The sequence below is a fragment of the Phoca vitulina genome, unplaced genomic scaffold (assembly GCF_004348235.1).
Source record: "Phoca vitulina isolate PV1807 unplaced genomic scaffold, GSC_HSeal_1.0 scaffold8, whole genome shotgun sequence".
NCBI lineage: Eukaryota > Metazoa > Chordata > Mammalia > Carnivora > Phocidae > Phoca > Phoca vitulina.
This window is the reverse complement of record NW_022589711.1, coordinates 55,936,023-56,007,758: the sequence shown is the minus strand read 5'-3', so window position 1 is coordinate 56,007,758 and position 71,736 is coordinate 55,936,023. Positions and strand designations below refer to the sequence as shown.

At 45.2% G+C, this 71,736-nt stretch overlaps 2 protein-coding genes across 4 annotated transcripts in view; both read right to left on the bottom strand.

The window, feature by feature from the left end:
* The window catches only part of RTP2 (receptor transporter protein 2), a 5,182-nt gene extending 4,848 nt beyond the window's left edge, over positions 1-334 (bottom strand). The window contains exon 1 of the mRNA XM_032406213.1: positions 285-334. The gene's annotated coding sequence lies outside the window, so the exon portion shown is untranslated. The remainder of the gene's footprint in view (positions 1-284) is intronic.
* A 19,534-nt stretch (positions 335-19,868) lies between these two features.
* BCL6 (BCL6 transcription repressor) lies at positions 19,869-41,846 on the bottom strand. 3 transcript variants are annotated; one of them, XM_032406925.1, is made up of 10 exons: positions 41,602-41,846; positions 30,989-31,027; positions 29,998-30,169; positions 28,235-28,456; positions 25,653-26,624; positions 25,105-25,289; positions 23,541-23,708; positions 22,334-22,464; positions 22,078-22,215; positions 19,869-20,136 (listed from the first exon to the last, which is right to left on the bottom strand). In XM_032406925.1, the coding sequence occupies exons 3-10, from the start codon at positions 30,156-30,158 to the stop codon at positions 19,993-19,995; spliced, it is 2,121 nt and encodes a 706-aa protein (XP_032262816.1). In that variant the 5' UTR covers positions 30,159-30,169; positions 30,989-31,027; positions 41,602-41,846; the 3' UTR covers positions 19,869-19,992. The 3 variants fall into 3 exon arrangements, with proteins under 3 accessions (XP_032262816.1, XP_032262818.1, XP_032262817.1); XM_032406927.1 differs by lacking the exon at positions 41,602-41,846 and adding an exon at positions 33,678-36,330; XM_032406926.1 differs by lacking the exon at positions 41,602-41,846 and adding an exon at positions 32,191-33,663.
* Between the last annotated feature and the right edge of the window lie 29,890 nt (positions 41,847-71,736).

The window sequence follows — 71,736 nt, the reverse complement described above, 5'->3', positions numbered from 1 at the left end:
GTTCCAGTCTTGGCACTTGTCTCCAAGTGATTTTTGCATGGGGTGAGGTCGGAGACAACACCGTTGCATCATCTCTTAGAACGGGGAAATGTTCTCCACTAGCTTTGTGCTAAAGACCTCAGAAAGGACAAAACCATGTCTTAGAGTCCTTGACCAAGAGCTCTAGAAGAGACTCTTCCTAGAAATCTGATTTCTTCATTGGCTTCTTTATCTCTTGACATTGAATTAAGACACCTGAAGTTCAAAAATGGGAAATTACTTGGCCTCAGGACTGGGTTACTCACACGTCCCTGGGGTCAGCTACCAGCCGAGGTGAGATGGGGGACCCATGAGTTCCCAGAAATTTAATGACTTGAGGAAATTATGGCCCAGGCTGGAGCCACATGCCAGGAATGAATCTGAGAACAAATGACAAAGAAAGAAAAGCAAAGGGTGAAAATTGCCAGGGTTTATCTGTTTGTTTTTACCCAAATGATACAATCCCCTTAGGCCTAGCATCAGGTGTAATTTAGAGTGGGAGCCCTCTAAGCAGAGACCAATAGAATTCATCTTTCTGTGCAACAGCCCTGTTTTCTCTCAAGAAAAAAATGTGCTTACGATCCAACCAATGAACAAAGTGACTACCTCAATTTTCTGTGAGGGCACTGGATTGTTCCAGAAGCCACAAATTAAGAGCTTGCTAATGTAAAAATGTGTGCAGCTGTGGCCACATCATGTACTGGGCGTTTCATTATACATTGCTGCTGTCTTTTTAATCTAGATAATATTTTTTAATAAAGGAAATTTTATTCCTTTATAAGATAAATTACTATGCACCTGTATTGTACAAACAAAATCAGCAAGAGGGAGAGGGATAAAAAAAAAAACAGAACTAGTCTCCTCTCCAATATTAATAAATATTAATAAATACTTTTGTAAAGTGTTCATTACTCAAATGTTACTTATTTGAATAATACGAGGGATGGCAATGTAGAGTCTAGAATATGAAGGTAATAAAGAGTTGGGGAGGTGATAGGTATCACTTGAAGTGTTTTGGAGACTGTATGTAACCCTTACCCCACAGGTTTCAATGCATGGTCTTGAGGGGGGGATATATCCCCTCTACCCACTCCAGGCCCGGGGAAGAACCCCTATCATTGCCAGCCATTGTTACTGATGGGAATATGCTATTCCAGAGGGATTTGAGGGCCCAGGAAGAAAAAGAAAGAAAGTTAAATAAAAGTGAGTTAGTGCAATTATGTTGGCTAATTGAACATAATAAAGAAAAAAAAAAGTGAGTTAGTGGTTCGGAATATTTCTTAACTAAGAAACAAATCCAGAGGAAATGCAAGCTATGTCCAGTCTTCTCCTCTCTCTCCACAATTCAAAGATCCATGGAAGGTGCTACAGGACAAATCCAAGGTTCCCAGGGCATCTTTTTGAAGGGTGGTTAAGAAGGCCTCTCCATCCCCAGGCTGCAGCACTTGGAGGTAACACAGCCCAAACTCTACTCTTTGAGCGGGGGTTGACTCTGAACCTCGGGAGCATTCACGTGGTCAGAACAGCTCTCAGTGCATATAGTGAGACTACCTCCAGGAAATATTTCATGCCACTCTTTTAGCAATTGGCAGCAACTATAATACCTTCAGGCAGCCTAGATCCTTTTCCTGCTGGGATTCAAGGGTCCAAATTCTATGGGCCATGCCTCGGGCACCCCAAAGTCTGTATTAAAGGTGGCCATATCTACTGTTGCTTTTTTCAGGACCTTATTATGCTAGGCAAAAATTTCATGAAGAATTGTCACACTATGTAAGGGAAGTACATAAATAAAAAGAGTGCTCCCTGCTAGGGGAAAAAAAAAGAGGATGGGGGTTGATTAAGTGAGTTAGTGGTTCAGGAAGGAAGAACACAGAATTCTCCGCTGAAAAGAGACAGTCAAACTCAGAGAGTCTGGAGATACTTTCAACAGATAAAGTCTATGCTGAATTCTGTCCAAGATGTTGAAGGCCTCCATCAGAGTTCCTTAGCTATGCTCAGAGAACCTGCTGGTTTCTGATGAGCTGAGGCTCACAACACACACACACACACACACACACACACACACACATACATAACCATAGCTCCTCTCTGGGACAATTCCAGGCATCATGACAGAGTGATAAAGAAGCGTGGGGAAGCTTATGTCAGCTGTTAAAGCTTCTCTTCTAAAATGACATTCATCACTTTCCCTCATATTCCATTGGCCAAAGCAAGTGACACAGCCAAGCCTGCAAGGGCGCAGGGAAATAGATCTTGCCAAAGGTGAGGTGGTGGGGGTTGCTTTAGGGAGTGGCCCTGAACATTATGAACAACAATAAAATCCATCACAGCACCCACCTGAAAAATGGGCGCCCTGCTGGAACAACAGAGTTGAACATGTTCTATGGTGCAGGGTAGTTATAGATATGACACATATTTCTTAAAAACCAAGAAAGTGATTACCATTATGTCAAGATAGTAGTTATCTCAGTGCAGAGGGGGAAAGGTGACTGTAATAGGGGGTTATTATGTATTGTGGATAGGAGGGTTTCCAGGGGGCTAGCAAAGATTTCTCTGACCTGGGTGTGCATTATGCAAGTTTTCAGTGCGTAATTATTCTTTAAAATTGTATGTGTATGTTTTATGTACTCTTCTGTATATATAACCTATTACACAATTTAAAATAAAATGGATACCACCTCTGCCTCTCCCCTTTCCTCAGATTGTCCCAAAGTACCAGCATCTAGAAATGGCCCTTCTGAACATTTTCATTAAGATGGTCATAGATCATAAAACTGAAAGAAGCCTAGAGAAACCATCATGCCCTTACCCTGAGAAAGGCATTAGATAGATGAGCAAAGGAAGGTCAAAGAAAGAAATTATGAGAGACTGTATCTAGTAATAGTAAGCTCTCGGTAAATGTCCCAGGATCTTGAATGCACTTCTTCTATAGCACCTGCCATAATATCATTACATTCCCTCCACAAGACTGTCTTACTCATTTTGTATGTTTTCTCCTGTATCAAAACCTGAAACTCGGGCGCCTGGGTGGCTCAGTTGGTTAAGCGACTGCCTTCGGCTCAGGTCATGGTCCTGGAGTCCCAGGATTGAGTCCCACATCGGGCTCCCTGCTCAGCAGGGAGTCTGCTTCTCCCTCTGACCCTCCTCCCTCTCATGCTCTCGTCTCTCATTCTCTCTCTCTCAAATAAATAAATAAAATCTTTAAAAAAAAAAAAAAAAAAACCTGAAACTCATAGTAGGTGCTCAGTAAAATCTTGTTTAATGAGTGAATAGAGGCAAGACTTTACTGTGTGTGTCCTTTACAATGGAGGCTGGCTGTGAATTCTAAAAACACAAGAACCATATAATAAGTCTCCACAGACCCCATAGCGTATGGATAGGCACATTATAGAAGTACAGTAGGTGCTGTGAATTTCATTCAGTTCATAACAACAAGGATTCATTTAATATCCATGACGTGCTAGAATGAATATTAGTGCAGAGAGGGACACATTAATACATGATTTGCCCATGAAGGTACCCCTTAAATTGTGGGACCGAAGGGGAATTCCAGCACTCCTAGCTTCTTGGAATTAGGTTTACAGTCATAGGTCTAGTCTAGAATATAATGTTTTCTGGCACTATGATCTCAACATAACGCCGGTTATCAAAAAGAGAGGGAAAACCCTAAATCTACCCAAACCGACACTCAAGGAGTATATCTAATTTTTAAATAGACTTCTTACTTCACTCAAACATATCAGACACATCAGGCATCATTTTAAGAAATATCAGAAACCATAATCTGTATGCTGGGGCTGCAGACCAGTCATGTGCTGGGGGTGATGTTATTCATAAACGACTTAAGGAGATGAGCTTGAAAAGATATATTTCATTAAGTCATAAGTTCATACTGATATTTTCCAATGGGGTTTTAACATTGTTGCAAAAGTATTTTTATCCCAACTATAATTTCATTCTTTTCTTCTTATAAAATGATGCTATAAATTACTTAAACTAATATAATTGTTTTGTCTGTCAACCATAAGTTCATTAGCACTAGATACTGCCATTAGCACTGACTATAAAAGCACTAGATAATTAATAATTAGATTACATCATTAATTTTTTGTATGTCCCACTGACTATGTACACTCAAATCACTTTATTTCAAGTGAGTAGTAATGAATTATGTATGCCTTGGTGATTTAATCACTTGTATGACATTTTGTATGCTTTAGTTTTATTTATCCATTCAACATTCAATAACCATTGCTAGGTTTCCATCCTTTTCTAGGTGGTGGGGATAACACAGTGCAAACAAGACAGAAATCCCTTCCGTCATGGTGCTACATTCTACTGAGAGAGATAAACAATAAAATAATACTATGGTGGATGCTAATAGGACAGTTTTTCTTTAAAAAAAAATCAACAAGAGAGGGAGATGGAGAATGTATGGATGGAGGGGATTAGGGAGGATTATGGTTTAGACAGTGTGGGAAGAAAAGGTCTCAAATGAAAGGCATATCTGAGAAAAGCACAAAAGAGATGATAAAGGGAGTCCTGCTAATAGGAGCAAAGGCATTCCAGGCAGGGCAAACAGCAAGTGCAAAGTCCCTGTGCTTGTTTCCTGAGGCCGTTGGAAAAAATTACCACAGACTTCATGGCTTAAAATAACAGAAATTTATTGTGTTGTAGTTCCAGAGGCCAAAAGTCTAAAATCAGTATCACTGGGCCAAAACCAAGGTGCAGAGCCACACTCCCTCCAGAAACCCTAGAGAAGAATCACTCCTTAGCTTGTGGCCTTATCACTCTGGTCTTTGAGGCCAACATCCTGAAATCTCTCTCTGGTCTGTCTTCACATTGCTTTCTCTGTATGTAGTAAAATTTCCCTCTGCCTTCCTCTTATATATGTGATTGCATTTAGGAACCCCCCCTCCCAACCCAGATCATCCAGGAAAATCTCCCTGTCTCAAGCTTCTTAATTTAATCACATCTGCAAAGACCTTTTTGCTATGTAAGGTAACATCCACAGGTTCCGGGGATAGGATGTGACTGTCTTTGGAGGCCATGTCTCAGCCCTGCACAGCCCCTCAGTGGGAGTACCCCTGTGTGTCCAAGAAACAGTGAGCAGGCCAGCGTGGCACTGTGGCTTGCTCACAAGCCAGGGTAGGAGTAGGGGAGATGGACCACCGCACGCACACCAGGCGAGAGCCGGACCACACACACCCTGCTAGGCCCTTCACGAGAGCTGGTAAGAAGATTCAGGGCAGCAGAGTAACAGGACCTAACTTAGATTTGAGTAGAATCACCCATGTGCCAATCTAGGAGTTGATTGCAGGAGACAAGCAAGCACGCAGGGGAAGAAATCAGGATGCTCTTTCAATATAAGAGAAGATTGAGTCACAGCCAAGGTGACAGAGCGGTGTGGTCAGACTCTGGTGACACGGCCAGATTCTACACGTATTATAACAGGATGTACCAAAAGATTGAACGTGGAGTGTGTGAGAGAGAAGGCCGAGTCAAGGACAACCTGAGCATCTGAGGGGCCATTATGGAGGTAGGAGTAAGGAGGAACAGGTTTGTGGGGCGATCAGGAGCACAGTTTGGAAGATGTTAAAATCTGGGAAACCCAAGCTGATATGTCAAGTTGATAGTCACATGTAGTTTGTTTAATTTATTGTACTATAAAGGCTTCAGAATTTTAACCTGTAATTCTTACATGGCAAAGGCTTCCAGTTACTGCTCTTTAGTTGGTCACAGCATTCAGTTCCTGGAGGGTAAGGAAAGATGCTCAGAAAATGCAATGTCTCCCCATAGTGATGTACGAGAGCCTTTCCCACTCCTTGTCTGTAATGATTCAACACACACTGACACGTTGAAGGTTTATCTACGGGAGTCCTTGCTGCATAAACCCCACCTGGCTCTCACTGTCTAGAATGGACATAGACCTTCTAGCATTGCTGTTGAGAATCTTGCAGATGTAGCATCCAGAGCTCTTAGTTTTAAATGTGGGGCAAATCACCAACAATGTTATAGGCCAAATAAAATGCAAGACATGTGTTGTTGAAACACCCCTTTTTGGATGTATCCCACTCGACCTCAAGTTTATGAAATCCTTTCTCATCCTGCCTTAATATTAGTTTTTACATTTATCTTTCCTCCTTTGCAGCACTCCCAAGGGTTTCCTCTGAGCGCAGAATGTATTTGGATAAATACGTGTACTGCCCATATTTGAAAGGCTTCCAGAAGGAGCGCTGCATGAATAAAGCCTTGAAGAATCAGCTATTGCAGTTAAACAAAGAAGGGGAATAAATGTATTCTAAGCAGCAGGAATGATCAGCAAAGAATTCAAGGATAAAATAATCTAGAATCATTCTGGACGCTCTGTATCATCTAGGATATCTGCATCACAGAGAGGAGTGATAAAGGTTGAGGCCTGAGAAGTATGTGGGACTGGGACTGTGAAGGACTTTTTAAAACTTTTTATTATTTTTATTTTTTTCCAGTTTTATTCCAGGTATAATTGATCTACATCACTGTAGAAGTTTAGGTGTATAGCACGACACTTTGACTTACATATAGTATGAAATGATTACCGCTGTAAGTTTAGTCAGCATCCATCATCTCATACGGATGCAGTAAAAAGAGAGAGAGAGAGAAAAAAAGAAAATTTCTTCTTGTGATGAGAACTCTTAGGATTTACTCTCTTCACAACTTTCCTATACATTATCCAGCAGTGTTAGCTGTGGTCACATGCTGTCCCTTCCATTCCTAGTGCTTGTTTCTCTTCTAACTGCAAGTTTGCACCTTTTGACCACTTTTCTGCTAGTCTCCTTCCCCCTTCCCCTGCCTCTGATAACCACAAATCTGATCTCTTTTTCTATGAGTTTGTTTTTATGTATCTGTCGGGGGCTTTTTTGTTTGATTTTTTTAAGATCCACATATAAGTGAGATCATACAACATTTGTTTTTCTCTGTCTGACTTATCTCACTTAGCATAATGCCCTCAGCATCCATCCAGGTTGTTGCAAATGGAAGGATTTCCTGATTTTTTAAGGATGAATAATATATTTATATGCCACTACTTCTTTATCCATTCATTCATTGATGGACACTTAGGTTTTTTCCATGTCTTAGCTATTGTAAATAATGCTGCTATAAACACAGGGATGCAGGTATCTTTTTCAGTTAGTGTCTATGAAAGATCCTTAAACATTATGTGAAGAGTTAAGATTTTGTCCTAGAGGAAATGTGGACTTAGTGATTGTTTTAAAGCTGAAGTATGTGATCAGATTTGCACATTGGTAATGGGCCATTTCAAGACCTCGCTCTCTCTCCCTTTCCCCCATAAATTGGCTGGAGTTTCCAATGCTGTTCTCATGACACTCTAACTCTGGGTTCTGATCTACTTAGCTTCTTGCAAATCCAGACCCCTCTGCAGGAGGGTGGGAAGAACCTCCACTCCATCATACCAAAACAACACCGTAGAGAGTTCTGTTGCGCACAGCCAATTGAGACCTACTGGATTAAGCGTTGAGCAAATGAAGAAATAAATAGTCTATAGTGCTTATATTGGAAAGCAATTAATACTCAGAATTTGAATATTATATATCTTTAATGACTTTATTTTGTCAATGAAACTTCTATGGACCATTTTCCTGAATGGAGTTCATATGAACAAGAAATGAAAACACTATCGTTTCTAAGTCTGCATTTGCCAAATGGACACAGACACTCTCAGGAGATAGCCATCAAATTGCCTTAAATCTCCCACTTAGTTTTAAAAAGATGATACAGAGGGACAGGAAAAGCTTAATGTGGATTCATGCTGGTAGACGGGGGAAAGGGGGAGTTTAAAAAGAACTTAATAAATAATATACTGGAGAGTACATTCTATGATAAGTAGAAACTGCAGTTGCCAGAGCTGTAACAGTTACTTAATCTGTGTCGCTCCTTGCAAAGGTAATTAAGCAAAATCCAAGAGGGTGAAGAAACTCTAAGATTCAGTCCAGAATGGTTTCAGTGTCCAAGGGGACCTACTGATGGAAACTGGTCAGAGTATGACACCAAGCTCACGGAGAGCTGCAGAGTCCACATGGGAGTCCAGGTCATTCTTCCAAGAGACTATATGATGCAAGAAAAAGCAGAAACTGCGACCCACTTCTGGAGGCCCCAGGAACTGGGCAAGGAAACAGCAGATTATTTCCTCATCTTAAAAATTCATTGGGAAGAAAATCCTAATAAAATTTTATTATTATAAAAGTGAATAGTGATAAGATGCTGACTTTGCATCGTGAGTATTTCTGAGTGCTTTACGTATATTCATGCATTTTGGCACACAAGAACACTATGAGGTCGGTACTATAATTACTATCCCCATTTCACAGGTGAGAAAACTGAGCACAGAAAGGCTAAGTCGTTTACTGGTGGTTACATAGTTACTAAGTGACGGTTCCAGGATTTGAACCCAAACAATGTGGCTCACAGGCTGGATGCATTTATCCACTAAACTTTTCCCTACATCCAGTTTTAAAAGTAATAAACCCCTTGTAAAATTTCAAGCAATACAAAAATACAGTAACAAAGAAACAAAAGTTCCACATTCTCTTTACCCCACCTCTCCCTGCCCTTCATTTTTTGTGGCAAGTTATTATGGATGAACATTTCGAATTTATTTGGCTATAGAATATATTTGATTAAAATGGATCATCGTGTTTTGGGGTCTATACTTTGTAAGGCTATGTGGCACCGGTATCTTTCCAGGGCAGTACATGATGATTTCTGAGACATGGAGTCTTGCTGTGAGCTTGCGTTAGTACTGGGCGCCCGGCTGAGGCCAGCACCACACCTCGGCAGCTGCCCCCCATCAGAGCTCCCCTGAGTGACTACAAGGCAGCGCCCTGTGATGCCACCACAATACTGCTTCTGTAGGAAAACAATCCTTCGTCCAAAGAAGGCGGAAACTGTTAGAAGTTGAAAAAGCAGTGAATTGGTGATGTGAGGTCATGCTTTGGCAGCCCATGATGCTCTCGAAATGTGACTCCAGTAAAAACCAGAAAGCCTTTGCAAATATTTCTGAGTTCTTGACTCGGGATCCAGGAAAATCGAGGCAGTGTCCACTGTGGGGACTATTTTTAAATAGCGTCCATTACTAAACAGTTGTTGACTCTACGAGTGCAGAGTGTCAGCTGAGGCTCTGAGACTATTGGGATGACCAAAACACATCACCTGCCCTGCTGGACTCGGTCCGGGCAGCACAGTATCGCCTTTGTTTACAGGCTTGAAACAATCACACCTTCACCTCCTGGCATCCTGTCCATGAACCCTTGCTCCCTTGCTAGAATAAACTTCTATCTTCTTCTTCTCTGACCCACAAGTTGTTTAGGGGTAGAATTCTTAAAATTCACAGACAAATGAAATTTTTCCAGCTCCCATTTTATTATTTATTATTATTGATTTTTCCCTTAATTTCATTGTCTTGAGAGAATGTGGTCTGTATGGTAGCAATCATTTGACACTTTCTGAGGCTTCTGTTGAATTATACTTTTCTGTGTTTATTTTTTTTAAATTTATATTGAATCTATTTAGAAAGGTAGCATAATATTATAAATAAAGGTTCAGACTCTAGAGCAAGATATGGATTTTAATCTCAGCTCTGCCAGTTACTGTCTGAATAAAATTAGGTGAATATCTCAGTCTCCACATCTGAAAGTAGGGGTATTAATAGAAATCATTGCAGTGGGTTTTTGAGGGGATCAATGAGCTCATAGCTGTACAGAGCTAGAGACAATTCCCAGCTCATAGTGAATGTTCAATACATGTTACTTACTATTATTATGCCATTATATTATATTGCTATTATATTCCATGTATATAACGTTCTTTTTAAATTTTTTTTAAAGATTTCTTTATTTATTTTAGAGAGAGAGAGAAAGAATGCATGAGCCAGGGGAGGGGCAGAGGGAGAGAGAGAGGGGAAGCAGACTCCCCACTTACCGGGGAGCCCTATGCAGAGCAAGATCTCAGGACCCCGAGATCATAACCAGAGCTGAAATCAAAAGTCAGACACTTAAGCAACTGAGCCACCCAGGCGCCCCTCCATGTATATAACAGTCTTTTTTTTTTTTTGTCAAGGTGTATTCTCCAGCGTTTTTATTTATTTATTTATTTATTTATTTATTTATTTATTTATTTATATTAGTTTCCGAGGCAGAATGTAGTGATTCATCAGTTGCATATAACACCTAGTGCTCATTACATTACATTACATGCCCTCCTTAATGTCCATCACCCAGTTACCCCATCCCCCCACCCACCTCCCCCCCAGCAACCTTCAGTCTGCTTCCTGGAGTTCAGTGTCTCTTATGGTTTGCCTCCCTCTCTATTTTCATCTTATTTTATTTTTCCTTTCCTTCCCCTACGTTCATCTGTTTTGTTTCTTAAATTCCACATATGAGTGAAATCATATATTTGTCTTTCTCTGACTGACTTAGAACATTCTTAAATGACAAAATTATACAGATGAAGAACAGTGGTTGCCAGGGGGTAGGGATGAAGGGAGGGAAGAGGATAACTGTTCAGGGATAGCACGAATCCGTGAATCTACACATGAGATAAAATTACATAGAACTACACACACACACACACACACACACACAGGAGTACATGCAAAACTAGTGAAATCTGAATAAGATCTGTAGATTGTACAAACTGTGTTGACTTCCTGGCTTTGATACTGTGCTGTGGTTATGTAAGATGTTACCACTGGGGGAAATTGGAATGGGAGAAGGGTACACAGAACTTCTCTGTACTATTTGTGTAACTTCCTGTGAATCTATAATTATTTAAAAATAAATTAAAAAAAAACCATCATGGGACATTGTGAATGCTCAAGAAATGTTATTTAGTATTATTTTTGTCATAGCAGTTTTTCTAAGTTTTTGTGCATTTAACATACATTAATTTTTAAATAAAACAATGTTATTTTTTAAAAAAAGATTTTGCTTTAGCAAAGTTACAAATTGTTTTTTTTTTTTTTAAGATTTTATTTATTTATTTGACAGAGAGAGAGCACAAGCAGGGGGAGCGTCAGGCAGAGGGAGAGGGAGAAGCAGACTCCCTACTGAGCAGGGGGAGCCTGACTTGGGGCTCGATCCCAGGACCCTGGGATCACAACCTGAGCCGAAGGCAGACACTTAACCGACTGAGCCACCCAGGCGCCCCCAAAGTTACAAACTGTTAAATATATAGGAACTCATGTTAAGTAGGTTGGAGTTTGTGATAACTAGTGTCACATCGTAAGCCCCTTCTGAACTGTGAAAATGTCGGGAGACATGGATAGGGAAGCCCCAAATCCTGGGTCTGTGAATGTTGGTCCAGTGGATGCAGAAAACACTGGAAACAATAGATAAGAAAGGGCGGTCCTCCAGCCATTAGCCCTCTGTGGTCCCCAGGAGTGATTTCTATTCCCAGGACGCCCCCAGCAAGAGCAATCACTGTTTCCCAGTTACTTTGGCTGGGAAAGTCAGGGTCATGGTTTCTAGAAGGGGCCTTGGATATTACCCTGTGCAGTCTTTTCATGTATAGTCAGAAGCTGAGGACCAGGGAGAACCAGCTTGCTGACTCAGCCAAGGGACCTTGACTCAAGGCCAGAGCTGCTTGCCCAGGATCTCACTGCAGGGGCCCAGGCCAGCAGGGTTTGGATGATACCTGTCCACCCTCATGTACCCAGGGTCACTTGAATATGGTTGGAAGAGAAAAGCTGAAGGGGCACCCCCAGCTCTCAGCATCGAAGGGGAGTGACAAGATGTTCAGGGTGCCCCCCATCCATACCTGGTACCAGGCATCCACAGCCTGGATGCAGATGTGGAGCTGGGTGACTTGCCCTGGTGTCTTCCTCTCTAACATTCAGAATTGGGGATTTTGACCCAAAGAGAACTCTAGCTCTGAAATTATTTTTTTTTTTTTTTAAGATTTTATTTATCTATTTGAGAGAGCGAGTGCGCTCGCACTAGCGGGGGAGGAGCAGAGGGAGAGGGAGCATGGAGCTGGACGTGAGGCTCCATCCCAAGACCTGAGATCATGACCCCAGCCAATGGCAGACACTTAACTGAGCCACCCAGGTGCCCCTCCAGCTCTGAAATTCTAAACTCTCTCCTTAGACTGTGCTGTGCAGTTGGAAAAGCCGTGCGCTAGGGTGCATGAAGAAAGGGGCCCTTTTTGTTAATTTGACAGCCGACACACAAAAGTAGCACCTGTGCTAGCTCCGGCCCAGCCTGCAAGTCAGAAGGTAAAAGTTGCATCCTCGGGCTTGCCACTTACTAGCCTGTGTGCTCTTAGGCTGTCCGCTCTGAATCCCAGTTCCTTCATCTGCCAAATGGGATCTTTTCTTCCTTAACTGGCAAGGTGGTGGTGAGGATTAAGAGAGCTCTTGGCAACGAAAGCCCCTGGAGATCCATACGTTCAGTTCTATTTATTATTAGTGTCATCTCATGAGCCCCTACTCCCGCCAGCGTTCTACTAGGGATTGCCTGCTTTTGCCTGGGAATGGAGATCCAACCTCTTTTTCCCCAGGAGAGCTGCAAACCTGAAACAAAGCAATGGCTTTCGGAGTGGAAATTCACACACCCAAGTAGGTCTCTGAAGGAGAGATCTGGGGGCCAGAGGACCACAAATCACATCCTATAAGCCACCCGCCGATCCCATGGGATGGCTTCGCTGAGAGGAAGAAGAAGGTTATAGGAAGGGAGCAGGCACAAAGGCCCAGGAAGCCAACTAGAAGAAATAGCACTAACCCCATTGACACCTTCCCGCTTCCCTGGAACCAGAAAGCAGGGCCTCAGCCTTCAGTGCGTGGTGTACCCTGCCACCTTGTGGCTGTTTGCTAGACTGCCTCAAACATGTAGGCCCTGGAAGAGCTATCAAACCAACTGGAACCCTGATCACACCTCACTCTTTCACTCCATCATCCAACAAACCTGTACAGATGCCCATGGTGGTTTCGGCTGAGGAAGTTCCTGATGGCTGGTCCCAAAGGAGTTCCTGGGGTGGAGTCCTGGGGGAGAGTAGAAGGAGAAAAAGGACATGCTAAATAGAGGTCATGGTGTATCACAGACTACAGCCTGGATTGTCTGGAAGGGATGCATTTCTCCACGTGACTGAAGGATAGGGACCCAGGTAGAAGTAGTGGGAGGTGAGGCACAGTTCCACTATCAGGAAACGATGTGTGCGAAACCCCAAGCCAGGGTGTGTGCTGGGAAAAAGAGATGGACGAAAGCTACCCCTGGAATGCAGCTCAGTTCAGGGGCACAGGAGCATCCAGCCCTCCACAAAATGGCCCCAGACTTGTGTGATCATGCCCTTCTTTCTTGAGAGTCATAGCAGACCCCGACTCCTGATGTCTTCCCATGATCAAAACCAGTTTCTAAGTGGGATGGGACTGGAGAGAATCTCAAGCTCGAAAGGGGACCTTAGAGTCATTTAGCCCAACCCTTTCCCCACGTCAACATCACTGTTAACTTATCCTGCATCTTCTGCCTAATCACCTCAGCAATGAGCTTGGGAGCCCACCCAAAGCCCCTTCCATTCTTACACATCTGTTCAGAAATCCTTTCTTTTACCCAGTGGAGTTCTGCCTCTTTATAATTCCTACCCATGGGTCTAAGTTTTGCTCCCCTAGGGTCATACCGAGGAAGTGATTAGAAATATGAAGATATTTGAGGAAAGGAATCATTTAGGGGTTGCACTAAGGTTTCTGATAATAGAAAATCATGGCAGCATAAGGCAGGTATTTTAGTAGAAAGAACACTGACTTAGGTATCTGGGGAGCTGGATCCTCCCCCTCAGAGAAGGTCTTTGCTTAATGTCACTTGGCTTTCTTTTACGTATGATGAAAAGATTGGATTAGATTAGAGATGCTCAGCCTTGGCTGTGCCTGAGTGTGACCGGGGGAGCAGTCAGCAGAACATTTAAATGCTCGCTCTGGCAAGGGCTGCTGGATTAGACTATTAGTCTCCCGTTCTTGTTAAGGGACTTTTATCAAACTTGTAATGGTCTGGTATAACATCCTCGGTAATTCCTATTCCATAGGGACCTACATGGATCTAGATTTTTCTCCCTTCTGCTTAACCAAAGTGTGGTTACTGAGCACAGTTGCTTTGTCCCCTAATGTTCTTCTGATGTGAGACCCACCAGAGATATGAAGAACATGGTTGGGTGGAGGAGAAGTGGAGAAGCATTGCCTGACCTCAGCCAAGTGACCTGGTCTCTCTGCATCTCATCCTCCTCACCTGTAAGAGGTCACTCGAGCCCCCCCGCAGTGGGCTGTGGTGAAGGGGACTGAAACCATGAGTGCAAACCCCAGTGCCGGGCATCGAGAACATCCTCTAAATCTCAATTCCCTTCACCTTTGGCAGCAGGGAGAAAGTGCAAAGGGAAGGTGAGGATTGTGCTCTTCTGAGAGCATCTCACCATCCCCTCTCCTACCAACAATCCCTGCCATGGGTTGAATTGTGTCCCCTTAAAATTCATATGTTGAAATTCTAACCCCCAGAACCTCAGAATGTGACCTGATTTGGAAATAGGGTCGTTGCAGATGTAATTAGTTAAGATGAGGTCCTTAGGGTGGGCCCTACACCAATGTGATTGATGTCCACATAAAAACTGGAAGGTGGGACACAGGGACATACACGCAGGGAGAATGTAAAGGTGAAGACAGAGACCATGGTGATGCTTCTACCAGCAAAGGAGTGCTAAGGATTGTCAGCAAACTGCCAGGAGCTAGGGGAAAAGACTGGAATAAGCTCTCAGAAGAATCCAACCCTGCAACACCTTGATCTGAGACTTCCATCCTCCAGATCTGTGGGACAATACCCTTCTGTTGTCTGGGCCACTCAGTTTGTGTGACAGTTTCAGTTTTCTGAAACTGAGCCAACTCCAGAGGTGGCTCCTATTGGTGACATCAAGGAGGACAGCTCTTTCTAGACAGCAGGAGGCACTGCGGTCCCCAGGAAGGAGGGAGACGTGTGAAAGCCCTGAGGATGGTCCTGCTTGGCCTCCAGCTCGTTAGGCTGTCGGCCTCCTATGGCCTGAAGGAACAACCTGACATTCTGAACATCACCCTGTTCAGGACTGTCACTCATTAGCCATAATGTTATATCTCTGTGTTTCTTTGTGATGTTACCTCCATATTTGTCCATGTTTTGTTTTCCCAATTTGACCACACACTCCTTGAAGGCTGGGATGATGCCATAAACCAAAGTGGAATCAGGGGCCCCTATTGATAAAAATTCTTGGCTTGGGGGTGCCTGGGTGGCTCAGTCAGTTAAGTGTCTGCCTTCAGCTTAGGTCATGATCCTGGGGTCCTGGGATCGAGCCCCGAGTGGGGAGCCTGCTTCTCCCTCTCCCTCTGCTACTCCCCCTGCTTGTGTTCTCTCTCTCTCAAATAAATAAAATCTTTAAAAAAATTCTTGCTGACCTTAGGGACGTCCCTTCTTCCCTCTGCACCTAGTGTCTTCATCCGTCAGGAGCATAATCTCCAAGGCCCCATCTAGTCACAATATTCTGTGATTCTGACTCTTAGCATCCTTGTTATTTAACCAACCTGCTTGCTTAGGATTCAAAAGGAAGGGAGACTCAGGAAACTTATCTTGAGATGTGCTGACAAGCCAGGCTTTTGGGGTTAAATGTGTCAGACTCATTTAATGAGAGGGCTAGACCCCAAGACCTCGGGGGCCAACATAGTACTGTAGGGGCTCCCGGCCCCTTTGGGTTCCCTTCCTAGACTCGGGGCTTCCCGCTTCAGCACCCGCCTGTCTATAAGGCCTCTCCCTTAGTGACTGTGGATGCTTCATCCTCCTTCAGTGATGCTATACTGCATGTTCTGGACCCTGTGCCCACAGCAGGGCTGGGCTCCAGGGTGCCTGGTAGAATCCACCCGTGGCTGCTTTGGGGGCTTGGGGGAACAACGCTGTCTTTCCAAGTGGCTATAGAATTTTGAGTAGCTCACTTGTCTTACCTCTGAGGGATCACAACATGCCTCAGCCTCCACTAGGGAGAAGCCTAGACCCAATCTAAGAGTCTCTAAGGATCTTCCTAATGGCAGATACCCTAGAGGCCTGAGCAGTTGGGTAAATCGCACTCTTCTGGTTCCAGGAAACAGGGACTCACACAAACCAGTCCAAGTAATGGCAGGTGGTATAGCAGTGGAGGCAGGGACCTGATTGACAAGTGCTTATAAGAGGGATGGACTCTTTTAGAAATCTAAGACCAGACACTCCCACTAAATGACAAGCTTCATAGAACCAGGTACTAGAAGGTCATTCTACTTCCAAGCTTCCTCTGGGGACCTCACTCCAGTGCTCTGCCATTAATGCGACCCCACTACCCTCCAGGGATTCACTTCTGTCGGCATCTCTCCATTCTCTCCCCTGTAGTGTTCTCTGAAGCATGCTTCTGGTAGAACACGAGGCAGCGGAAGTGAAGACACATGAGTGAACATTTTTATTTTGAATGCACTTAGTACTTAATTTAATTTAATTTAATTTATATTTGGGGAAAATGCATACCTAAGAAATATATTGATTTAAAGGAAAACAGTACATAAATAATCAGGGTGTGATGCTATAGCAAAATCATGGAGGTGGGTCACAAATGACCAAAGTCTGAGAAACACTGGAGTGGCTGCCTGTCTCCACATTTCACTATAAATTCCCAGAACACACAACCTTAGTGGTGGCCCAACTCATTAGCACCCCTATTTACATATTTACATCACACTTTAGGTGCTGTAATAGGGCTGCAGGCCCTCGGGGGGGCTGGCTGCCCTTGGATCCAGTGTCCGCCCTTAGACAAATCAGTGGTGGGGGGGAGGGGTAGGGTTGCATGATGTGCGATATGGCTGCCCAAGTTCTGGCTCTTCTCCAGGGGCTGAGGACAATTTTCTTCAGGAAAATTTTGTGGGCGGGTGGGCTTGAGGTGTTATTATGGACCTCTAGGTTGAGTTGTAGCTCTGGCGGCACTGTCTGGGAGTGTCTGAGATGGGCATGTGGTTTCCAGCCCCCTGTAACCTTACTCTGAAGGGTGGCTGTGAGAATTGAATGTGGTCATTTATACAAAGGCGCTTTGAAAATCATCCACACCAAGAGAGGGGACAGTAAGCAACTTTCCTCATCTCTCCTGCCTCAGTCCCTTCATGGGGCAATGACAGATTTGAGTTGGGTGATCCTTACTATCTCATCCCTTCCAGCTCCTTAGTAGTTCTACTTGATTCTAAGTTCCCTGCCTCTCCACATTTTGCCTCCAACCACCAACCTGGTCTCCAGAAACTTTTCCTCCAAAATTCCAACAATATAGAGAAGAACATCATGAGCCCCCCTGTTCTATAAGTTACATATTTGTAAAACGTGGCATTCATGTCATGCTTGCCTTTTAAATAAAAATTCTGTATGTCCTTGGCCTAGCTTATCTGTTTAGAGATGTTTGCTTTTTACTTATTATTGATTGTCGATTGGCTCCAGTTACTCTTTGATCTTCCATTTTGTTTGAACTTGAACGCCACCCACACTGTCTGCCCTGGGCGCATCGTCTCTCTATTAAACAGTAATGACACATAAACGAATTCGGAGGCCCTCTGGGAACAGAGGGGCCCTGGGCCAGCTGCCCTCAGGCCTGTGAATTGTCATTTCTGAAGCCGTCTGTTTTGTAAGTTCTTTTGCCAAGTTTCTATGGGAGCAGAGGGATCATCTTCTCCCTTTTCAAAGAGCAGGGTGAGCTGAGGCCTCGAGCTGGCAAGTCCTCTAAAGTCATTTTCAAAGGAAACCTGAACCAAAAGGCCATGTGGCTGGCAGAGGGTCGTGTGACTTTGTGAGGCTCTCTCTGGGGCTTTGGGTGCTCAGCTGCCACAAACCTCTCAGCACATGCCCGGAGCCTGCTGCAAAGGCCCTGCCAGGGGCCACCTCTGTCCAACCACCAGCCAGAGGGCCCAGGGACGGGCTCCGCTCCACAGCCCCGCTCCACAGCCACCCAGGAACCAGAAGAAGGCAAGTACGGACTTTCTCCTCTGGGCCGGGGCCCAGGACCGCACTTGTCCTCACTGCTCTTAGGTCTCATCAATCAAACTTGAACCTTGGGGCTTTTTGAGGTGAAACAAAACTGGATGCCAAAGCAAGCTAGGGTGAACTTATGTCTGAATCATGGACTCATAAATGATGTAGTTAATCTAATCCTCTCATTGGACAGGTTGGGAAAGGGACACAAAGGGGAAACGGTTGTCCCGGGTCACACAGGAGGAAATGGCTGCCTTCCACCAAAATTCTCTGGACAAAGAGCACTTCTCCAGGGATGGAGGTTTGCTCGGCTGGTCGCCATTCATAAAGCTTCTGAGTCTATACATACCTGTCAATCGTCAATCACACAGCAGGTACCAGGCTGAGAAATGTATGATGGGGCCAGACCTGACTTCATATTGTCCCCTGGACCCCAGCAGAGAGAAATTGTTTATGAAGCCAGGAGGCAAGAGGAGCCTTCACAGAATGGGCAAATTCTCCAAGACACAGAGAAGGAAAGGACGCCTATACCTTCGTGTCAGAAGGGCGAGAAGGGAAATCACGAAAGCTCAGCCTAGAGCTCTGAGTGAAAAACAGACAGAAGCGAGAACCAGCCAGAAAGAGAGGTGAGAGGTGGTCCATCCCACACCCCCCGCCGGAGCTCCTCACGACCAGGGTCTGGAGCCTGCAGCTCGTCCCAGTCTGGGAGTCAACAGTGGGTCCCTGTCCAGTGTCCAGGAGCCAGCCCCAGCCTCAGCCTGCCCGAGACCCCAGCAGCCACTCCTCTCCATGAGCATCTCCCGCGAGATTCAGAGCCAAGGAAACCAGACCCATTCCAGTCCTGATCCCAACACAAGGAAAGACCTCCGGAAAGAGCCCACTTGACTTTTCTACATTTTATTCTTGTATTTGTACAGCTATATTTTACAACGCGGTAATGCAGTTTAGACACAGCCAAACCCTGTCTCCGGAGTAGTTCTAACACAAGCATGACGCAGAATGTGATGAGACAAACATTCCCAAAGAGAGCTTAGTGAGCGACAACTTCAAGTCCCTGTGTCTGCCTACACTTCAGAAGGGATGGCGCGCTCGTCCATCACTGAAAACTTCCATGAAAAAAGGCACCGTAGGACACGTTGTACAGGTATATACAAACTGAAAACTAGAACAAAACTACACATTTTTCCTTCGGTAGCTTTTTTTTGTTCTTTTTGTGTTTTTTTTTTTAATACACACTTTGTAAATTGTAAACCTTCACTTGCAAAAAAATACAAATACACTGAGGCATTTTAGACAAAATATTTTCTTACTTATACAGATGCAATACTTAAAATATTCTCTTAAGTGCTCTTTCTCAATAAAGATTCTCAGATCCGTGTCTGCCTGCAGATACAAAATCGAGCCTTTAACGCAGTTTTATATTTTTAATATATCTTTTTTAGGTTTATATATATTTATTTTATATATATATATATTTATATATTTACAACTCTGCCATATATTCCTTCACCTTTGGTTAAAAAAATTAAAGCCCTCTCTTTGATAACATACTGAAGTCTCTTCTTTTAAAAGAATGCACATTTACATACAAAAGAAACATCTGTCCCCACAAAACATATACATTCCTCATTTTGCAGACCAAGTCAAGTCAGAACTTTTGCATACTCCCCCACTTTGATATATAAAATGATTTTGCTTTTTGCTGACATGGTTTGCCTTACACATAGGAGAAGAAGCAATATTATTAATGTTTTATGGCAGTGGGGGAAGGGGAGCTGCCTTGGCCCCCAGTCCCCACGCCCCCTCCCCCCACCCCCACCCCAGCTATGATTTGCACTAGTGGATGAAAGAGGCACTACATCATGGGATGAACATTGTAAAGTGTTACAGTATCCTTTGGGTAGATTCTGAGAAGGGACTCGAATGGAAAGCATCAACACTCCATGCTTCAGCAGGCTTTGGGGAGCTCCGGGGGCAGGTCAGTGGCGGACACGCGGTATTGCACCTTGGTGTTGGTGATGGCGCCGTGCTTTTGGCGCAAGTGAAGACGCAGCTGGCTTTTGTGACGGAAATGCAGGTTGCACTTCTCACACTGAAGGAAAATCAGAGGCAAACTGTTAGCTGTCACCAACCCCAGGAACGTATCATTGCTCGAAGACCCAGAGAGGGAGATTCTCCCTGTGAGGGATCTGGGCAGCTCTTCCCTCTGGAAGGCCAGGTTAAGAATTCAGGCTCCAGCTAAGCGATAAGTAAGCTTTGTGCAAATGTCCCTTCGCTGTTTTCTAAAGCGGTGAAGTGTTGCTCCTGCTCTTCCCCAGCCAAGCACATCATTTCTCTCCATGGGCCTTGGCTTTCCCTTCAGTGAAGGACTGAGTCGACATGCTCTGCAGGTCACTCTTAACTCGACATTGGTGCATCTAAACTTCTAGCAAATATTTATTGTACTCTACTGTGTGCCAAAGACTATCCTGACACTTGAGCGAATTTGTTAACTGAATACAACGACTCCGTGGGATAGGTACTATTATCAGGCTCATTTTACAGATGAGCAAATAAGGGTATTGAGGGGAAAACTAATTTGCCCAAGAACAAAAAGCAAGTGAGAAGATACTCACTCAGGGACTGATAAACAAGTGGATGAAAACACCTACATTTTGCAGGTTCCCATTTGTGATATGGGTTAACCACTCATTGGTTCGTTCTTGTGTCCATCACTATCGACGGTGATACCACAAACCCACCAGGGCAGTGTCATTGAACACAGTGGTTTCCACGCCTATAAACCGTAGGACTCTCTTTTCAAATTCAATAGAAACTCAAAAGGTAAAAGAGGCTGTGGGGTTGACTGAAAGAGCCCAGTCTGAAAACTGCTCACCTACAGCATCCTTATCCTTTTACACAGAAAGAAAATTGTGGTCCCCCGAGAGAGGGTCAGGCTTGCCTATGGCCCTAAAAAGGGTTGGTGTCAGAGTCAGAATAAGAACCAGATATCCCAGCAGCCCGGCCAGTATCTCTCCCCTCTATAGCAGAGATAGAAAACTATTTTTAACCGGGAAAGAGCCGGATAGTGAATATATCACAATGATGACTCTGCCCCTGTGGTAGGAAAGTCCCCATGGATAATATGTAAACAAATGAACATGGCTGTGTCCCAATAAAACTTTGCTTATGGACATTGAAAATTAAATTTTATGTAATTTGCACATGTCACAAAATATTATTTCTCCATCTTGTAGCCATTTAAAGATATTAAAACCTAGCTCATGAAGTGCTCAAAAATTAGCCCGCAAGCCATGGTTGGCTGAAACCCTCCTCCAGAACACTAGGATTCCAATGGCCCATTCCTGGTACCCTGCTGTGTAGCTGGCCACCTGCTCCTTCTTATAATGGCCTTTTCCCTGCCTTTTTTTTCTTTTTTTTTTTTTTTTAAAGATTTTATTTATTTATTTGAGAGAGAGAATGAGAGACAGAGAGCACGAGAGGGAAGAGGGTCAGAGGGAGAAGCAGACCCCCTGCTGAGCAGGGAGCCCGATGTGGGACTCGATCCCAGGACTCCAGGATCATGACCTGAGCCGAAGGCAGTCGCTTAACCAACTGAGCCACCCAGGCGCCCCTGCCTTTTTTTTCTTATATCACCACATTTTCCTGATTCTCCTCCCACTCCTATGGCTGCCCCTTCTCAAATACCTTAGGTCCTCTTAAGTAGACAGCTAGTCCAGCATAGAGGCATACTGTAAGAAGCTAATTAGTGTGGAATGAATGAATGATTCCAAAATCAATGTATCTATAGTTTGGAACTCTTTCTTAGGGCCCAGGTCACCTAGCCCAGTATCCCCACTTTACAGATGAGCAAACTGAGACACAGCCAATGTCCAGCAGCGTGTCTGACAACCAGCCCTAAACCAGGTCTCAGGGCCATTAGTTCAGTGGTCATCCCACCGTGTGCTTGAGATTGGAGCAAACAGTTCTGCTGCCTGCCCCTCCCCCCCAAGCCCCTCCCAGGCCAGCGGATGGCCACAAGAGGCTCACATACATGGTAAGGTTTCTCTCCTGTGTGGATTCGCAGGTGGCTCTTCAGGGTCTGAAGGTGCCGGAAACGGGTGCCACAGATTTCACAGGGATAGGGCTTCTCGCCAGTGTGGATGAGCACGTGGGCACGGAGGTGGGCCACCTGAATGGAAGAGCGAAGCATGAGAGGCTCTGTTGGGGTGGGCTGTGACCCCCTCCCCCGGGAGCCCCCTCATCAGCATACAGAGGCCGAGGGATCTTTTCCCCACGGCCCCGCTCACTTGTACAAATCTGGCTCCACAGGTTTCGCATTTGTAGGGCTTCTCTCCAGAGTGAATCCGAGTATGGGTTTTCAGGTTGGCTGGTCGGTTGAACTGGGCTCCACAAATGTTACAACGATAGGGTTTCTCACCTATTCCCGAAAGAAAGGGAACAAAGAAAGCTATATCTGACGGAGGTCTCCACAGTCCCGGGTCCCTGGATCTCAGAGCAAACTGCCCTTCCTGGGCCACCTCAGCTTTCTCTCCTTTGGAAGATGTCTGAGAGAGGATCCAGGGGGCCTACCACTTTCTTGCCCTTGCCAAGCACACACCATACCACCACAGGCTGCAGGCGGCCAGGGTCAAGGAGCAGGCTGGGGCAGAGGGGACACAACACTGGGGGTGGGACAGGGAGTGGGGGGAGGTTCCAAGAGGCCTTTGAAACAGCTATGTCATTAAGATCATCTAACTGCAGACTTGGACAAGTCACTCTCCTTCTCTGGACCTCAGTTTCCCTCTCCGGAACTTGAGGGGTGAATTTAGATGACAGAGTCAGTCTCTTCCAGCTCTTCCCTAGGACTAGACTGATTCAGGAATCAAGCCCTTCACCAGGAAGAGACAATCAGGCTGCTCTAGTTTCTCTTTTAGAAAAAACATGCTTTTCTGCTTGTGGGAACGACAGCTGGATTCCATTTGCAAGAAGCCTGGGGCCTGAGTCAGAGTAGATGCTCAGGCTGGGGAAGCCAATAGAAGGGCTGAGCCTTCCTTCGTGGAAAGTTTCTGGGATAATGGACACCAAGAGAGGGTCAACTGTGGACAACAGTCGGGTTATTAGAAGCTACCTGGTAAAGGAATGTGAGTTGATAAGGAGCAAGCCCTGAGAGGAAATCAAGAGGCTTTTAATTTTTTTTTCTGGAGTAACAAAAACCCTATCTACTTTGCCTCTCTCAGCCTTGGTTGCTTCGCTTGTGCGTTGGGATTAACAATTCTGCCGCACAACGCTAGAGAAGCAGGACAGAGTGCCTCGGAGAAAAGACAAAGAACACAGGGAGTGGAGGAGTCGCCAGGCAAAGACAAGACAGGGTTAGGCCCACATCCAGATCAGAGCAGGGCCTGCTCCCTGCCCGCCGGGGGAACAAGGCCCCACACTGCTTTCTCTAGGGTCCTCCCCCCATCCCGCTCCCAGGAACCCTGCCCAGCTGTGGCGGGGGGGGGGGAGGGGGCATACCCGTGTGGACGGTCTTGTGGCTGGCGAGGTTGCCCTTGTAGCGGAAGGAGGCCTGGCAGCGGTCACACTTGTAGGGTTTGTCACTGTGGGTCTGCAGCGTGTGTCTCTTGAGTGAGGCCTCCTCAGAGAAGCGGCAGTCACACTCATTGCAAAAGAAGGCCCCGTTCTCTGTCGGAGGTGGGCGGGGGGACGGGACACCACCGTTAGAAAGGGAAGGGAGGTAGGGCTCTAAGGCCACTCCCCTTTGCAGTTGCCCTCAGGGCCATATGGAACCCCCAAGCTCCAGCCACCCGACATTCCGGGCCTGTGCGAGTTTTATGTTTCTGAGCATTTAGAGTCTCCGTCATGGAGGAGAAAGGGGACAGAGTTGAATACTAAGGTACAGAGGGGAAGCTCAAACCCACAGCTACCCATATGGCCTGGGCCAACTTCAGGAAAGCTCAGCAGGGCTCCTCCTTCTCTAGAGAGCTCTGAGAACTGACTTTTCTTCTCAGTTCATTGTTTTATTTACATCCATACACAGGAGCCCTCGAGCAAGACCCTTCACCTCTCTGAGCCTATCTGTGTCTCTATCTCCAAAATCAGGGTAGCCAGCCCCCAGGCTGCCCACCTCACAGGAGCACACTGTGTACCACAAAGTGTTCTAGGAATGTGAGGTATAAAATCCAATGGTACGTGGAGGCCATTGAAGGAGGAAGTAACCGTGAACAGGGTCACCCTGTATCTCTCTGGATTTCATGTCCCCCAAACACTTCTATGATATTGGGAGAGCCAACAAGGATGGAAGTAGAAACGGCAGCCCAGAGAAAAGGGACTGGATGCAGAGAAAAGGCAAATAGCCAGGGGGACAGGCGGGGACAGTCCCTGCTCTCCCAACTACACGTCCACAACCCTGTGCCAAATCTCACGGTGTAAGTAACTGATTTTTCCCTTCTGTTAGAACATTTTGAGAATGACATGTCACGGGGGCTCACCCCCGATTAGGTATGACTGGGCTATCTTACTGCAGCCAGAGCTTGAGGGAAAAGACAGACTTTCTTATCTAATAAAAACTGGGGATGCCAATCACAGAGTGTCCAAAACTTCAGTTTAATAATTCAGCTCAACTAACCTAATTCAGCTAACGTCAGCTGAGCACCTACTCCATGTTAGAAACTCCCTCGGACCTATGGGAGACACAGGCACGAGGAAGGTCAGGGGCTTGTCCTTACAGAACGCATGGCCCAGCAGGGGGGGCCGACCCAGGTCAGTCCTGGCAGTTGGGTCCCGAGGGACTGAGGAAGCTCTGGGAGTTAGAGCCGCTCCCCCAGGCTACCTTGGCTACAGTGCAGGTGAAAAGGGGGTCATTCTCTGTTACCCCAGACTAACTCCAATACCTCATCCCTTGCTCAGATCAGCCTGATTCAAGAGGTCAAGAGTGGGGGGACGGGCCGGTGATTTTAAGGGCCAGTGACCTTCCAGTCGGGGACTTCTCCCAATCAGTGACAAGAGCATAAGTGAAATGGAAACGCAAACCCCACAGAGCAGAGGCAGGGTCCTTCCTTCTCCCCGGGAAGGGACTCACCACAGCTGGAATCCGAGTACTCAGACTGGGTCTCTCCCATCTCCTCGGGGAATGTGGGGCCAGCAGTGTGGAGGCACATCTCTGCATGCTGCGGGGACTGAGAGCCGCACGACGTGCACTTGGGGGGGTGCAAGTAGAGCGGTGAGTGGCTCTCGCTGTTGCTGCGGGGGGAGCCTGTCAGGGACCTGTGGGCAGGAGGAAAGAGAAAGAGAGCCTCAGCAGCTGGAGAGGGTAAAGCACTCCACCTGGCCTGGATGCTGCCCCTTCGTTCCCATGCTCAGGTGAACCCAGAGGCCAGAGCTGGGCCACCTCCCTCTGGATTCGGGGCCACAAAGTTATCCTTGAGCCCACCTCCAAACAGTGTATGCCCTGAGATCACTGATGTTAATATGCTTCCTTACTGAGGCCAATTCAGTCAGTGGACACTTACTCCACACCCATAATATACCCAGTATTCAGGCAAGAAAGGACACAGCCCCCGCGTCCATCGGAAGAAGTGACCCCCGTGGGAAGCCCTGACCCCAGGCCCAGACCCCCTCTGAAAGCACCTGTTGACGATGTTATTGAGCCGGCTGGCCTGTGGGATGGTGGAGTCCTCCCCGCTGACGCTGAGCTTGGTTGGGGACTGGAGGTCAAGGCTCTCGGGCTCCATGGGTGGCTGGCAGGCCGGTGGGGCGGTGTAGGCTCGAGGGGAGAGGCGGCCCAGCTCGGCCTGCTCGGGTCCCTCTGGTTTGGCATTCTGGTTGAGGCTGTTGAGCACAATGAACTTGTATTTCTTCCAGTTGCAGGCTTTGGGGTCGGTGGGGCTCTTGGCTGGAGGTGAACCAGAGGTCTGGAGGATGCAGGCATTCTTGCTACTGCAGGACTCCGTGGGCGAGTTGGGCTGGCAGTCGGACTTCTGGGGGCTCTGGGGGCTGACCAGACCCTTGCGGTTCAGGGGTGCACTGGGGGGCTCGAAATGCAGGGCGATCTCATCCTCTGAGGAGGGCCTCTCTTCCTCCTTGCCAGCCTTGTCACAGGGGAAGTACGGGGCATTCCGGGCCGAGGGGGCGGCAGGCTTGGGGCCCTCGGCCACGCCGTAGTGCATGTCACTGCGCGTCTCCTCTGGGGCTGCCTCCTTGGGTGAGTAGATGCTGCTGTGGCATACACTGGGAGTTCTCTCCAGGGCCGGCCGGCTGTAGTCGCCAGGGACGGGCCTGGCACTATCGCAGGGGTGGGCCCGCTCCTTAGGGAAGGGGTTGGCCACAGGCATCCGGGCATCCCGCAGCTCCTCGTCAGAGAAGAGGAAGCTGCTGACAGGTAGGTGACTGTAGACGGGGTAAGAGGCCGGCGGGGTGGACAGGCCACTGTACAGGCTGGGGGCGAAGGCCCTGCTCTCGCACCCCGGGGCGTTCCTCAGCGGTAGGTTATTCTCCACCACCTCACGACCCCGATAGGCCATGATGTCTTGGGGCATCAGCATCCGGCTATTCAGAAACTCTTCACGGGGAGGCTTGATGGCAGGAACCATCTCTGCTTCACTGCAGGAGAAAACAGAGAGGAGACCCGGGCCTCCAAATGAGAACTGTTGAACAGAGGACTTTCTGAGCGACACTGGTGTTATGTAGCCACATTTGTGCTTGGTCAGCTAGACATGAGGGATGTGGCTCTGGAATAGGGAAATCCTTGCAGTCACAAGGCTTTTATGCTAGAAATCTAGCAAGCTAGCCCGCAGTGCGGGAGACTGGACCCAGACAAGGGCAGCAAGTCAGCCCCACAAGCTGTGCCCGCTTAGACATGCGATCACATGTTTAAGCCACATTCTGTGTATATGTGCGTGAATCTGTAATTCTTCAGATATTACAGAATGTAAAGCTTTCAGAGCCCTTAGTTCATCCATGCAAAATCCTGCAAAGGAAGAAAGGCATTACTGTCTCCATTTTACACACATGGAAATGGAGGCTCAGGGAAAGAAGAAGTTACACAATGCATGTTCAGAGAGTCACAGACAAACTGGTGGCCCATGGGAGAAGGGACTCAGCCTGTAAGCTGCCTAGAGTCTTGGGAGGAGTTTTCTTTGGAGCACCGGCAGCAGCCAGACCTGCTTTCCAATCCCAGTTGGGCCACTTAGCGGCAATGGGCCCTGGAGCAAGTTGCTTCACCCCTCCAAGCACAAGGCCTGACCCAGAGAAAGTACTCGAAAATGACCGCGATGATGACCTCGCTACCATTATCACCCACAGGAGACAACAAGCTCTCACTGCACATACTTGAAGGGACGTTATGTGGGGGAAAAATAGGCCAGCTCACCATGATCACAGTTAACAGAGCTGGAACCAATGAGTGAAGGTTAAGAGGGCCAGATTTCAACTCGCCATCAAGAGGAGCTTTCTAACGGTCCGAGGTAGTCAGTGCGGCTCTGGGAACACTGGGTTCCTGGCTCCTGGAGGTGATCAAACAGAGGCTGGAAACCCTCCTGTTTCATAAGGGAGGCAATCACCCTAGAACAGCCGAATCAAATGGTGCTAAAAAAGTAAAGCCCCAAGTTTCTGTTCCACTTAGCAAAGCCCTTCACTTTGTGGGCTCTCAGGTTCCCCCCTTTAAATGATGGTCATGTCCGACCGGCCTTCAAGGACGGGATTAGACCCAGTGAACTCAATTTAATTCAATAAATGTCCTCTCTTGTAGGAGTGGGGCAACATAAAAGATGAGAAAAGCAGCCCACAGTCTGGTGGGGGAACTAAGGCACATATGCAAATCATTATAATAGAAGTCTAAAGGAGAACTAAAACACATATGCAAATAGTGAAAATAGAAGGAAGGTCTGAAGGACAGGCAGATGGCTTAGGGATACAGAGGGAGAGCTGAGGGAGGAAGAGTGGCAATTGGAAAACGTCCACAGAGGAGCCCGCTTCCAAGCTTGGCCTGGCGGGATGGGTGGGAGGAAAGGGCCCATCCGACGAACGAAGAAAGCAAGAGGGGAATGAATGCACAGGGCATATCTGGATAGCAGAGCAAGAATTAAGAAGGCAGAAGTGTGCAAAAGCTAGCGGAAACGTAGGCTGTGGCATATTGTAGAGGATATGCATGCATTATCAAGGATTTCAGATGTCTTCCACTCCCAAGGGCTTCTCCCTCCATGGCAGCTCACCTGGCCTTGATAAACTTCCGGCAAGTGTCCACAACGTGCTCCATCTGCAGGTACATTGCCGTGGCCATCACGGCCATGATGTTGCCCTCCCGCAGATTGAGCCGGGACGTGTACATGAAGTCCAGGAGGATGCAGAACCCCTCAGGGTTGATCTCAGGATCCAGGTTGATCACACTCAGGTTACACTTCAGCTGGTCCGTGAAGATGCTATAGAACAGGCCACTATAACAGAAACACACGTGTCACAAGAACGGACAGGACTGGCGATCAATTACAGTTGGTGTCAAGGCTCAGCTCCTCTTCCCTGGGCCTCGCTCCAGAATTTCCACAGCAATTAATAATAACTGCCATTTACGAAGAGCTTACTAAATACCAGAGAGTCATTAAGCACTTTACATACATTATCCTGTGTTCCTCACAACCTTGCAAGGTAGATATTATCACTCTCCCCTCTACAAATGGGGGAACCGAGATCAGAAGGTAAATGATGTTCTCAGAGTCACAGAAGCTATTTTCCTTATCGTCTTAACTGCATGGATTACCAGAGTGAAATTTAGCACTCATTTGCAGTAACCATTTTTAGTCTATAACTTTGAGATAAGCATTTCTCTTCCTATTCCAACACATGATCCTTATTTTTAAAGTGTCATTGTCTGTTTTTAGAAGCAACTTGGGTATCGACGATAAATAAATAAAATGGTGCCTACATCTACAGTCTACTGATTTTCTAAAAGTCCGCAGACTTCCATAAGGTCAGTATTCCTAGGAGACACAAGTCAAACCTCAAGCTGTGCCTCCAGGGACCATGTTGTCTGGTAGAGGAAAGAAGGCTCACTTATAAGTCAGGATTCCGGCTGGCATCTCAATGCTGCTCTTTCTGAATGGGTTGCCAGAAGTGAGCCAGACTTTAACCAGTAAGTAGCTGTGTAACCTTGGGCAAGCTACTTAACTTCTCTGCACCCTAGTTTCCTTCCCTGCAAAGCAGGAACAACAGAGTCTACCTGACAGGGTCGTGCATGCCTGGCACAGAGTAAGCTCTAGGTTAGCATTTTCTGTTACTTTTATATCTCTGTAAACCTCTGTTCTTGTCACTACTAAAACACAGGCGTTTGCTGTAGAGCTTGAGTAAGCTCTCTTCTGGCAGTAGAGACCCCCGACTTTACATCAGCTCACCTATCTGTACCTTCGTTTTATTGTCTATCAAAGGGAAGTAATTATGCCTCCATAACACGGAAGGCCACTGCAGAGATTCAGGGAGCTGATGTAATGTGAACTAGCTCCAAAAACTTGAAATACTCAACAAATAGGAAGAATCGGCTGGCTCTCTCTCCCTAACTTACACACATAGCCTGAAACACCCATGGAAAGATAGCCACAGGATAAAATACATGCAGTTATAGAGTAAAAGGGCAAAAGACTTCAAATTCACTTGCTTCAAATACCGAAAAAGCCCCTTTCACTTCTCCTTTCTTCACTGGTTAACTGAAGCTATTCTCTGTGTTTGTTCCAAACACATCCTTTCTTGAGACAGTCTACCATTTCTGCTCCCTCTCTTCCCACAGAACAGAAACTCTTTCTTCTCCAAACGTGTGTTCATTCATTCATTTCCTGGGAACCTGCTCCACCAGGCCACATGCGCTGGCAGTCTGGAGACAAACGAGACATAATTCTAAACACAGCAAAAGGCCCACTCGATCTGCCTTGCTACCTGCCCACACCATCACGCCCTTCTATACAACCGTCTTCCCCTCCCGGCCCCTCACCTGCAGGCCATGAGGACTGTCTTATGGGCTCTGAACTGCTCACGGCTCACCACGATGACAACATCAGTCAAGATGTCGCGGCTCCGGAGGCGATTGAGGTTGAGAAGAACGTCACTGGCATGGCGGGTGAACTGGATACAGCTGTCAGCCGGGGACGCCATTTTGTCTTCACCTGGAAAGAAAAGGGTCAAAATCTTGTTGCATTCTCAGAACCTGATTCCTGCTCTACCAGGGCTGTGAAGACAGGTGGCGCAGCATGCTAACACACCAAGGCCCCTTGTGTTGGGTCTTTGACCCATTTGTGGGCCCATCTCTGGGCACTACTGTTCACATCTGTAAGATGGGAAAAAGAATCTTTCTCTAACAAGTTGGAATAGAAAGCCCTTTCGGGGAAAGCGGAAGTGAATGAATATTTGTAGAGTGCTTTTCCCACATACCCAGTACTCCGCCAAGTGCGGAGAGGCAGTGAGGGTGAGAAACCACGATTTGAAGGTTAGCACGCCAGCTTTATCTTTTGCTAGCTGTGTGACTTGGGGCAGATTGTTTACTGTTCCTGGGCTTTGGTTTCCCAAAATGGGAGGAGTAATACCTATGTGGTTGTAAAATTTAGAGATCTGTGCCTGGTCCATAGCAGGTTCTCAAAAATCGCAGCTATTCTCGTCAGGATCTCATTTCATTATCCCAGCCACCATCTGTTTCTTCCTCTTTTAGGCTTTACAATTGTCTGAATGTACTTCGAGCTCCTGGCACATTGCTGGTGCATAGTAGGTGGCTACATTGGCTCGGAACCAAGAAATGAGTGAGGGTATGAATGATCACAGCACAGTTAAGATAGTCTAACACAGGGGTAAATGGGTGAGGGAGAGGGACTCGGCCATCCTTTCTCTCATCTCACGAAAAGTGGCCAAGTTCACAGCAACACATGCATCGGCAAAGTCAAAGGAAACAGTTTGTCCACAAAATTTTAAAGTATATAATTAGATTTACTTACCCAATGCCTTGATTCACAGTCCAAAATTTTGCTTAAAATCTGCAGGGAAGAGAAAAAAGCAAACAGAAATTGATTCCATGAATGTTAGATTGTCCACTATAGTCTTATTTTAGGACACACGTATTTAGTTTTCCTTTGATAGCTGCAGCTTGCCAGCTGGAGCGGTTTTACCACAAGCTAGCAAACATTTTTCCAGCTCTGCTCTTACGGCAACAACAGGCACCCGAAGCTATGCGATAGTCATGTTTTTGCCCTGAGTACTGGGAACACAACTGCATACGTTAATTATATGTACACATACACATGTAGTTCCTTTGTCAAAGTAGAAAATGCATACCATCCAAAGGCCACTTGTGTTCATGGGAAAGAAAAATAGAAGAAAAGTGGTTCTTTCAATATTAATGAGAATGGTCCTTCAGGGGCCTAAGAACTCTGGACAATCTCCAAAACCTGCTAAAATATTATCTTTCGAGTCTTAGAATGATTTCTCAAGGTCTACTATCCCTATTTCACTGGTGACGAAACTGAGGCTCAGGGGTTCAAGTGGCTTGGGTAGGACAAAAAGCCAGGCAGTAATTCCTGATTGTCTGAACATTTAAGACTAAATACAGGATCTGCAGAATACACCCAGAGATGGCGTGTCTATGCTTTCCTTGAGTATCTTTGCCTTTTTCAAAGTTTCCTCTTCTTTCCCTCCTGGGTCTAAGACTAGATAGAAGGCTACAAACTTCCAAGTTTGTGCTCCCCCTGCTGGTCAAAGATTTAACTGCGTGCTTTAGCTAAGAACTGGCCAGGGAGCACTCAGGAAGTTATGTACCCGCTCCAAATTTTTGTTTCTCTAAAACAAAATAATTTCAAAGCACAGGTGGAAGACTCTCATTTATGATCACATGTAGGCTGCAAAACAAAACAATATCTGAATCCTCTTCCACTCCCCCCCCACCTTTTTTTTTTTTTTAAAGCATAGCTCTTTAGAGCTATTTTCCGGGTAAAGGGGCCTGAGGCCAGGGAGGTCATGTTGGGCCACGTAGATGGTTAGTGGCCCAGCCCTCGGTCTTCTGGCTCAAATTCCTGTCCCTTTTCCAAATCAGCCTACGTGCTGTAGAACATGCAAGACAGCACCCTAATGTGGGTGAATCTCATTTTTAAGTTCTTTCCCCCACACAAACACTTTGCCCCCATTCCAGTCTGCTGAATCTTACCAAATGAGCACTCTAAAATGAGAGGTTTCCTTGAGTCTGTAACCAAACACTCTGACATTTCTCTGTGGTCCCAAGTGCCAGTCACTCAATCCCATCGGCTTCAAGGTTAGTGTGTGCATGTGAGTGAGTGAGGATGAGGGAAGGGGATGGCTGAAGGGAGAGGACAGAAAGAGACAAAAGAACCTATTTCCTCCTCTCCCATCCTAACTCAAGATGGGCAAAGAGAGATACACTAGATCGGTCCTAACCAAAGTTCAGTGATTGTCTCTGTTGAAAAAGAATGCTGAAGACACATGAGAGCTTCATTTATAAACCATCTCCTCTTCCCCCATGAAAGACATCCCTAAACACTTCTGGAATACCTAAGGCTGTCCTTTAGCCAGCTTCAACCACCAGCTCGCTTGTGAATTCCCAGTCACAGACTTTTGGAACCATGGGAAGCCCAGATTTGCCATTTCACCTTGGCAAGTGGCAATGACTCATTCCATATGCAGATTGAAACAAACAAGCAAAACATTCCCCATTCCCAGGGGTCTACTTGTCAGCCTGGCCCTGGGGCTGGGCCATTTTCATCCTCCGCCTCTGCCCGGCTTGGGCAAAAACAAATGCACATCTGCTGAGGTCCACATCCCTATTAAGTCCACTCCTTCTTCAGCTAGCTCTAGCTTCGGAGGCGCGCCACAGCTAGTGAGTGTGTGTTATGGTGGATGTGGGAAACCATGCCTCCCTCTAGATGCTGCAAGTGTGGAAGCACCTAGCAGCTGCTTTGGTTCTTACAGACCACTCAGCCCTTTCCCAACCATTACTGTATGGGATCCTTATAACAGCCCTGATTAACTGAGAAGGTCACTGAGGCTCCACCGGATAAGCCTCGCCCAAGACTGAAAGCTAATCTCCAGCAAAGTCCTGGACAAACTCCGTCACCTAGCTTCAGCCATCCCACCCATGCCACGCGCAATACTCATAACACGAAAACACCTGCCAAGAGAGCAGGGCTGTCAAAGAGAAACTGACAACTGCAAGGGCCCAGACCTGGACTCTCGGGATCACCAATCCTGCCCCAGCCGCAGTAACCATCAAGCCAGACCTAAACGTGGTCTTTCCACCCACACACTTTCTCTCTTCTGCCTTTTCAAAAATCTCTGGATTTGCAATTAGGCACCTTGAGGAGAAGGCAGATCTTTTAAAGGAGTTGGAGAAGAAAAAAGAGGGACCCTTCCCTCTAAAAAAGGCAGAGGGAAGAGAAGACAGCAGAAGACGAAGGCGGAGAGACAAGAAAAGAGGTGAGAGAAGGACAAGAGGCGAGGTTAAGAGCTAGAGTGAGCCAATACGAAAGCCCCCATCCATCCCTTTCCCCTGGCTCCTCCACTCGGCGGGCACTAAGCAGCCGTTTCCTCTCGCGCTCGCATACAGGGACACAAACCCGAGCCCTGCGCTCCGCGGCAAGCCCGGGCTAGATTCGCCCACCCCGACCTTACCGTACCTACCCGCCAGGGACCGCCCACCCCCGGGCGTTCTGCGGGCACCGCTGCCCATCTGTCGCGAAGCCCCCGCAGGCGCGTCGGAGGCCCCGTGGTGAGATCGTGGCAGCCCTTAATTTGGCTACATTCAAATAAAACGTTTCGAGCACTTCGGTAGCTAACATTGTGTGTGCTTTTTTTTTTTTTTTTTCCTGTTACGCCGTCAAGGCAGGGGGTAGTGAGGGGAATGGCACAGCCCTCTCATTCCCGGAATGTAGTCGATCTCAGCTCAGCGGATTTCACAGAACACTCTGCCTATCGCCGGCTCCAAAGAGAAGTAACTTTCCAGGAAGCTGCCGGCCCTCGACGGCCGCCAGGATCGCCGCCTGCGCCGCGAGGGCCGCCGGGGATTCACCCGGGGGAGGGGGGGCGCGCCCGGGGAGGCTCGCGGGGAATAGGCACACTTTCCCCTAAATCCCTCGCCGGCGCCCGATCGAGTACTCAGTTCACCCGGGCCAACCCTTACACATAACAGTTTTTATAAATGGGGAAAGTCGCACAAGTTAGTAGCAGAGTCAGTCTAGAACCTAGGAATTCGGGTCCAATCTGAGGTTCATTTTATGACTTCAAATTGCCCAATTCTAGCCTCTGTTTGCCTAATGCGTCATTTATTTATTTTTGCTTTTTGCTTTTAGCTTGCCTCCGCCCCCTTTAAGAGGGTGGTTGGGTCAGGCGTCAAGGTCAAAAAGATGGGAGTCCCTAGGGCTGAGGGTCTCCATCCAGCGCGCGCCAGACGACTTGTAGGAAAACCAAACCGAAAGCCCCTTCCGCCTACGTTGGCAAGTCGGGGAACCCTGCTAGCCTCGGTTTCCGCCCAAAGTCTTTAGAATAGGAGCTCCCAGGCCGAACCTGGCCAAGTTTCGGGATTTCGGAATCCGATTTCCCCGAAACCGTAGAGACCCGGTAAGGATTCCGCAGAGGCCGGGGCGCTGACCCGAGCACGCACGGGCGCGCTCCAAGGACGCCTCGCTTTCTCTGGGCCTTCCTTGGAATTATAACCCCTGGGCGCCCTCTCCTAATTGGTCCTAGTAGTGGGCTCCGAGAGGAATTTTCCGGGGCGGGAGGCTCGAAAGACTCAGCGCCTAAGGCCGCAGTCCAGTCCTAAAAGTGGCGGGTGGCGTCACACTGCGCCGCGCATCCCATCAGCGGCGGAGGCGGGGTCAGGGCCGTCGGTAAAGACTGGGCCTCGTCGGCCTCATAAAGTCATACTTTGAGACTTTCTTACCCCTTCGCCGGGTGGAATAAAGGTGAAAGCGAAGGTTGAAATTTAATATGGAATGGGGTGAGTATCTAGGAAGGGAAGTTAAAATTACGTACATGCACTTAATGGAAATTAGGATTCCCGTGGTTCCGGGAGCTCAAACCTAATCATGTCTTACCGCTGCTAAACACTAGAGAGAGCCCTCCATCAAGGCTTGAAACCGACAACCCGCATGTAGCCCCGCCTCTCCTTCCCATTGACCTACTTTAGACACAGTCTCCAGATTTGGAGAATGCCTTTCGCACAGCCTCCCCCCCCCACCCACCGCGTCCCTTCTCTAATCCCGGCCTGCCGTTGGATTATTGGTAATCTAATAACTCCAATAACTCGCCGAGAAATCCAAAGAAGAATCTGGAAGTGCAAAGCACTGTTTAGGGGTAGGAACTAGGAATTTTAATAAGGCTGGAGCTGCCGTAGTGAAACCAGCATCAGGGCTCCTGCCGGAGCGCTCCCTTTCTGCGCAGCGGCTCAGCTAACTAGCTGCTCCAGTTGAGCCACGGTGGTCCAGCGGTAGGGGGTGGGGTTAAACCGCGCCGTTGTTTTTGTTTTAAGGGTGAAACACTCTTCGCTCTCTTGACTGGAGGGCGGGAGGGCGGAGGAGACGACAATAAATGAAAGCGAATTTGATAACGCGGTAGCCTCGGCAGTCGCTTTGGGTGACCGAGGTGTTCGGGGACATTATGTCCTGACTTTATTTCTATCACGTTTCCTGCCAATAGAGCTCTTTCAAGCCTGCAAGCTTCTAGGAAATGCAATAAAATAGAGGGATGTGTTTTATCATCAAGATCTGAAGAGGAGCTGCAGAAGGGACGCTCCCCATGCGCCCAGCTCGCGACAGCCTTCCAGAAAGAGCCGGCAGACAATGCCAGCAAACCACGTCCCCGAGCAAAGATATCTCGGCCATCCGGGCTGGACTGGGCTCTGCCTTTGCAAAAAGGCTGCCGGGGGAGGGGAGCGGCATGATGTCCCCAACCAAACAATGCCTTTAAAAATCCGATCTGGACAAAAGTCAGCCAAGGTCTTTATTCACGTTAATGAAGATGGAAGGCACTAACTGTCCTTGGAAAGCGATGAGTCAAACTTGACCACTCTTCAAACACATCCCCAGATTCGTTTCCAACCCGAACAGAGGCGCGTTTCTCCGACGCGGCCTCCGACTGCTCCTGCAGTGGGAGAGGCTGAACTCGATTTCCTCGGACCAGGGCGGTGGAGACCGCAGCATCTCCCAAGAGTGTGCGCGCCGGCGGTCGTCGCTAGGGGTCGCCGGCACCCCTACGCGCCTTTGCCATCTTAAGTTTTGAACTCCGAAAAAATAAAACTTTGCTTAATAAGAAGCTATTGTGGCCCAAATTCTATGAGGATTACACCCTGCCTGTCCATATGACCCCCACCCCCCCCCCCCCCGACACACACACACACACACACACACACACACACACACAACAATTGATCTCTCGCCAAGCCACTAAGCAGTTTGGAAGGAAGGGGAAGAGGGTGATTTCAGAATCCAAATGTGAGCCTCGGGCTCTGCAAGTCTAGGGACTGGGATTTAATCATCCATTAACACAGGCACACCCCTCAAGATCTGGGACCTTCACCCCTCAGCACTGCGGTAGGCTTCCTGTATCTGTCACTGAAAATCTTATGCCATATTTTCTAGAATTCCTCCAAGACATCTGGGGAGCTGTTCCCAGCTACGCTGATGTGAGACATTAAAATCGTGGGTCTCTCTTACTGCTGCTCCTTTCTCTTAGATACTTCAAGGGAGCGGAGATACACTCGCCTTTGACTTTAAGTCACTGGCCTGGAATTCAGAAGGTAAAAATCTGGTCCCAGTTAGGGTACTAACTCACCAGCAACAGGCCCCCCTCATGAGGCCACCTGTTTTCTCAACTGTAAAGTTTTATGTCCTAGAGCCTCCAAGCGTCCCTCCCACTACCCACTTCACCCAGGGAGACGCCACAGTGACAGAAAGATAGTGTGTTCAAAACGGGTTATCTTACTAAGGTTCTCTTAGGGAGGCACATGCCGCTCGCTGAGCGACCGTGGACAGGGCAAGCATCTAGAGGCTTCCGAATTTTCATCCACCTTACCAAAATTTTGGAGGTCAGATGTCATCCTCATTGGATGTTGCCCTCCTCTGTCAGCCCTAGCACCTGGTAGGGATACTTGGAGATCCGAAGGTGACAGGGTCGGTCCACCGCCCCAGGCGCGGGGGGGGGGGGGGGGGGAACTCTGCTAGGATCTACCACTAGGTGGCAGACTCAGTCCGTTCGAAAATCACCGCGCAGCCACAGCCTTCCACAACCGACTGCCCCCCCCCACTTTTTTTTTTTTTTTTTTTTGGATCTGTTAGCGGGAGGAGGTTGCCTCTATAAGCAACGCTGCAAAACATTTAATTTACTGGATGTAATTCCGTTCTTCCCGATGCTCACTCCTCTAGTAACCACAACGCGGTCTCTGGAGCAGGGTTCATGTATTATACGTTGATTTTTCCAGCCCGAAAGGCTGAATGTATTAGAAGGGAAGGAAAGGGTGCGCTTGTCTTCAAAAAGCAGAAGGTATTAGCAGAGCTTCTTGCCAAACACTGGTTGACCAGCAAAGAAAGTCGTGAATAAACTCTTGATCCCCACGGAGAAAGGGGGCCCTGGAGGCCAAGGGCAGGGTTCCGCCCAGGTTTACAGGGCTCGCTAAAGGCGGAGGGTGGGGAAAGGGGGGCTGAGTTTTGTCTTTTGGCGGGGCTGCTGGTCACAGGCTGGGAGGCGGGGAGAACTGGGAAGAGCCATTCCTGGCTTCCAGTGGGGCGAAGAGAAAGGGGCCGGCTTCGCCACTACACAGCACCCTCGCTCGGATCACTGCGGCGGCATTCCCACTTGTTGCGCAGTGCAGGAAGCCGGCACGCGCCACACTACTTCGACTCCCAGAAGGCTCCAAACGCAGCTACGGACCAGCCTACCATTGCCCCACGCCACAAACCTCCGTCCCCAACCCAGCCCCCCAGTAGACACCACTATCACCGACAGCAAAACTACAGGACTTCCCATCACTGGTTTGTTTTTACACCGAGACATTCCTCCTTATCTCAGTGTCAGACTAGTAACAGAATTCAGGTGCTCTGAGAAGTCAAGTCCAAGGGGGAAGGAGGCTACCTCCGTCTGGAGAACTCACCTACTTCAAGCCAACTAGGCAATCCTCCCCGACCGCGCGCGCGCGCGCGCGCACACACAAACACACACTCACACACACACACACTCGAACTTCTTTGCCTCTTATGACACTCTCCTAGCTGGAAAGCAACGCTTTTCCACCCCATTTGAGAAATCAACTACAAAGTTCTTTTTTTAAAGTTAGTTTTATCTCCCCTTTCTAAAGAAAAAAAAATCCTCATAAGGTCATTTCACAATGTTTTTCAAATATTTGACTTTTGCAAATAGAGTTTCACCCACCAAGGGGTGGCGCTGCCGCACTACCTCCTCTGAATCTCTTCAAGTTTTTCACAATAAAGTGGGTTGTGAGTGTGGCTACTGGGCAGGGGAGAGAGGGAAGGAAGGATTTTGACATCTAGTCCTGGCTACCATTTACTCAACCAATAACTGGAACTCTTCAAGGCTCAGCAAACGACAGCTTAAGAGTTTAGAGTCCCATCCCTGTCCAGCAAACCCAGAATAAATTGGAGAGTCTTTTCAAGAAAGCATGGGGTAAAACCCTTCACAATTGAGCACAGAAGAAAAGGCCAATTGGAGAATTCCCTCTTCTGGCTTCCTTCTCCTTCAAGCTGCCCAGTTTACCAACAGCTTCTGGCCTTATTGTCACTATCAACAGACCCTTAAAAATCAGCCAGTGCTTGGGCCTGCAGTATTGGAAAGTCTTCCAAATAGGATATTGGAAACTTCTATTTATAAGTGGGGGGAGGGGGAATATTTCCCATCTACAGGTTTCTATTTCAGCCTGAGGACCCAACTGGAGTCATTTTAGCAAGGGAATGCCCATCTCCTAGTGCTCTCTTTCCATTTCCTCCTCCCCCCAGAGACAATATTCTTTCTCCATACCCCCCCCAAAAGGTATATATTTTAAAGCAAGAATGTGATTTCACCTCATTCCTTTGAGCTCATGTTTGCTACCTCCAGGAATAGCATGTGGACTAGGGCCAGATGAACTTCAACTTGGGCTGCAGATTTACGAGGCTCTGTTCCAGTGCCAAAGGCTCTTGGTAGTAAATAGTGAGCAAAATAGATACCTGTCTCCTGACAGGTCTTGCCGGCCCCCCTCTTATTTTTTTAAGTTATTTATTAAAACCACACACACCTTGCAAAGAAAAAGGGAAACTGGCAGTCTCTGTAGAGGAAGCTGGTGGCACTGCTCAGAGCCACAAACTGTATTTCTAAACAGCCCTTTCCCTGGTTCCCTCTGTCCTGCCCCAGTTTTTTGGTTTTTTGGTTTGGTTTTGTTTTGTTTTTGACAGAAAAAAAAAAAAAAGCATCTATTGATACTTTACTTAAAAAAAAAGTAGAGTTACAAGATTTTCCTCCTGGAAACTATAAACTGAATGAGGGAAAAAAAATCCATAAAAGATTAAATCAGTTTCCTGTGGCTACTGGTGGTGGGGGAGATGACCAGCTCTCTGTGGTGGTCAGGAACCCAGTAACAGCTCTGGACTTTCAGTACCCTATTTGGGGTCCTTCTCCCGGTTCAGCTGCTGGACCCCCACCACCACCTCTTAAGCACTGCAAAGGGGGGCACCCCATAAAAGGGGTCTTTTTCATTCTTCTTCTTCTTCTTTTTTTTAATCTATTGGGTTGTGTTTTTGTTTTCCATGGGGGACCTTTAAAACTCATTATTGTAACACTAGATCCATTTTTCGCCAGAGTTCCAATAACACGGCATCATAAAGGCAACGCAATCCACAGTTCTCAAGACACTGACCACGGTCACTACCTCTCGCAGCGGGGTGGCCCCTAGCTCCCGCTGCCCAAGAGCGCAGCCCATTTCCGAGGCTCCAACTCCCCACCGGCTCCCGCCCCGGGCCGCCGCCGCCGCCGCCTTCCCCCATTCTTACTCCCTCGAGGAGAGCCACAGGTTGCAAATCCAACCAACCTCGCAATCCGTTTTTGCAAAATCACTCACAAAGATCTCCCTTTCGCGCCCGCGCCCCCTCCTCCCGCGCCGGGTCCCTCATCCAGGGCCACAGCGTGCCCTTCTCTCCTCCCGGGTCTTGCACGTAGGAACGCGGGCTGGGGCTGTTTGTTTTTCCCCTCGCCCCGTGCAAGGACCTCGGGAACCTGAAGCCTGACGTCGGCTACTCTCCGGTCTGCAGTTGTCTTTTTACAAAGCTCGCACCATGGGAAAAAATAAGACAAAATTTAGGAGAGGCGGGGGAACAGCCATTGGGAGCTAACACCGAGTCACGCAGCGCCCAAAACACAAACACCGCGACCGCCAGAAATCCCGCCACCTTCCCGCTTGGCTGGGCCGTCCTGTGAAGGTTCCCGGAGTCCCCGCACGCTAAACGGCACCGCAGGTGCAAACGCGCACCCCTTTGCCACCCACCCCCCAAATCCCTGTCCCGCCACCAGCCTCTCTCCTCAGGATGGGGAGAGGGAGCGCGCGGGGTTTCCCGACTCCCTCGACTGCAACCAAGAAAGAATAATTTTCAAAGTATTCAACATCCCCGCCCCCAGGCAAGCTAAACCTCCCCCAAAACACAGGGTAAGGGGACACCAAAACACTCGGATCTCGTTAGGAAGATCGCGGCTCTAAAAGGAAATAGTAGAAACGATACTTCAACTGGGCTTGGGGGGGGGGGGGAGAGAAAAACAAAACCCGAGGAGTTCGCTTGCATTTTTCCTCCCAAATCTCGGCTCCGAGGCAGGGAATCTAGAGGAGCGAGGCCGGTGGAAGGGAGCCAGCGGGGCGAGCGAGCGGGCAGCCTCCCTCCTCGCCTCCCGGAGTCACCAAGAAGGACGGGAGAGGAGAAGGAAGGAGAGGCGAGGGAGAGGAGGAGGGAGGGAGGGAAGGGGAGGCAGAAGCGAGGGAGCGAGGAAGGCAGTTTGCAAGCGAGAAAAGAGGGAAAAAACACAGCCGCCCGAATCCAGCGAGATCACAAGCCGTACGCAAGCAGCAGCAGAAAGAGCGAGAGCGCGAGCGCGCGTCCTCTCCGTCGTCTGGGGCCAGACAGCCCCCAGACTTGCCCGGAGCACCCCCCAAACACTGTCTCGTCCTCTGGGCTCCGGCCGCCCCCTAATTCCCCTCCTTCCTCTCCTCCACCTCCTTTTCCAAAACCAAAACAACACAAGGGAGGGTGGCAAAAGCCTCCCCAAACCGGCCGATGCACTCAAAGACAACAAGAATAAAATAATAAATATATAAAAATCTATATCCTAGAGTGGGAGAGACGTGGGACTAATCTTCGGCATTTATTTTAACACCTGACAGCTAGAATAAATAAATATATACATTTATATCAATAGATACACATAGGAAACTTGGAGCCAAAGCATTTGGCAAGAGCGGAAAAAAAAAGAATTAAAAGGTAAAATAATGATCATGAGCAGCGGCGGCGGCAGCGGCACCAGCGGCACCAGCGGCGGCGGCGGCAGCAGCAGCAGCGGCAGCAGCAACAGCAATAATCACCTGGTGTCCGGCCTTTCCTAGAAACTTCTTGCATCACCACTTCTAAGAACCCCAGTTCTAAGAATCAACAGAGCTCAATTCTCGGAATTTGAGCTGCGGACTTTACCACTGCTACGTGGCAGGGGAGGACTCGGTGTCAGCTCTCCGGGACTTTTGCCTCTTTGGGCCCATGGAAAGCCCTCAAAGCCACGGTGTTTTTCCAGTTCCCGGAAGATTTCGAGGTCCTCAGCGGCTGGGCGTCTCGGATTTGGAGGTTCCGGTTCGAGGCTCGAGGGGCCAGACGGCGTCCCTCCCTCCCGGGGCCCCGCACGATGGTACGGCCTGCTCCGCCAGCGTCACGTGGGCGCCCCCTCTGTGACGTCGGCGTCTTCGCTGTAGCAAAGCTCGGCCTCTGGAATTCTGAGAACTAATTTGCTATTCGGTGACATAAGAGGGGGAGTGCGCTTTGCTTTCCCGGGGTCTGGGGCTAATTCCTCCTCTCTTACCCATAAACTCAGCTCCTCGAGCTAAATACACAAAAGGGAGCGAGAGGTTCGACCCGTTGGAAAAAGTCTGTTATATATAGTAGCTTTAGAGGCGAGTGAGAGAAAAAAACAATAAACACCACAGCTCTTTCCAGCTAGAATATTAGGCACCACGAGAAAAATATTTGCCAAGCAGTTTTCGGTGGGTTCGTTTGCTTTATTTTATTTGGGACGTTTTTTGGTTTTGTTTTGTTTTTTCCTCGTTGATGTGGTTGGTTGGGATTTTTGGATGGTTGTATGATGATTTTCGGATTTTTTTTTTTTTTTTTTGCTTCTGATTTTTGCCTTTTGTAAGTTTGTGGTGTTACGTAAATAGTAGGATCCCGCATCGGTTGGATTTTGTTTCGTGTGAGTGTGCCTTTTTTCCCTATCTAATCTCTCAAGCATTTTAAAGAGGATGTGTTATTTTAATATTGATACTATTGAAAGCAGCTTCAATTTTTGATCGCATGTAACAATCCCAACCCCCACTTTTTTTTGGGGGGGGTGCAATTTTCTCCTTCTCTTTGGACTTTTTACTGAGAGGAGGCTCTCCTGCACTTGAGGGACATGTTCAAAGGATTTGTTTTGGTTTGGTTTGTTTCTTTCCAGGACAGCGAGTGGTGGGTTTACTCTTTCTGTTATTGTTGACTGTTAGGAAATTTTTTGTTGAAGGAAACGTGTGTGTATTTGGGTATGTGTACGCGTGTGTTCTACAAAATTATGTGAGCCAAATACATGTTTGTGTTTTGCTTTTTCTTAAGGTCTTGATCCCCCGCGCCCCCCCCCCCCCCCCCCCCCCTTCCCACGTCGGTGTAAAAAAAATCTCTTCTGTCTGTGTTTAAGAGATCAGCCGGAGGGAATTCTAAAGGCCTGCCGTGCCAGTATCACAGATACTGCGTGTATTTAGAACAGCCTGTGCTACAACTACAGCGCTCCGCACGCAGCACAGGCTCCTTTGCTTCGGAGCTTACTTGGGAGGAGGAGGAGAAGGGGGGAAATCTTTCTTTCTTTCTTCTTTCCTTTCTTTTTAAAGGCAAATGCAGTGCAGAATCATTTCATTATGGGCCTTGGTTTGTTTATTCAGAACTGCCAGTTTCCCTATTTAAATGTTGGTTGGGGTTTTTTCCCCTCCTACTCATCCCCGAATGAGGGAGACTCTTGTTTCTTTTATGTCTCTCTCTTAAAAGAAGGGTGTGAGGGGAAAATAATATTTCAGATTCCTCAAGAATTAACCCAAAATGTTTGGGCCAGAAGCAGCTTTCAAAGGTCAGGCTGTTCTGAGCCTTGGCTATGAGAGTCCTTCAGGCGACTCATTAAATTACAGATGAGTTCTTAAAGGTTCCACAAAATTTCTGCACATGTTAATTTCCAAAAAAGATATGTCCCAAAATAATCTACCTCTCCCAACCTCAAATTTGGGTTTATAATGGAGCAGTGAGCAGAGCTACGAAAGATTACGGGCTGTTTCCTGGGGTATTTGGGATCTCTTTCCCAGGAAAAGTCCGTAAGAAGTTCAGATCTGTTGCTGAAAATGTTATTGTCAATGCACCCCCACCGCCACCACCTTTAAAAGGCTGTGTTGGGAATTTTAGAACCAGAAGAGGTCCAAAGGGGTTGATTATTTTCCACAAGGTCTGGAGCTTAGGAAATATGCATAAGTGTCTGTTCCTATGAAATCTGAATATTTTAATACTTATTGACAGATGGATTACTGCAGCCTCTGCAGAAAAGCCTGTCTTGTAAAGGATTTTTGAAAAATATACATGGGCCTAATCCTGTCACTGTTGTTGAAATGAACATTTTACCCCCAAAGACACATAATATTGTCAAGTGCAGATTCATTCTGCCAGAAGGCGGACTATCTGCTTTTTTTATTGTCTCCTTCCCCTTCCTTTTCAGAGTTTTAAATGAATTCCACTGGATTCAAAACGATACCCCGATTTTGCTGAAGTGGTTTCCTCCGTACATTTATATGTATGATATTTTTTCTATCTTTGAGAGCAGTAAGAACTAAGGTTTCTCAGGTGTATCTATATATGGTTTGGAATGTGAAATGTATGGCTCTGCCCTATTATTGATCCTATGATGGAGATTACTTTTATGATTTTTGGTCACTTTTCTAATCAAAGTTGCCATCCTGCCTGCCTCATTGGTCTCCTGCCGTTGCCCCCCCAACCCCAACCTTAAACAGAGTTTGTCCCTCTGCGTTCTCTTTGCCACTCCAATCTTAGCCCCATGGGGGCGCTGCAGAGCAGAGGGAAATCTGCTCCCACTGGCAGTAGAACTAGCCAGAATGGGGGCTGGGAAGGAATTCACCCTTCTTGTACCTCAGACCTTTTTAATTCTTTGCAGGGAGCCCTTGGAGGGAAAACCCACCAGGCCTAGTTTATAGATAATTAAACCCACCACCAGGGACCTCAAACCTTCTCAGCACATTATTTCTGGGACCAAGTGCCAGAGTCCCATATTTCTATGACCGTTGTTTTTTGTTTTTGTTTTTTTGCCAAATCAGTGTATACATTGAAAGAAACTGATCAGAAGGATGCCGTTAAAAGAAAAAAAATATTGAAAATATTCTAAACATCGAGACTTTAGGTAGATCCCTTTCTCTCTACTGAATGAACAGTGAGGAAAATTGTGCACCCACCTCTCAATCTCTTTCCAAATCCTAGGAGGGTAACTGTCAAATTTTATACCAGTTGAATTTCTTCCAGACTGTCCTTCTTTCTCTCATTCTTGATCTCTCCCCATCAGTAGCCAGTTGGCATCACCGTGTGGGCTCCCTCACTCCAGCAGTGCTATGTTATAGGATTAAAGAAAGGATTGACTTGAATATATTCAAATTCTTTTAAATCATCCTTAAGAAGCTCTAAAGAGAGTTTCCTTGTCTGGGGTCTTATGAGTGATTCCTGCAGACTTGGAGGGACTATGTATCAACCAGTGCTATGATTTAATGGTCACTGGCTATTAATACTCAGAATAGAGGACCAGGCCAGCCCCTCTGCCCAGTGGACTGGGCATAGTAATAGGTTCCTGAATGCAGCTGCCGGGTCAATATAAGCTTTGTTACAAATAAAATAGCCTGGTCCTAATATTACATCTATTTAGGGAAAGGAACAGATTTTGCATCCAGTTCCCCACAATTCAGTCATAGCGGAAAAGGAAGCTATCCTTGGAATAAATAAATCCTGCCTTCTCCTCTTTTTAAGGGGGCTCCAAACAGGAAGTCGGTTTCACCTGTCAAGGAGCTTCTGGTACCTTGGTAGATCTTTAAGCTATCACATCTCAGGATTATAGCTTTGAGAACTGGAAAGAACCTTGCAGGTCAATCATGCAACTCCCCTAGGCTTCTCTCTTTCGAGAGGACAGGCTGGCCCTCACCAGAGGCGTGCGTGACCCCGGGACACAACTGAAAATGGGTCTTCGTTTGACGGTCCTGCATCATTTCAGAGAATGAGGGTGATCTGACTGCCTGGCTTTGGAGGAGGGTGTCCTGTTTTCTGGCAGAATTGGGGAAAGCAAGGCTGCTTTGGGTTCCTCGTTAACTGTAAATTGGTCCTCAGAACGAACTCCGGGTCATGATGCTACTACTGAGTTTTGATGGACATTTGGGTTTGGTGATGTTTGTCCCTGTGCTACGGTACTCGACATTCCTTCTGATGGGTGTGGGAGATGCTATCCACCCGACGCAGAAAATTTTACCTATTCCTTTTCTCTCAAATCCTTCATTTAGAGTTATTGTAGACAAGCTCCCTATACTATCCTTGGATAAAGAAGGGAGATTTCTTGGTATATTTTAGAGAAATTGAGCAGAAAGTTTTGAGACAGTAAAAGAAAAAACAGAAGACGATTTCCAGCTACTACCTTCCGAAAAAGAAGTGTCAACGTTGAATTTTGATCCATATGCTGCCTGCTTTCAGCCTGTTTTATTCTGAGACTTTTTTTTTCTTTAGAAACCTTTTCTAGCCCAACTCAGACTTTCCCCCCAAAACACTGATTTTCCACACTTTTCTCACTTTTTAAAAATGGAAATAAATATCGGGACCTTAAAATAGAGAAGTGATGGGGGGGTGCCTAATCATTTGTTTATTGCATTGGATCACTGTTTTGAATAGCAGGGATTTCACTTCCTATGAAACTCTAGCATGAAGGAAAGCAGCAGCTGGACCAGGAAGGGATGAAGAGAGGAAAGCACTGGAGTGTTTGTAAACTCTGGGTAGCTGGCCCACCCTCCCTGCGGCTGCCTGCCGGTACTTAGCTGTCTTTACTACCTAAGGCTAGAAGTGGAAAAACTTGATTTGCGTGTTGTGCCTGCATTTTTTCCCCCTTCTTCTCCACACCGCCCTCTGTACACCTGACCGTGCAGAAGCCTATCTGAAGCCGGCTGGCTGGCAGGCAGAGTTGGAGAGCGGAAGAATGTGCGGAGGGAGGGAGTGCTTCGGTACTTTTCCATTCACATCTCCACAGTGGCTTTTCTTGTTTATTTCACCCTCCACCCGCAGAAAGCTTTCAGCTGCCTGAAATTCGAGTCATTACCCTGCTCCCTGAGGTCAGACTACAGATGCGTGGTGCATGTTTCCTACATGTCGGTGTCTATGTAACATATGTACATACAGACACACACACATACGCACGCGCACACAAACACGTAACTCGCAGGGGCATGGTGTGAGGTAGGAAGGAAAAAAAAACAAACCTGGATTTGTTGCCAAAAAAACCTTGGCTTCTAATTACAGCTCTGCCTGGAACTCCCTTATGGAACCTGGAGCAAAACCACTTGTCAGGACTCAGTTTCCTCAGCCGTGTGAAGAAATAACCCCGATGATTTGCGTGATGTCTATCTGTTCTAAATTCTATACCTTTATATCCAAATACATCTTTACATAACTTTGAGGTGGAGGGGGGGCACGGAAAGGAGCTGTACCTGGCATGGGGGCAGGGGTTAAAATTTAAACTTCTAAGTAAAGAAGACAGTCCCAGAATCCTCACCTCTATCAATTTTTAACCAATTGTAGACCAAAGTCTGGGGTTATGCTGAGTGGGTCCAAAAACCAATTGAAGATTTTTAACGTTGAGTTGGAGGAGACAGGTTCTAAGACCTTGTACCTTTGATCTCCAGCATTCATAATCAGCTGTGACAGTTCCCAAGTGTCTCTTCAGCATTATCGTTCCTTTTTTTTTTTTTTTTTTGCCTTCTGTTTGTATTTGGAAACTGTCCCAGTCAATGATAGGAAGGAGATGACACTTGTAAACTGGGCAGTCTTTAAGCCACTGGGCCCCATGTGGATGTGAAAAATATGTCATAACATTCACACACACACACACACACACACACACACAAAGGAAGGAAAGAAAAAAAAAAAAAACCTAGAGAGAGATTCCTAGTAAGAAACTTAGAGGTAGATCAGCCATCACTACCTTAAAGGTAATTATTTGAAGTTAGAGGAAATAACAGATGAGGAGTTTGCCCTTACCAAAAAAAAAAAAAAAAAAAAAAAAAAAGCCTTGATCTTCCAGAACAAACTTGAAGGCAATAAAAGAGATACTTTAAATCAGTATTTCCTATACTTTTTTTGATCTCCATTCTTTAAAACAAAAGGTCTAAAGTTTCTCAGGCCTGATTGTCTAGATGAAATAAGGTCTTCAACAGACCTCTCAGCATCCTCAGGAAGTAATAAAACAGCCCCTATTTATTAGCAGTGACCTCCCTACCATCACGATTTCTCCTTTGGCTTAGATCCTCTGGTATATTGCTGTCCACGTACAAGGAGACGAGTCAATTACACTCTCTCAGTGTAGAACTACTGAGTTATAATATGTTAGAACTAGGAGAGTCCTTAGCAACAATCCAATCCAATGCTATCAATGGTATAGAATTGGAAACTGAGGCCCAGACAGAAGTCATTTTCCACATCCATTGAATCGCAGACAGAGCCAGATCTAGAATCTGATGCCCTGATTCGAAATCCATTGTTTTGTTTTGTTTTTTCCATAGTTTATCATGGAACGAGGACATAAGGTGGCATCCCTGCAAAAGAGCCATTTGCTGTGGCCTTACATTCAGAGAAGTCCTCAGAGTTGGACTTTTGACATGCTCTCCACTGAGGTTCTGCTTCAGTCTTAGTGGTACACTGACAGGATTGAAAGAAGACTTCACACACAAGCTTTGTGTGTGGGTCCCGCCGCAGGACCCAGTGTAGGAGCCCTCCCAGTCTCCCATGGTGCCGTGATTTCATACTGTTACTAAATCTGGAATTGTCATGCAATCGTGTGATTGTATTGTAATTGTGTGTATGTTGGTGTTTAAAATGTAAATTTTTAAATATATTTGGACTAGAAGCAATAGTGCCACAGTAGCAATGAGCACACCTAATGCCCAGATTGTACCATAAAATAAGGATTTGCTAAAAAAAAAAAGAAACCAAACAAGCACACAAAAAATCCCTGCATTGCTGGGGGATATTTGAGACACTGGAGCTACCTGAAGAGCTCCCAATGGCCAAAGCTGCAAAATTTGAGTGACAAGATAGAATAATACTAGATTATAACCCAAAGTATAAAATAAATGTCCACAAGTTTACACAGATATAAATAAATTATGGGAAAAATTAATAAATGGAAGAGACAAATTTCCCATGCAGAAGAATTCCAAATAATTTATGTAGATATTCTCCCCTGAGGGAGGGAGAGTATAATTCCCCTCTCCTTAAGTGTGAGCTGGGCATAGTGACTTGCTTCCCAAGACTGTGGTGTGGTAAGGGGAATGCGGGAGGTAATTTTATATGGAGAAACCAGATTAACAGTACATCAGCCAGGACGTCAAGGTCAACATCAACAAAGATAAACCACAAACAACAAACAAACAATGATAAACCATGTTGATTGTATGTACCTTTGATATAAGGTGGTGAAATGGGTCTTTACTCTGTGGTCTTCCTCCCATACCTCAGACTCTTTATGAGAAAAACATCAGACACATTCTAGTAGAGGAGCATCCTACAAAATGCTTGACCAGTACTCCTCAAAACTGTCAAGGTCATCAAAAACAAGGAAAGTCTGACAAGTTGCCACAACCAAAAGTAGCCTAAGGAGACATGATAACTTCATGTAAAGTAGTACTTAATGGAAAAAGACAGAAGGTAAATCTAAACAAACCTGAATACATGATGGACTTTAGTTAATAATATTGTGTGAATATTGTTTCATCAATTGTTACAAATGTACCATACTAAGGTGAAATGTTAATAATGGGGGAAACTGGGTATAGGATTGTTCTGTGTACTATCTTCTCATTTTTTGTGTTAAAAAACCAGATAGATAAATATATATATATACAGATATATATATATTTGTACACACACACACACACGCACACACATATATAATCTCTCTTTCTCTTTCTCTCTTTTCTCCCCCCCATACTAGAAGCCTCCAAAAAGTGACCCAGGCTTCTTTTGAAATCTGAGAGGTCCTGCCCCCAAAATAGAGTCTGGAAAATGAGGGAACCTGCCTTTATTCTTTTAGTTTACTAAATTGAAAGCAATTTAGCGAATTTCTGCATGTCATCATCTGGATAGAGAACTGTCTGGAGGCACCAAAGGCCAAATGTCATTATAGTGGTAGATGACCCAAGCCACCTCATCGGTAGGCTTATTCAACATTTTTCTGTGGAGATTCTCTATGGAAACAGGGCCCTGAAAAAATCTTCACCATCCATCCAAATGAGACACACAGAACTTGAGGATTCATAACTGAGGTTGGAGGAGCCCCAAGAGCTTCCCAGAATGTCTATTTCATTGTACAACTCCGATAGAACTGTGGATCTCATCAGTGTTGTAACTCTGGGTGTCTAGGGAAAACAGCTGACTGGACCCCGTGACTCTGTGACTTTGTCTTCATCATCTGGATTTGACACTATAAACTCTCCTCAGCCTTCAACCTATTAGTTCTGCAAATGGTTTGCAAAGACCACCCCCAAAATTAGTGGTAGAGTCGATTCCTGTCAACCAGTCCACCCTGAATCACTTATTTTGCTGCTGTATCCACTTTGGTAAGCTGAAGGCTGCTATTACATTGATGTACATTACTTCAGGAATACCTCATTCATTTCTAACCAGTTGTCAGTTACCAACGGTGTCTAGTTCCCATGCTGTACTTGAGTTTTAAGTGTGTCTTCCTTTTTTTCTCTTTTCCCACATCTATCAACCTCTCTGCCAAGTGGTTATAAAATCTTTGGACCAATACTTATGTTCACTATGGAGGTTGACATTTAAATAATTCTTGATGAAATGCAGTGAGATAATCCTGTCATACTACATTTTGGTTAGCATGACTCTTTTGGTGATCCATTTGGTCACATGTCTCCAGAATCACCAACAGTCCAGTCCTTGGAGTCAGTAATTCTACTTCTAGGAACCCATCTTTGAGGTGCATACAACATACGGGAAAAAATTCAAACATATAGGGGAAAAGTCTTTGAATGAATACAGGTATCTAAGTGTTATATCTAACAACAAAAAATTTGCACAACCTCTATGTCCCATTGTGACTGACTTGAGGGAAAAGATGTTGGATGGAGAATGATGAAGTATAATCTGACTAATTTTTAAAGATTGGAATTGGAAAATACTTATGGTAACAGATAAAGTGAAAAGAAGTAGGATATATATATATATATATATGTATATGGCATATTCATAACTATGTTTAAAAATACTCTTCATAGAAAATAAATGATATAAACAAGAATACACAATAAACAAAATATTTTGGCTGTCTTAAAGTGTGGGATTATGAATGATTTTCTCCCTTATTTTTTTCCTTATCTTCCAAATTATGTTATGTTTGTGTATTAGTTTGATATGTATCTATCCATCTTTATCTATCTATCTATATCTATCTATCTATCTATCTACCTATCTATCATCTATCTATCTATCTCACAAGCACACACCTACGACACTGAAAAGCCCTAAGTGAAGTCTTTTAAATGCAACTAGTTGCCTAATTCATAGGTCTGAATGTCTGGCCTCAGGTTAATGCTGCCCACATCTTTAGGACCTATAGCAAACGTAGAGCAGCCCACTCACTCTAGAAGACCTTTCACTCTGGGAGACACTTGTCTCCACAACAACAAACAGTACCCTTGCGGAGCACGTTGACCCAAATGAGATTAGGTAGATATGTAAATCTTTGATCTATCTCCACCCCCTGGGTCTTAGTGTGCGTCTCTTGTTTGTTGGTGTTTCACAGCATTTGCAAATGTCAAAGGGTTTCCTTGTTACTTTGCTGTCTCTCTGAGGCCACCCCAGAGCTTTCCTGGTAGATAAGACTGCCTTCTGGAGTTCTCTGGGGGCTACCAGACATGTATTTTTGATTCTTATAACATGTTTGGCTAGTGAATGCTAAGGCAAAATTTTTTTTAAAATAAACTATTCAATGTTTTGTTTTGTTTTGTTTTCTTCAGAGAATCACAGGCTATTAGGAACTTTGGGGAGTATACTATTATTTGAATCACTGGTTTTTGGAAAAGGGCATGGCGGTAGACATCAGAATCTAGGGGGTGAGGGTGAGGACCATGCTTCTGATAAGCCCCTCTTCCCTGAAACCACTAATGTCATTCCTCACACTAAGCTCACCCTATTCACTCACTCATTCACTCATTCAAACAACACGCATGTTCACTGATAGTCTTTCGTGAAGGAGGCACTGTGCTAGATGCTGGGGAAACAAATGTGAATACAATATGGGACCCTGACCCCAGGGGGCATACAATCTCTTGAGGAAACAGAGACTCAGAAAGGTGCTAAAACTTGCTTTAAGTCATGCAAAAGATAGTCCCTGACCCAGGACTGGGCCCCAAGTGTCCTGATTCTGAGCCAAACAAAACTCTGTGGCTTCTTCTCAGATGCCGTGTCCTACTTCCCACTCTGCCTCAGTGTGAGGCATTGACCCCCCTGCCCTTGGGCAGGTTCGGTCTCTGCATTTTTCAGCCCATATTGGTTAGAACAAGATATAACCCAGCCATCTCAAATGTACCATCCAGCAGTACCCAATACCCAATGTGGGAAGATCCCCATGAGCCTGGACACACAGAGCCTCGGCTATCTTCACCCCCACAATCACCAGCTGGGCTCAGTATGCTGACCAGAGCTTTGCCTGCACCTGATCTTTGTATCTTCTTGTACCTGACAGGTTCTACCATGAACAGTCAGATCACCCAACATCATGCTCTCCCAGAGCACACAGTGTCCAGTAACATCTGCAGCCTGGATGTCAGAACCCAACCGCATTCCTAGCAGGAAGTGCACACCTAATAGATGATGCCTACTTAACAATAAGCCCAAGCTCACCTCAACCCTCTGGGCATCCCAGACCTTTGGGTGATAAACGGGCAGATGATCTCTCCAGCTGCCAGCCCTGCATCCAGACCACTTTCCATGGCACTGTAGTCACCGAGACCCAGCCCACCTAGGGCTGGGCCTATTTGCCAGCAGTTGTAACCATTTCCTCTCTGTGGCCAGGCAAGGATGAACTGGATATAATGACACATGCAGAATACCACCAGACAAGATTGCAGCAGTCGTACCATTAGTTAGTCCAGCAGCGTTCAATGTGGGAACATCAGGGTGCCAAGAACAACCTTACTCTTTGGAGACACTGGCACTACAATGCCAGCCAAGTGTTCAAAAGAAAGTGGGACAGAAAAAGATTACTTCTGACATTAATAAAAGCCAAACTTTGTGAAGGCAGATTAAGAAGACTTGATAGTGGTGATGGCAAATCGAGAAACCAGGTACTTAAGTCCCTCAAATGTTTCCCAGTCTTGTCTCCTACAACTGTTTTCTATGCCAGACTCCGAGGACCCATGCACTTACCTCCACCCCACACCCCTGCCTTGATCTCTGCCTTTCTTCAATAGGCTAGATGCTCCTCACGGGTAAGAGTACTTCATTTTTGTTTTCCGAGTCTTGTGTCCAACACATTGCTCACTTAGGAAATGTTGGCTAAATTAAAGTTAGGTAGAACTGAAAGAGAATTTGATGTGAAATCTGATGATCTGGGTTCCAGTTAAAGTTCCATAACTGACTAACTTCTGTGGGTCTCGGTTTCTTGTTCTCTAAAATGGTAATTTCTGTTAAAGGACTACCTCACAGGGTTCTCGTGAGAATCAAGGACAATGGGGGGGGGGGGGAAGTACTTTGGATATTATAATGCACAGGTCAAAGTAGTTGTTGAATGTTGAATGAACGGACAAACTAATGAGTGAACTATCATAGTTAAGTAAACCCTTCAGGTTATTCCCTAACAGATTCTGTGACTCAGATTATGTCTGGAGAACAGTGATTTAAAGTGCCCTGTCTTGACTTTGTAACCATCCTTAAATATATTAATTTCACTTCCCAAAATATTTTAACCTTTTAAGTACAGGAAGACATAAATTAACTGCTAAGGATTCATACTGATCCAAAGAGAATAAAAAAGATCATCAGAAAGTCTTTTTGTTCTTGAAATGCAGAATTGGAAATGAACCTTTTCCCAGTAGTGGGAACTGAAATCCAGTATTAGATCCTCCTTTTCGGTACCTTCTTCCTCTTTCTCCCTCCTCCTTCTACCTTAGCCCCTCCCTACCCCTCCCCTGCACCCAAATGGAAAAAATTTTGGGTTAACTTCAGTCTTAGCAAAAGGTATAAACAAAGTCCAAATGTATCAGGGCTGTTTTCTAGGATCAACAAGGTGGATTTTTGTACATTTTTCGAGCAATTGAGTTGATGGGTGAGTTACTACAACAAGATGGTTGGAAAACTTTCTACCAAAGGGCTGACCTGGGTGACAGGAGGAGCCCTGGGCCAACGCCATCCTCCTAAGAGAATCCCTGCATCTAGCCCTCCCATCTCTGCAACAAATGCAGAGTGGATTCACAAATGATGAGGTGAATATAAAAAGGGATTTGGAGCAAGTTGTTCTTGATAGGGAGGAGGAGAGAAAATAGGAGCATGGGTGCTGGAGAGAAGTAAGGCCTTCACTATAATAACAGCACAAAGCAATAATTCAGCAGATGAAGCAACAGACTTTTGTTAAAGTCAAAAACTACTCAAAAGCCCATATCCTGCGCCCTGCAATCTATAACAATAGGGACATACATGGAAAAAAATACCCAGCGGACTTAGTAGAAATAGGTGCTCAACAATCTCAGCAGGGGGCTGGGGTCAGTGGTGGTAGTGGCAAGAGAAAACTTCTGGAATTGGGAGCCTGTCTGCCCATACTTGCCAGTTTTGCCAGCACCAAGCCCTTGATCAACAGCTCATTTATTTTTGGATTCCTAGAGGTGGGAAGAAGAGAATACTGGATGTATATGGCATTAAAAAAAAACTCCAACGTGGGTGAGCTGGGACGATGTCCAAGCTGTGCAAGGGCAGCCACCTCCCCCATACGGTTCCTTTTTTTTCCCTTTCCACCCCTCCTGTTCCCAACACCTCTCACCCAACCATACCTGTGGAAGCCACGTTCCTGCACAAAGCTAAATGTGTCTGGGGGAAGGGGGGAGGCAAAGCAAAGGAACATTAATACCAAGATACTTCCCTTCTCAACTCCAAAAACTGGGAAGTTTTAGTAAGAAAATGGAAGAGTGCTGGAAGGTTCTAGAGGTTAGGAACTAAAAAGTTTGGAGAAACAGGACATAATCGACTATATTTCATTATCTTATCACCCATTTGGTTGGACTTTTTAGCATGGGATAAGCATTGTTGATATTTTCAGTTCTGATCAATATGCAACCACAAAAATTACAAATTTAGCACCTACTGTGTGCTAAGCACTGAGCTAGACTTTGCATATACAAAGAACAATTACAGACTTGTCCCTGGAGGAGCCCATAGTCTAGTTGAAGAGTCAAGCATTACACAAGTAAATCCACAGAGGAGCATTTATTATAAATTATGATAATTGAGATGCAGGAAATACATAAGGTACTGCGAGGTGGGGGAAGGACATCATTTACTCAGGGTACAGGCCTCTTTATTAAAGTAAGCTTTAAGCTGAAAAAAGAGGATGGGTTAGCGAGGCCAAGAGTGAGGGGTAGAGTGTACTGGGCAGAGTGAACACAGGTCAAACAACCATGTAAACCCCCGGCATGGTCAGAGGCCTGAAAGAAGCCAGCATGGCACAAGCAGAGAGACTGGTAGAAGATTAATTTGGAGGGAGAATCAGGAGCTAGACCACAGGGGCCTTTGTAGACCATGGACAGGAATTGAGACTTGATTCTAAGTATATTGAGAAATCACTTCAGATTTTTAGGGAGGGCAATGACATGATCTGATTTATACTTTGAGAAAAGCACCCCAGCTATCATGTGGAAGGTGCATTAGAAAGGGGCAAGAGTAGATTCTTTAAGAGGCTACGGTAGGAGTAGTGGTGAGAGAGGAAGGGAAATGGCAGCATAGGTGGGGAGGTGGGCAAAGATTTGAGGCACACGTTGAGGGTAGAATTGACAAGATTGAAAGAAAGATTGGATTGATCAGGAGTGGGTGGTAAAGGAGAGAGGGTATTAAGAACGAATCCCAAGCTTCTGATTTGGGCAATTGGGTGGATGTGTTTCCATTTATTGAGTTTGAAACACTGCAAAGTAGAAGTTTGTGGGCAGCAGTTGCTGGGAATTAAGAATTTGGTTTTGAACATCCTATATCTGAGATGTCTCTGATGTTAAGGTAGGGAGTTGGATATGCAAGACCCGAAACCAAAAGATAGGTCTGGTTTGGAGATATAAATTTGGGATTCATCAAAATAGACATACTATTTGAAGCTAGGAGAAAGGATTGGTTTTCATATCAGGCCAGGCATTAAAAAATAGAATAAAAAAAAAAAAAAAACAGGAAAGGTGGAATGATCCTTAGAGATACTCCAGTCCAAACTCATTTCTCAACTGATAGCAAACTGGGAACTAAAGAAGTAAATCTCTTGGTGGAAGTAGAGTTGGTGCAAGATTAGGTCTTCTTCGGGACTAGCACTTTGTTTGTTTGTTTGTTTTACATTGTTTTATCAACAGTTGACATCTATATAACTTTCTAGATGTGACTCATGGTGTCACCTCCCCTGGCTTGTAGTCTCACCTGCCGTATGTAATCCACCCCACCCTCATTACTAATTTGCTCCCTTCTTCCTTTAGTCAACATAGAACCTTTTCTCCTGGTTCCCTACTTATTGAAAAAGAAAGTGTTGCCATCCCAAATGGACATATCTGTGCAATTTAATATCGAGGAAGTCTAAGGCTTAGAGCAGTGACTACGGGGCTGAAGGCATGTTCCCCTAAAGCTCCATCCTACTCGGCTTAGCACCTACGGCCCCTGTAATTATTTAGCAACTAGACTCTCTCTCCTCTTGAATATGAGTGCCTGAAGATCAGGAGCTACTTTTCTTCTCCTTGGTATCTTAATCCAGCCCTGGCTCCTAGGATAAGTGACTTACCCATTAAATATATGTTTTCAATGAGAGGGACCCAAGAAGCTGAAGCCTTTCATTGGACTCAAGGTCCCTTTAGTAATCTTTCCATCCTTCCAAGGAAATACATTTACTGAGCATTTACTATGTGTCAGGTATGGTGCTAAAAGGTTTGCAGTTGTGTTCAGTCTTTAAAATAGAGTTATGTAAGGGTTGTTATTATATATACAGTATATTTAGGTATACATTTGCATACCTTCCATCCAAGTCAGTAAATATTTAACGTACATTGACCATACGTACAGAGGTACAAGAGGAAGCCTTGGTCACTCAGGGCTTTAAGGCCAGTGCAGGAGAGCGATATCAACAAACACACAAGCAATGACAAGGGCTATCACTGAGCTGCAACCGGTATATTTTGGTTGAATATGGGAACATGATTGCTTCAAGCCAAGAGATCTAGGAAAGTTTCTTGGAGGGGTAGAATTTGAACATCATAATAAAATAATGTCGGGGCGCCTGGGTGGCTCAGTCAGTTAAGTGTCTGACTCTTGATTTTGGCTCAGATCAGGATCTCAGGGTCATGGAATCGAGCCCCAAGTCAGACTCCCCGCTCAGCCCCGCTCAGCTCAGAATCTGATTGAAATTCTCTCCTTCTGCCCCTCCCCCTGTTCTCCCTCTCTCTCTCTCTCTCTAAAAATAAATAAATAAATAAATCTTTAAAAAAATAAAATAAGAATGTAAAAGAATGAACATATTCTTGAAATAAATGTTAAAATTATAAGCATAGCTTTGAAATAATAAAAGCTAACATATATATGGTCCTTAGTATGTACTGCTTTAAGTATTTTACACTTGTGAACTTACTTAATCCAACCTTGCAAAAGGGATGCTATTGTCATCCTCACTTTACAGACAGGAATCTGAAGCACAGAAAGGTTAAGTAACTTACTTAAGATCAAACAGCTAACAAACAGCAGAGTTGGGATTGGAACCCTGGTGATTTAAGTCTTTGCCCTTAGCCATTATGCTCTACTGCCTTACGAATGAAGAGTAAAACTTCCACAAGGGTTAGGTTAGGAAGGGGTTATGGCAGGTTAAGGAGAGGAGGTGTGCGGAACAAGTGTATTCCAGACAGAGAAGAGTTGAAAGAATGGCACAGAGATATGGTGTACACCTAACAGTACTTTATTTTGTCTAGAAAGCTGTCTAGTTTACAAAGAAGTTCTTCAGCCATTCCTTAATGTGCTTCTCCTCATGACCCTGTGAAGCCATGATTATTATTCTAATTAGAAAGACAAGTAAATGGGGACCCAGAATGGGAAGGCACCAGCTGGGCTGGTAGTTATAGCTTGAGGTTCAAAACCTGGTCATTTAACTGCAGACAAGTGCCTTTTCCTGGATTGAAGTATTAGCAAGCAAATACATTCATTGCTCCTACTCTGAGCAAGGCCCTGTGCTAACCCGTTCATATATGTTCTAATTTCATCCCCACAACAGCCCTGAGAGGTAGGTGTTGTTACATTTCAAAAAAAGAGGAAACAGTTCAAGTCTGCCTCTACTTGACTTTTTTTTTTTCTTCTTCTTTTTGGAGAACAATTTCCTATGAGGCGTGTTGGTTTTCAGTTTCATGCCTTGCCTACTCTTTGGTCCCTGGGAACCCCTGAGGACAGAGTATTACCTATGGGTTAACGCATGCAGCTTTACTGAGAATGGAAAATCCCAATTAATCTCCTTGCCAAAATCTTCAGTCACTCCTGCTTTTGGCCAACCTTTCCTGTGTGCTGAAAGTCAACATTTAAATATGAAACTCAGCTTTGGTTTCCAAAAATTTAATTGCATTATTAAGAATTAGTTGAAACTGGGCTTTGTGAATCTAGGAAGGGAAGGCTGGGAAGAAGGCTGACCAGACACGGCAGGCTGGCCAGCAATTCAATGCAATCATGGAAAGGCTCGATGTAATCTGCGACTGACCTGGCTGGCAGCATGATCTCCAGCTCAGTGCACATCCGCTGTGTAAGGCATAATTCTAGCTCCTCTGGGGGGAATATAAATCAGAGGCTAGAGAAAGAGATCAGCTTTACCAGGGATCCAGAGACAAGTTATGTTAAATGCCAAAGAAAGACAATCAGGCAAGAGCCAGTTAAAATTCACAGCCTGGGCCATAGCCTCGGGCGCAAAGGCTGGATTCCCGGGCATCCTCTTTGTTTGTGCATGTTCAGTCTGAGAACCAGGTATGGAAGACTCTGTGTTCAGTCCTGTTGCCTTCCGGTTTGGATTAACTCTTAGGAGGGCCATGATCTTAGCCTAGAATGGCAACATTTAAAAGGGACAGCAAAAAAAGAGAGAAGATGACTAAAGCTTTCAGGGCAGGAGGAAAGAGAATGGATGGAGTGAAAATTGGGAAGTTTCCACTTGATTTTCAAGGACGGGGTTATAATAAAGGGCTTTGTTTTGTAATGTTGTTGTCAACCCTTTCAAAAGAGTCTCTCTGCAAGCTGGATGCCAAACGGGAGGTCTAGTATGATTTCTCTCTATGCCTCTTGCCTTGGTTTGCTCCTTTATAGAAAGGGAAAAAGCTACTGCTACTGCAAGGTATTCTTTTGAGGATTAAATGTCATAAAGCCCAGTCAATGGCTCATTAATATAAAATGTATAGAAAGTAGGCTGTTTGATGTACTGTCCGGCTAGCCCAGCCATATGGTAAAAAATAGAACTAGACAGTTAGTATCATTGAACAGAACCTTAGAGATCATCTGGCCAACACCGGAATGCGGTAGACGAGGGGAAGGGAGAAGGCAGTAAGTGCCTTTGCCCAGGGGTGTCGAGGAAGTTCGAGGCTGATGGAGTGTTTGCGGGTGCGGGGAGGAAAGAGATACTGAGAACTTCTGTGAGCCAGCTACTCTGCTGAGCCCCTTACAACGTAACCTTATTTTGTACTAATGGGAGACATAGGCAGGTGTCTTCATCTCCTAAAGCAAGGGCCAGAGGTTCTGAATGGAAATAGCCTCCTGAGGTCAAAGAGCTAATAAGTAGATGAGGGGGATTCAAATCCTGGTTGAGTGAAATCCAAAGCCCATGCTCTTGGCCTTACACCATCCCACCAAGTTTTCTGCCTTGCAAAGACCCATTTTTCAGGGTTTCCATAGCACCTTTTGAGAACGGTGGTGGCTAGGGAAGGGGTTGTTTATATTTTTATTTTTTTAAAAGTATGTCTATGAATCGCTGTGTAACCCTCCTTTATGCAATTCAATCTTGCAACCTAAAAAGGCTAAGTGCACAGGATGACCTAGGCCTCTTTCACTCCTAACACTCCTGGTGCTTTACACCAAAGGGACAATGGCTCTTCTTTGCCTCCAAATCCAAGTAGTTCTCACCTACAAAAATCACTTATTTAAAATTGTATATTTTTCTTATGGCTGAGGCCAATGCAAAGAGATATGCTTCCCATTTCCTTCCACCAGCACCCAGTAGGCGCTCAGTAAACTTTCTGGTACATAAATGTTTAAAGCAAGTGTTCTGTCAGCATGTTATAGGCTTTTTTTTTTTTTTTTGCATTTCTCCAACTTGTGGGTCCAGTATCCATCCACCTGTATATCACCATTGATCCAAATAAATTTATATACATAATTACCAAAACCATACCTGTTACTGCGCATGTTATACATACATATAGAGATACCTGAGTATATTCAGTGAACATTGATTAAATCTCATTATGTGGCAGACAACAGATGAGTTGCTGCATAAGTGTTACCAGTTAAAATCTAGACGGGAGAAATAAACCCACACCTATACGGTCAGTTAATCTACAACAAAGGAGGCAAGAATACACAATGGGGAAGAGTCTCTCAACAAATAGTGCTGGGAAAACTAGACAGCTCCATGTAAAAGAATGAAACTGGACCACTTTCTCACACCATAACCAAAAATAAACTCAAAGTGGATTGAAGACCTAAATGTGAGAAGGAAACCATAAAACTCCTAGAAAAAAACATTGGCAGTAATTTCTTTGACATCAGCCTTAGCAACATTTTTCTAGATGTATCCTCAGGCAGGGGGAACAAAAGCAAAAATAAACTATTGAGACTAGAGTAAAATAAAAAGCCTTTGAGCAGTGAAGGAAACCATCAACAAAATGAAAGGACAACCTACTGAATGGGAGAAGATATTTGCAAATGATCGATATGGGATTAATATCCAAAATATATAAAGAACTTATACAACTTAACACCAAAAAAAAAAAAAAAAAAATCCAGTTAAATAGACATCTTTCCAAAGAAGACATACAGATGGTCACAGACACATGAAAATATGCTCAACATCACTCATCATCAGGGAAATGCAAATTAAAACTACAATGAAATCGCACCTGTCAGAATGGCTAGAATCAAAAAGACAAAAAATAGCAGGTGTTGGCAAGGATGTGGAGAAAAAGGAACCCTCTTGCACTATTGGTGAGAATGCAAACTGGTGCAGCCACTGTGGAAAACTGTATGGAGGTCCCCCCCACCAAATTATTAATCTAGATAGATAGATAGATAGATAGATAACAGAATATTACTTAGCCATAAAAAGAATGAAATCTTGCCATTTGCAGTAACATGAATGACTGCAGAGGATATGATGCAAAGTGAAATAAGTCAGTCAGAGAAAGACAAATACCATATGATCTCACACATATGTGGAATTCAAGAAACAAAACAAACAACAACAAAAAGAGACAAACAGAAAAACAGACTCTTAAACATAGAGGAAAAACTGATGGTCATCAGAGGGGAGGTGGGTGAGAAGATGGGGGAAATAGGGGAAGGGGATTAAGAGTACACTTATAGTGATGAGAACCGAGTAATGTAAAGAATTGTTGAATCATTCTATTGTACACTTGAAATTAATATTAATTAATTAATAATTAATGTTAATTATATTGAATTTTTAAAAATGAAAAAAAACAGAATTACCATATGATACAGTAATTCCACTACTGGGTATTTGCCCAAAGAAAATGAAAACACTAATTCAAAAATATATAGGCACTCCTATGTTTATTGCAGCTTTATTTACAATAGACAAGATATGGAAGCAACCCAAGTATCCACTGATAGATGAATGGATAAAGAAGATGTGATACACCCACACACACACACACACACACACACACACACACTGGATTATTACTCAGTCATGAAAATGAATGAGATCTTGCTATTTGCGAGAACATGGATGGAACTAGAGGGTATTATGCTAAGTGAAATAAGTCAGACAGAGAAAATCAAATACCTTATGATTTCACTTCTATGTGAAATCTAAAATCAAAACAAATGAATAAGCAAACAAACAAAAAGCAGAAACAGACCTATTAACACAGAGAACAAACAGATGGTTGCTGGAAGGGAGGGGGTTGGGGAGATGGGCAAAAGGGTGCAGGGGAGTGGGAGTTACAGGCTTCCAGTTATGAAATGAGTAAGTCATGGGGATGAAAAGTGCAGCATAAGGAATATAGTCAAAGGTACTGTGATAGCGTTGTATGGTGACAGGTGGTAGGTACACTTGTGGTGAGCATAGCATGACATCTAGATTTGTCCAATCACTATGTCTTACACCTGAAACTAATGTAACATTGTGTGTCAACTATACTCCAATAAACAAGCAAACAAATAAATACAATCTAGACTGGGATGCTAGTCATGTCATTTCTTACGCCACTGCTTTTTCTCTTTTAAATTCTGATGCTTAGCAAGACCTGTGGGCATTGTTCCGCAGCTATATTATTCTTCTGCTCTTACTGAAAGTTTAGCTCAAAATCCTGGTTTCTTCTAAATGGTTACCATGTACTGCCATGAGAAACCATTCACAGCACAAGACAGTGGCCTAGAAAAGAGTTTGGATTCATACTTGGCACATGGACTTTCCTTTTCACTTTTTGAATTATGTTTAATAGCTTAGAGTCTGTTATCTGTGTGGGCGCCTGATGTTTTAGACTTGTGTGTTATTTACTTGCCCAAATTCAGGCCACAGAGGCAGCACTGTCAGCTGCTCGATTCATTGCATCAAGGTCTCTGAAAAGGCAGTTTATGGAAAGAACAAAGAAACTCTTAAAACAAAGCTTGTTTCTTTGGATTCTGACACCAAATACATATGTGACCCTGAACAAGTTACTTAACTTCTCTGAACCTCAGCTTTCTTATCTCTAAAGAAGGTGGTAGTAATACCCAACTCACAAATGTATGTAAGGATGAAAGGAGACGTAATCTCCAGAGCCTGGTGCACAGGAAACACATAGCATCTCATTTGGACATGAGCCATGAGCTCAGGAAGGCACATCTTCTAATCCCTCCTCCCATGTCCCTCCCGTATTCGAAAATCCAGTTGAAGTGTTTCTGAATTAGTCACCAATTTGGAACTCCTTCTCCTCCTTTCCTCGTCACTGAGGTAGATAATCTATATGTGAGTCTGAGTGCCTATTTCAGTGATATACTCATGCATTTCACTAATCCCTACTACATGGTCCAGCTTTCAAAGCGTGAAGCACTTTCTATCCGTTACCTCATTTGATCTTTACAACAGCCCCCCTCTCCGCCATGAGAACACAAGCCATTGTTGTTTTCCTTCTTTGACAGATGAGCAAGCAGAGGTTTAGAGAGGTCAAGTGGCTAGTCCAAGGTCATGCTTCTAGATTTAGGTCTATGACTCTGAATTCCATCCATGAGCTTTCTATTATACCAAACAGCCATGGGATTTTTGCTACATATTTAAAGACAGACACTAGGTGCTCTGGAAGAAATAAAACCAGATAGGTAAAGGCTGATAAAGAATGAGTCAGTTAGTCTGGCCCTATCCATCCCACGGGGCTCCACTCAGGCTCTGCCCAGTATCCTTCTCTCCTGAGCACCCCTTTCTCAGCCTCTGGTCACTCAGATCCTCCTGTGATTCAGAGGGTCACTCAAACTCAGGTTCCTCCATCAAGCCTTTGGCCAGCCACCCCACCCATTTCTTCGACTAATATTTACTGAATGCCAGGGACTGTGCTCCCCTGTCCTTTGGAGTTTCTTCCAAAACAGGAGGGAGAAACAGACAATACACTAGATAGTAAATATGCAATAGACTTGACGATAATAAATGCTAGAAAGGGAAAAAGCAGGGAAGAGTGGCAGGGCATGTTTTGGGCAGGGTGCGGTATGAGATAGGGTTCTGGGGAAGGCGCCACTAGGTGGGTGACACGAAAGACTGAGAAGAGATGAAGAAGAGAACCATTTGGATATCTGGGGTAAGAGGTACCAGACAGAGGGAGCTGTGAGCACCAAGGCCCCGAGCTGGAGCATGCCCATCGTGTGAGGAACAGCAAGGGGGCTGTACACCTGGAGGCTGCCACTACAGCAGAGGGAAGGTGCCACTTGCAGGTGCCACTACAGCAGAGGGAAGGAGGGCAGAGCAGTGAGAGAGGAGGACAGGGAGGAAAGGAGGTATGTTATATAAACCCCGTTGAGCTCTGGAAGCACTTTCTATTCCTCTGGATGAGATGGAAAACTATTGACAGCCTGGACAGGATCCAAAGTTTATTTTCACAGAATCCCTCTAGCCACTCTGTTCAGATAGGCAAGGTAGGAGCATCGAGAGCGTTTAGGGAGTTATTATAATAATCTTGGAGGGAGGTGATGGTGGCTTGGACTAGGAAATGGTGAGGAGTATTCTGTATATAATTTTTAAGGCAGAGCCAATAATGTTACTGGTAGTCTGGATGTGGGTTGTGGAGAAACAGAAATCAAGCCCGGCTTCATTTTCTTTGGTCTGAGCAACTATAACAGATGGAATTGTTATTTACCCAAAAAGGAAAGACTGCAGGTGGAGCAGATTTGAAGGAGTTCGGGGCACATCAGGAACTCTAATTTGGATGGCTCAGTTAGAGCAGCCAAACAGACAGTCAGAATGTGGTGTCTGAGTGGGAGCTAGATTTCTGAGGCTGGTGTCCCAGAGAGAAATCTAAGCTAGAGATAGAAATCCAGGAGTTGTCAGTGTTAAGATTTTATTAAAACTGTGAAACTGAATAAGATTCCCCAGGGAAGTGAGCACAGAGCAAGAAGAAGTCCAATAGCTGAGCCTTGGGACACTCCTCAGTTAGAGGTTTGGGAGAGGAGAGGGCACCTGCCAAGGTGAATGAGACATGGTCAGGGAAATAGGAAAAAAAACCTTAATTACCCTTCCTGTGGGATCCTAACAAGATGTGTCTATGCTCTTCAGGTCTTGGTTGATGTTTCTTTGATGGAGGCAGACAGGAGGCATCTTTAGAGTGAGACTCCTGTCAGTTTACCACTCCCCACAGGGCTTAGCTTCTAGGAGCCCTTCAGTTAAAACCCAAGTGGTTGTCGTCCAACTGAATCATTAAATGATCGAGTACAAGAGACCCAAAGAATCATCTGGCTTTGTGATTTCCCAACAGTATTCTTTGGAGCAAGTCAAGGAGCTATTTTCTCTCATTATTGAGAGACCTATAAAGCTGTGACCCTGCTTCCCTAGAAGGGCTAATACAGCCCACAGTCACAACCTCACCCCTTTTTTCTAAGAAATATTTGTGATTTTAATCAGACCTTAGACATTTCCGAAAGCTCCAAGTGCATGGCTCTAGTCGAGAACATGCACAGGGCAGGGGGGCCAACGGAAAACACACTGTACTCAGAGAATCTTGGCCTTGTTTCAGACTGATAGGAGAAGGAAAGACACCATCTGTCACATTCCTGTCCCTAAAGACCAACTGAAGGCCCAGCTCCTAGACAGGGTTATAGAGATCATCTAGTCCAACCACCTCTTAGAAAGATGAGGAACTTGGGCCTAGAAAGGTCCCAGGATCTTTGTTCAAAATCACACACCAAGTGTGTTTGATCTAAGACTAAAAACCAGGTCTCAACTTGAAACTTTACGCTCAGATTCAGATTCAACTAAATATATGAGCATTTACTATATGCCTGGAAACATGCCAGGTGCTTTTAGATGTTGTCATTCTTAATCCTCACCACAACCTTTAAGACTGATACTGTTATCTCCCTTTTATAGAGGAGAACACTGATGCTCAGACAGGACAGTGACATATCCAGGGTCACATGGCTGGTATGTTGGAAGAGTAGGCTTGGAGCTCAGGTCTGTTTGACTCATAGTCCAGTGCTCACTCCAGCACACCTGCTGCCTTCGTCAGCAGGGCTCATCTCACAAGGTCATGTATACCCACAATCCAAGTGACTGCTCCAAGACCCTGCCCTTCTACCAACAGGTGAGGCGTCTCCAGCTTGGTGTGTTAGTGAGTAACTTAAATTTGAGCCCAGAGCATGGACTCTGGAACCAAACTGCCTGGGTTTGAAGCATGACTCTACCACTTATTTGCTCTGCAACTTTGGGCCGTGTAGCTTTCCTAGGCCCCAGTTTCCTCATCTATAAAATGGAAACAAGTATATCCTTACCCCCAGGGAGTTAGGATTAAGTAATGTAGTACATGTAAACCATTTACCATAATGGCAGACACATACAGCAGATGTTCAATAAATGTTAAATGTAATAGCCAATGGGTGACTTTTAAAAAACCCTGGAGCTCTTTGGAACATACTGTCCAATGCCTCAAAATTCTTCTCTGGAGTATGTCCAGGCGGGCAAGCCAGTTCTAAAATTCAGACCTGACATGTTTTAGGAGTTTTGGCAACGTATTCTGTATCAAACAGGGTTCAACTAGGAAGGAGAGCCACCAAATTGATATGGAATTACAGGAATTAGATCTTTCACAACTGATAGAAGACAAAAGCATATGTAGTGATGATACATCCTAAAACCCATTTGAAATACCAATGACAAAATATTGATAGTAAACATGCATGCATATGTATAAAAAAAGGACTGGAAGGAAACTCACCAAAATGTTCACAGTGGATATTTCTGAGTGATGGGATCACAAGAGGTTTTGTTTTTACTTTCATTTATTTGTTTGTTTCTCATTTTGTACGCTACACTGATATTCAAATCAGACATTATTTGTTAATATTTATTGCTCGTTTATTTCTTACTTTACCTAACAGCTTTTTTCTCTAAAAAACTTTAGTTATAAAGCTAATTATGGGAAAGAGACAAGGTGGAAGAGTTAGAATGGACATAGAATAGGAACACAGGGTAGATAATCACTGGATTTAAGTTAGTAAACTTAATTCTCTGGACTCTGAGAGTCCTGAAAGAAGATATTATTCAAGTGAGAGCTTAATACACACACACACACACACACACACACACACACACACACACACAGAATGCAGGCCCATCTCAGGGACTGACTGGGTCTTACACTCCCTGTCTCCCTTTTCTCCTCTCTAAAATAAGAGCCCTCCACATCAGGGGTTTCCTGTTGTGTCTGTGTGCTTCATTTGCCGTAGCTTAAGGTCATTGGCAGAGGGAAGGACTGGGATTGGGGGGGAAGCTGGGTGATCACAGTGAGACCTCTAACTACCATGGGGTAGAGAGGCAGCTCCCCTGTTCATGTCATCATGGCAATTCTGGTAAGACAGAGGCAAATCAAAGACAAGAAGCTTGGGCATCTTTTGGCATTCTTGGTCAAGCAGGTTTAGACCAGAATCTGATATTCTAGAGAGAATCAAAGAATGTCAGGCCTGGAAGTATCGAAGACCATGCAGTTCAACTCTCCATTTGATAAATGGAGAAGCTAAAACCCACAAACTCAAATCATTCGTCTGAGACCACACAAAGCCTGGAGAGAAATAGGGACTTCGCAATCCCAGCTGAGTATGCCATCCACCATACCTTGATCTCTCTTAGGTCTCAGCCATGGCTGATTTTATGATGCTGACAATGAGTGGGAGAGGAGGAGAGAGGGGAGGAAGGGCCCTTAAATCCATTCTTATTTGGTAGGAACTGGAAAACATTAAATTGGTTAGTTTTCTTTAAGACCCTGGACTTCCCACAGTTGTAGACGCAGTTTCTGACAACAACCGTTATATTTTCTCCCAGTATTCCAGAGGTGATCCAAGTAGGTGGTGATCAGTCTAGACTCTGCGAGACAAAGCTTTTGGGCAGAGCCAGCCAGCTTGATGTGTGTTCTATCTCCCATCCTCTCGCTGGTAACAGATGTGTACTTGCCTAAAGTTGCTACCTGGATCTCAACAGAAACCTCATAACCAGTCATTGCTCCCAGAAAGCCTTCCTACCAGTAAACTCACACATAGCTGGCCACTCGCTAAGATAAGTAAGGAGCCAAGAAAAGCCAAAAAGAGTGTGGTTTTGATATACAGGATTTTACTCCTGGCATTAGTCAGGTACTCATGGGCCAGCAAATTTTCAAAGCAGTCTTAACAAATAATCCTTTTCCTTGATACTCACACACTGTGCAGAGAAAGAAGGATGAGAATATAATCTTTTCAAAGCTTCATTTTGTTAGTCCTTTTAGTAACTCCATGGACCCAACTCTCGAGCCTAAAAACTTAATCTTGAAAGATTATTATGTGGGAAGAGGCAGCAAGGTGTAGAAAAAAACATGCTGAGCCTCAAGTTAGAAAAGTGGCTCTGTTTTGGTCCTTCTGTCTATCAGGTATCAGACCCTGGACAAGGCATTTCTCTTTCTGGCCCTGCTTTTCTCCATGAAAAACTGGGATATTGTCTATACCTGTCCTCTCAAACCCTGCTGTGTCATTCATAGGATCAACACAGTGGCTATTAAAATGTTCGGATATTATTATTTGCATTCCTTATAGTTTTAGTGGTAGTTTTCAATAGCATTAGCCTTCTCCACAAAATGAAATTGGTTTCTGGGTATCAAAGGCTTATATTTCTGAATGGATTGGATAAAGAAGTTAGAATAAGCAAAAATAAATAAATAAAAAATAAAAGTCACTCTTTTCCTGGAAAGCTCTATTATTAAATCCTCTTCTTGGAGTGAAAAATCCCAGCCACACTGTAAGTACCAGAACACACTTCAGTGATGTCACCACTCACCCAAGGGCTGGTATCGCTTCCCTTCTTTCACTAGCAGATTCAAAACCCTTCTATGCAGGCTTCTCTGGCAAAATGTTCATGAAACATGTAAGTCCCCTGCTTGAAAATGTACCGTAATCTAAACAACCAAAAGGAAGACAGAGGTGAAGGGAGAGGAGATAGGGCAGAAAGAGAGAGAGAGATGACTGTATTCTTGGGAAGGAGCCTGGTTATGGAGACTTATATTTTAGTTTAGAGCCAAATAGTTTTCTTCAAACAAAGAAGATCACAGCAATCCCAGACAGGAACAGACAGGAGTGGAAACATGAGCCTTACTTTCCAACTAATGGTGTTACCACCCATTTGTGGTTCTTCAGAGAGAATGCTGGAGTGAGCCAGGCCTTCACACCCTGCCCTACAACAGCAAACATGAACCTGGCCTTTCAGGTACAATCATTCTAGGGATGCCTATCTCCCTGGCCTTGGGCTCTCCTGCCTGGAGCCAGGGTGAGTCCTGAAAAGATTCTGAACCCTTTGGATGCACACAGACCAAGCTGCTGTGCCTACCAATGTCGATAGTACTACTCCTTAACCCAACCTGGCCAATCAACACAAACCTACCTGAGTGGTGGGAACCAGTAAAAGGAGGGGGTGGGGGATACAGAACCTTCGAAAGAGCCCGAGAGGAGAGTTAGGGCAGGAAACCTCTTCAGTAGCTCCTTTACTATGCCATTCTTTAAATCCTGAGTCACTCTTCACACCCCATAGTTCCAACCACTCCACCAACTTACCCGATCTGGACAGATGCCGCAAAGGCTTCCCTTCATACGACTATGACAGTTTGACACGGTGTTCTCCCAGCTGCATTTCAGATCTTCCCATGCACCTCCTTTCAAGTGGTCAGTTCTCAGCTGGATTAAGAAAGACCAGCCTGGAATAAGACAAAGCCAGCGATCATTAGCCAGTGTTTAGCCTCGAGCAGTGCCTGTGTAATTATACTAATCGGTTGATTAATGCAGGTTTGGTTGGGAAATACTACATTTTAAGGAAGTGCAACCTTTTAACTTCTGAGTTGGAGCAGGCAGCAGGCCAAAAGGAGAAGGACTGGATTAAATTACAGAACAATCCTTTGAGCCATGGGCACTGAGCTGGGTACAAACCAAGTCAGGTCTAGGAATTCTCAGAGGATCCAGGGAAAAGTGAGCAGGAAGGTAATTGTCAGGTACCATAACAAATACGGGCAAGGTGATCTTGCCCCCTCCTGTTTGCCAAGTCCAAGTTTGGGCATGCCAGTCACCTCAACTGAACTTTTTTTTCACAGTGCTGCCACCCACATTTAATCAAAATTTATTACCCAGAACCCCATGGCTCAGAATCCTGGAATATTGGTGTCATTAGCATTAAAATTAACTCAACTAGCCTATGTATAGAGTTGACTTTTTTCTCTTCCTCAACAGGGTTGATCCACTCATTTCTTTTTTTTTTTTTTTAATATAAATATGAAGGTAAAACCCATCACATACATTCCCAGAATTAGCCTGGTAAGAGTCAATAGAACCAGAAGAACCATAAAATTTTGGAGTTCAGAAGGTCTTTGGAGATCACTCCTTATCTGAGTCACTGACATAACACACCTACAAAGTGCTCATTGAACTCCTTCCTAGAGAGCTCCAGGCTGAGAGCTCTCTTCCTTCCAATGTGGCCCATTCCATGGTTGGTTAGATTTAGAAGTTGGACCATTTAAACCCAGATTTATTTAATGGTTTGATTATAGGAAGGGATTCACCACAGCAAAATAGCACTTACCAAAGATCATGGTGCCCTCAGTGAATCCATGACCACAGACTATACCCCAAATCCCAATGCATATGTAAGGCCTTGGTTAGGACTGTAAACAGACAAAATTGTATGCTGTACGTAGTGTACACCTATTGCTAGGATTAGGGAAACATTTGCAACATTTCCCTATCATCTTGGTCACAAGGAAAGGAACTTGATCTGATCTACTTTAATCTTAGCTTTTAAGAGAATGTGTAAAAATAAGGTCAATATCACACTTTTTCAGACATGAGATGAACAGTTAGTCTCTCCCACCACATTAGTCATCTCTACCAGTTTTCTTCCTCTTGAACCTCTGCCTAAGTTGGAAAGTCAGAGATTCGGGTACCTAATACAGTTTTAGAACTAGAAGATTTCCAGGTGACTTCCTCATCTCCAAACTAGGAAACTGAGGCCGAGAGAGAAGGCAACTGACCTGAGGTCATAGAGCTCTTTTGAGAAGGAGCCAGGACTAAATCCTAGGTCTCCCTACTTCTAGTCAAGTGCTCTGCTCTTCATTATTGATGATAATATGTTAACTATGCACAGACATGCACAGAGAGTGATGGTCTCTCCAGTGTGCTTTGGAACCACAGAAAATTTTATGGAACAGGAGAATGTGCCAGCCTTTCTGAAATCCATGTAGCAACCTCGTAGGGTAAGGACTGCTAACGTGCTTTTTAAAATATCCATACACTACACATAAATACACTGAAAACACTATCTAATTACACCTGTATGTGAATATACCAAAATTATCCACCTCATAAGAACTGCCAATTACTGAGCATCTACAATATTCTAATGCTCCTAATGACTCTGTGAGGTTGGTATTAATATGATGGTTTTTCAGGTGAATAAACTGAGGCTCAGAAGGCACAGGGCCAGTGAGGCAGAGTCAAGATTTGGGGCCCAGTCTTCCTGGCTCCAAAGCCAATGCCATGTTCACCATAGTCCCCACCTTCCTATGGCGTATCTCAAACCCACTCCTGCGCTTCACCCACCAACAAGCCCCAAACGTTTCAGATGGCTGCTGATGGTATGGAATGAACTTGAGATATTGGTGTGAAATTCCTTGACTATTCAACTTAGTTATCTCATCAGTCAACTTGGGAAGTATCTCCCCCATTTACTGATATGTTCTTCCTACCTAACGCATCTTATAGAAAGCATGGCAAAGGAAGACCCTAGCATTTGCTGGTAAGTTACAATGTTTGATATGTAAACATAAATAAACAAATAGAAATAATACCATTCTGAAAATACTTATTCACTAGTCATAATTTTTAAAACTGTTGTGCCAAAACATGTTTATATTAAGAGATTGTCTGAAAATCTTTTAAGTGATAACATCTGAGTCATCTAGAATATGATTCTTATTCTTTGCAATGGAAGTATTGAATTAACAAAAAAAGGAAAC

Bases quoted from the DNA above. Each gene is read 5' to 3' on its own strand.
- BCL6 (XM_032406925.1), bottom strand. From the start codon at position 30,158: ATGGCGTCCCCGGCTGACAGCTGTATCCAGTTCACCCGCCATGCCAGT. The intron at 22,216-22,333 runs GTGAGCGGGGCC...TCTTCCATTCAG, and splicing joins GTGGAGCCAGATTTGTACAA to GTGGCCCACCTCCGTGCCCA. The intron at 20,137-22,077 runs GTATGTGAGCCT...ATTTTCCTTCAG, and splicing joins CAGGAGAGAAACCTTACCAT to TGTGAGAAGTGCAACCTGCA.